Source organism: Impatiens glandulifera, chromosome 4 (genome assembly GCF_907164915.1).
Source record: "Impatiens glandulifera chromosome 4, dImpGla2.1, whole genome shotgun sequence".
Taxonomy (NCBI): Eukaryota; Viridiplantae; Streptophyta; class Magnoliopsida; order Ericales; family Balsaminaceae; genus Impatiens; species Impatiens glandulifera.
Genome location: NC_061865.1, coordinates 12,050,071 through 12,122,159, shown reverse-complemented (window position 1 = coordinate 12,122,159; position 72,089 = coordinate 12,050,071). Strand labels below are relative to the sequence as shown.

At 31.6% G+C, this 72,089-nt stretch overlaps 2 protein-coding genes, 1 long non-coding RNA gene, 3 other non-coding genes and 1 pseudogene across 7 annotated transcripts; 1 reads left to right on the top strand and 6 right to left on the bottom strand.

Moving 5' to 3' along the window:
• Positions 1-6,974: 6,974 nt before the first annotated feature.
• On the bottom strand, positions 6,975-9,282 carry LOC124934738 (transcription factor HBI1-like). The gene is made up of 5 exons (XM_047475250.1): positions 8,899-9,282; positions 8,709-8,822; positions 8,478-8,615; positions 7,198-7,321; positions 6,975-7,021 (listed from the first exon to the last, which is right to left on the bottom strand). Exons 1-5 carry the CDS (start codon positions 9,280-9,282, stop codon positions 6,975-6,977), a joined length of 807 nt encoding a protein of 268 aa, XP_047331206.1.
• Positions 9,283-20,549: 11,267 nt separating this feature from the next.
• LOC124937116 lies at positions 20,550-20,709 on the bottom strand (annotated as a pseudogene).
• A 6,601-nt stretch (positions 20,710-27,310) lies between these two features.
• LOC124934737 lies at positions 27,311-28,965 on the top strand. The gene is made up of 3 exons (XM_047475249.1): positions 27,311-27,391; positions 27,530-28,078; positions 28,294-28,965. The coding sequence occupies exons 1-3, from the start codon at positions 27,311-27,313 to the stop codon at positions 28,963-28,965; spliced, it is 1,302 nt and encodes a 433-aa protein (XP_047331205.1).
• A 3,676-nt stretch (positions 28,966-32,641) lies between these two features.
• Positions 32,642-32,838, bottom strand: LOC124937247. The gene has a single exon (XR_007099349.1). It is a non-coding gene; the product is annotated as a U2 spliceosomal RNA (small nuclear RNA).
• A 3,209-nt stretch (positions 32,839-36,047) lies between these two features.
• On the bottom strand, positions 36,048-39,739 carry LOC124936858. 2 transcript variants are annotated; one of them, XR_007099165.1, is made up of 4 exons: positions 39,275-39,739; positions 37,903-38,031; positions 36,812-36,860; positions 36,048-36,345 (listed from the first exon to the last, which is right to left on the bottom strand). It is a non-coding gene; the product is annotated as an uncharacterized LOC124936858 (long non-coding RNA). The 2 variants fall into 2 exon arrangements; XR_007099166.1 differs by lacking the exon at positions 36,812-36,860 and having other exon boundaries at positions 36,052-36,345.
• A 12,449-nt stretch (positions 39,740-52,188) lies between these two features.
• On the bottom strand, positions 52,189-52,385 carry LOC124937242. The gene has a single exon (XR_007099345.1). It is a non-coding gene; the product is annotated as a U2 spliceosomal RNA (small nuclear RNA).
• Positions 52,386-67,700: 15,315 nt separating this feature from the next.
• On the bottom strand, positions 67,701-67,897 carry LOC124937237. Its single transcript, XR_007099341.1, has one exon. It is a non-coding gene; the product is annotated as a U2 spliceosomal RNA (small nuclear RNA).
• Between the last annotated feature and the right edge of the window lie 4,192 nt (positions 67,898-72,089).

Sequence of the window (72,089 nt, the reverse complement as noted above, 5' to 3'; positions counted from 1 at the left end):
TAACCTTTTAATTTGGAATGATGTAATAAAAGAAGTATCAATTATTATTATATATAATTCAAAAATTTATAACTCAAAAAATATTATGTGAGAAGCCAAATATAACACGTTTTTGTTAGGTAATAGTGGGATACTAATAAATTTGTTTCCAAATATAAATTTTTATAAAAGAAAATCATAAAATTACAAAAGAAATAGCCTATTGATACTTTAAAAAAATGATAAATTATTCGAATAAAATATATCAAACATTATTAAGTATTTAATATTTAATATATATTATAAAAAATATCATTAAAAGAATTAAATAAAAGAATATTGTTGAGATATAAAATTTTGTTATCATATTTTAATTTTATGAAATTTAATAATTAAATTATTGGCATAAATATTTTATTTATTTATTTATAAATTCAATGTAAATATTAAGTTAACAATGTTAAAATCGTTAATGCAAAACCTTGTCATATAATTTTAATAATAAAATTCAAACCGGTAAAGTTTAAAAAGAATATCTGAAATATCATTTGATATTTAATAAATAACCTCAATTTGATAATTAATTATAAATAAATAATAATAAAAATATTATATATCACAATCATCAAAATTAACACTTTTTCACCCTTTTTTTTTACTAAATAAAGTATAATTACATTTTTTATAATAAATTAAATAATCAAATAAGGTCTAAATAATTAAGTGGATGCATGATGAATGATTGTGTGTGGTTGGTGAGTAGGATTAAGAGACTTGTGTTCTAAGAATAGATAGATAGATAATTAAAATATATGGGAAATGTATTATAATCAATTATTTATTAAATAAGTTTAAAACAAAAAATATATATTTGACATATGATTATGATTGCTGTATTGGTGTTGTATAAACAAAACATTAATAATAATAATATTATTATTATTATTGTCACGCATGCATGCATCCCAATGGTCTGTCGTCTGGCTGTGTTGTGCCCCCACCATCACTCACTACTCACCATCCATGTTTATCAAAACTATATAATTACATTTTTAGGGTTTACAAAATATATGTTGTTCTTTTATGAGAAAGGATACAAAAATGGACATATTTTTAGAGTTTACAAAACATATAAAAATAAACAACATCCACTCAACTTAATCCTAAAATTGAGATATGAAATGGTTAAATTTAGGGATGAATATTTAAATTGATTTGAAGAAAAAATTATTAATCGAATACAGAGTTGAAAATATGATTTTATATAATAAAAATATTTATTATATAAAGTCTATCCAAATAACTGAATTAATACAATCCACACTTGTGTTAATTAATTTTATGGTGAATGAATTTTTTTTTAGATACTATTTTAAAATATGAAGTTTTTAAGTTTAATAATTATGATAAAATAAATTATATATATATATATATATATATGTAAATAAAAGGATTTATATTTGTTTATTGTTAGTTGAGTTGTTGAATGTTATATTTGTTAAGCAAATAAATTGATTTTATTCAACTATAAAATTTTAATTTTTGTAATTATTAATTATCTATTTTCACATTTGCTTAGCTAGAAAATATTGATTCAAATAATTATTATTTATTACTACTACTTATTAATTTGATATGTTTGTTATTATTTTGTAATTATGTTGGGTTAGTTTCGTTCAACTTATTCGCTCGAGTTTATTTTCTAAACACTAAGATATGCGTATGATAGTATTAATTTAGTTTACTTTAACATCGACATTGTTTGATGTACTTAATCACTCTAGTTTATTTTTTTTAGATTATCCAAATTATTCATTAAAAGTAATAATGCCTTATTGAACTTATAAAATAAATCAAACAAGCCTATTATTATTACTTAGACTGAAACGAGATAGAATAGTAAAATAGTCTTCTAAAAGAAGTTTGAAAATAAGATCAATAATTTATTACCATAGGATTTTAAATGTTTGAAATGTCAAATCTAGTGTGACAAATATTCCACTTAAAAGATTTGAAAAAAGAACAAATTTCAAGCACTTAGTGGCATTGAGGGCCCAATTACTATTTTACAAAAACCAAGACCAGACAGATCACATTATTATTCTATACTATATGGTTCTGACATTACACTATAATTAATGGGTTCTTAACCATATAAGATAATAGTAAAGCATATAAAAATTATTTAATCTTGTAACTCCATATTAATAAATAATAGGCACGTGTGTGAGTACTAAACTAATAGTTTTATTTGAAAAAAATAAAAATAAAAAACCCTAAAATTGTAGATCACCCAATTCAAAAGGAGGGAAACCCTTCATGAACACAAAGGGGGTGAGTATGAGAGGAAGGCAACAAACCAACAAGAAGTCATGAGACCATGAATATATATGAATCTCTAGTTTCAAATTCAAAAAAATAATAATTTATATATAACTATGACTCCAAAAATGAATGGATTATATTTCCTATATAAAGGTAATCAGATAAACACAAATTTTGTTTTTATATGTTAACTTCCAAATTTCAGTACATAGAGCCTCACAATTATTAGTTGAATTTTCTATTCAGCAATTAATTGTTTCATCTATAAGATGTATGGTTTGAGTAAGGTTGGTGACTTAATTACATCTTAGATTGCCAACATACCAAATAAATAAATGAAATCACCTCAATCTTTTAGAATATACTCCACTTTGGTAAAGCCAAACATAAAGTGGAGGACAATAAAATTTGTTAAAAATATTATCTTGAAATTACATAAAATTTATATAAATACAATGTTACAAATAAATTAAATAAAATATAATATAAAATAAAGAAACAAATTAAAAAAATGTATTTGACACATTTCTTTTTAAATGAGAATAAATGTATCTTGTGTTTTAATTTATCGTATGTGACGTATATAATGTAAAACATCTTGTAATATTTTTAAAATACAAATTTATCACGTACCCAAAAAAATTATCACCGGGAACAAATAAAATTGTGTAAAGCAACATTTAAAATTAATAGTGAAAACTTAAAAAAAAATAGGTAACTTTTTATAATGTTGAAGATAAAAAAATAATTTTATGGATTTTCAAGAATTGTTGAAGGAATTTATATGGATGATTTTGTTGAGAATCATTAAATATACAAAAAATTATTAGTCATGAAGAGTTTATCCGATTATTCTGGGTTGATTATTAGTAAATAAGTAATTTTTGATAAAAATAATAATAATAAATGTTTATGTATATTAAAAATGATAAAAAAATCGTTTAAACACAATTAACGATAAAATATGACGTGAAAAAAAAATGTTACTCTATAAGTTATCGAGCTCGTAAGATCTTGAGAACAACGATTAACTCCCGACGGACTCTACTGACTTTCCGGTCGAAACGAATCTAAAAAACACAGTAATAATAGCATTCATGACTATTCCCGAGGAATCATTTAATTTTACCAAAAGGATTTGGACTATGTCAATTAAAAAGATGAGATAAAAGGGTATTACAAAATTTTATCAAGATCTTGAATTAGAATCATAGGGAGTGATGTTTAAAAATTTCTACTAACTTAAAGCCCCAATTAAAAAAAAATTATGATGAATATGATTATTGAAAGTTCGATGATTTATCTCCAACTAAATAGTTCATCAAAAAATAATTATGATGGTAACTCAAATATATAGGTATGTAATATCAGCCGCATCAATCTAAATTTCACAACAACTATCAAAGACTTGAGTATCACCCAATAAATCCCAATAATATTCCACAAAAAACTCTAGATGCTAGTTACCCTCAACAATACAAATGTAAATGAGTTGTCGATTTAATCTTATCGTGACATATATGACAACGACTAATTACCATAAAAAAAATCATGCACATACAAGGCCGGCCCTGGGACAAGCCCAAAAAGACCCTAGGCTAGGGCAACCCACTCCCCAGGGCAGCCCATTTATTAAAATAAAAAAGAATTTTTTAGTATTTTTTAAACATAAATAGATTTAGTTTATTGGTGTAGGATGTAAACAAAAGATTTATATCTGGTCATCAGTTCTAACCTCACCAAAAAAAAATTTTTTATCATTTTTTTATCATTTTTTTAATTGTCAAAATTGACGTTTTTTTAGGATGGGGCATCCCAAAACTCGGGGCTGGCATTGTGCACATATCATCTTTAAGAATTTTACTGTGAATAACGATTCATCTAAAAAACGAGATCTTGAATGGAATATTTGACTTTCAAAATTTCTTCCAACAAAAATTATATGAAATAATCTTATCGAATAATTTGTAGTAATGTCTCACATAGAAACTATTTATATCTTGTCAAGGCATAACGTTTTGTTCAGATGAGAACACTTGATTGTATCCTACCAAAAGTAAAATTTTATTATGAGACAAACTCTTTCTAATGTTTAATCTTCTTCTATATTTAATTCAGATAATGAAACCACCATATTGATTATCAAAATGTCATTAATGGTTGCATTTCTACATATAGCAATGGAAGTAAACTTATGATATGTCGTAACTAAACTTTTAACACTACACCAAATGTTGTCCAAAAAATTGATCAAATAAATCATTTTTTACAATGAATCTAAACTGCTCACGATTTTTTTTGCACATAGAATAAATTTTCTCTCAATGTTACACCCCGTTGAATAATTAGATATTTTGGTGAACCGACTAAACTAATCATGACCATACTCTTTTATAAAATTAAATAATATTAATATATAATAATAAAATAATTTTTTAATAATAATATAGAAAGTATTTTATAATATAAATTGATCAGTGAATAAGATAATAATGAAATATGTTAGATTTTGGTAATAAATACAATCCACATACTCGGAGCCTTATTCACACATAAAATAAAAACATTCAATGCAATTAAATTGAATTGTGTCACCATAAATTCACTAACAAAATAAAATAAAAACTCTGTATTATTACATAGAATAAAACCCCTTTTCATTGCTGTAAACTAATTATATACGTTTATATTGAATTTATATCAACACTCTTCTTTTGCACTAAATGCAAATTAATTGCATTTTATTTAGAAAAGTTTTGTTTAGCAAATAAAAAAAAAAAAAAAACTTTTTAACAAAATTATACTATATTTTGTAAAATAGAACAAATTTATTTCTTTAATTTTATTTTTAAAACATACTATTTTTTTATTTTTTTATATTTTATTCGTTACAAAGAAAGTTATTAAAGTGGTCTCTAGATTCCAACCATTTTTTTTTTAAGAATACTTAAAATTGAACATTTTCAATAAGAAATGTATTTTTGACTAATTTAAGTGTAAAGCACTTATAACATCAACAATTAAGTAACAATTAAATTTATCACAACTGTTTAAAAAGCATTTAAAATTTATAAAACTTAGTAAGTCAAATCAGAACTTCATAGGATCTCTTGTATTAATGGAAGCAATGGGATCCTATTTATTAATAATAAGTCTTAATTATCTATTTTTGATATTCACATTTAAATAATAAAACAAAAAAACTTAATCAATTAAGATAGTTTAAGTGTCAATAATAGTTTTTACCGTTTAAATCTTACTTAAAATGCATTAAGTTAAAGTGGTTGAGAGTTAGTGAACGATCTAAGAATTAGAGATCAAAACTTACTGTCTAATTCTCACTTAGAATACATTAAGTACGGATCCAAGAATTAGAGACCAAAAGTTATGATTTCATTCTCACTTAAAATACATTAAGGGGAGACAGAGACGTATCAAGAATTAAAATTGAATGGGTTTAAATAAAGTTGGGATGTGTCTAAATACAAAAAAAAAAAATATAGATGAAACAAATTGATTAAACTTGATATTTAAATATTTTACAAATTAGATAAACAAATGTTAAATTTATTTATTTTTCTAGTCGTAAATTTAAAACATAATCTTAGGCACATTCAAATGTAATATGAAAAAAAGTCAGAAAACTTGTAATATTTTCACATTGGTCTCCTTGCTAATAAATATACCACATTTAAACCTCCAACAGTCCAACTGCTCTCTTGTACCAAAAATGAAAATCTCTACCTAAAATATGCATAAAAGTTATTATAAAAAATACGCCTTATCTCTATTTTTTTTTTATGAATTTTAATAATATCTTTTTTTTTCTTTTAAAAACCTTAAATAATTAATTTCTCCACCAAACTTATATGTATATAAAAAAATGATAATTTTGGACTTCAGCTTAATGTAAAGAAGAAGAAAAAATCTTAAAATTAACTAATATAGATTGTTTTTAAAAGACTAAAAAAAATTAAAAATACACAAGTAATAATTTTATTTTATTTTTTAAATTAATCCCACTAATTTGTCTCACCAATTTAATACATGAAGTTTAGATTTCAAATACTTTATAGTTTTTTTTTTTGTAAGTCTTAATTTAAAAGATTAATTATAAAAATCACCTCTTTAAATTTATATATCTTAAACCAATTTACATTTTTTTTATAATTAATTAAATATAATATTAACTACATTAGTTAAATATTAATAAAACTTAGAAAACCTAAAAATAAAATAAATTTACATATATTAATTTTAAATTTATATTTTAACTTATTAATTAATTTTTCAAGTTTGGTCCAAATGTGTTATAGGTTGAAAAACTTGTTAAATTTATTAAAAATTGTTAAATGTATAGACACTTATGTTTGAATTTATTAAGTTTATCAAGACTATGTACACGAAAAAATAGTTTTTGAAAAAATTAATTTGTCTATAAATATAAAATTTAGTGAGCTAATATCTGAATTAATCAAAACCAATTCATATTAGTGAATAATAGGAGTAGGTAAAATTTAATTTGAGTTTTAGCCCTATTGTTCACAATTAATTTGCTTGATAGCCCCATTGTTCACAATTAATTTTAATTGATAAATATTATAATGTTATAATAATAAACTAAATTATAATTGCAAACAAATTAAAGTCTCCAAAAACTGTCTAGGCCTTTAATAAGCCCATAAAAGGCCCAGGACAGCCCAAAGAGTTTCTAGACCTAAAAGGACACAAATTATGTAAAATCAGCCTCAAATCCTCAATACAGATATTTAAGAACAATAACATATGACTATTATTAATATCAATTAAATGAAGAGTAGTGATCTCTAAGGGATTGAATTTGGTGTAGATTGAAGATAATTTCAGAAGATAAATTATTAATATTATTAGTACTTATTGCAGGAACAATATTTCCCATGTGATGATCACTTCCTGCAGCTATCTCACATATTTTCATCTCTTTTCTCATAAACTTGTCAAGATTTGGATTCAAGCATGCAAGCTTCATGGATAAGAACTGAAAAAAGAAAGAAAATTATTATAATTAATTTGTTGTTATATCATAATTATTGTTATTGCAAAATAGGAACAATTTAACATAATAGAGGGACAGAATTAGCCTAGGGTTGAGTTGGGCTTAGCCAACCCAATAAAAGTATTTTTTTTTTTTAAATAGTCTAAGAATGTGACATATGACCCTAATAATAAGTTGTATTTCTAATTCCAAGACCCATTTATGTATATTATCTTTATGATTGATTATATATATATAAGAAATTATGTTAGAATAATTAACTTTTTTTTTTTTAATCTATATACTTTAACTATATAAGAAATTATGTTAGAATAATTAACTTTTTTTTTAATCTATATACTTTAACTATTCAATAAAATATTCACTTATTTTTTTCATTCATTTTCTTCAATTCCACTTCGAATTCTTTTAAACTCACCCTAATTTTAATTTCTAGAACTCTATATTGTTATTTGCAATCATGATATCAAACTCAAGAACACATATCTAAAAATTAGAGTTTAGGGTTTGATCTTTATAATGTAATGTGTAAGGAAAACAATTGGAGATCTTATTTGTATTAAAAAAAATACTTGTCAAAATTTAAAACCAATCATATTTGTTAAGGAAATTTGGTAAAAAGATTAACTTAATTAAAAAAAACATGTTTTCATCTAATTTAATTAAATATTTTATACCAAATAAAAATAAAATAACTCACTTTTTATTTTGACCATTTTCAAAACTAATTACAATGGTGACAAAATTTACAACTTTGATAAGAAAACATTTCTAAAAAAATATAAATTATAAGAATATCAAACTCTAGGACAAGATATAGTTTAAAAACTAATGACATGTATGGTACATAGTTCTTTTACTCAAAAATAAATTGAGGTGTTTGATTATTGATTTTGATTATAAGGATACCCATGGATCATCTATTCATTGTGAATTGTTGAGAATCATCTATTCCTCTCTAAATTAGAATAAAAGAATATTCCAGTGATCCACTTAGACATTATGTAATGAATGTATTTTGGGGCTGGGTTATAAGCCCACTAGAACTCTTTTATAGATCTCTAAAGAAGATTTCATTTCAATTTAGAGTGTTATGAATGAAAATCTAGTTCAATTTGTTCTTATTAGAATACCTTACCTCAACTTGTTTCTGAAGAGAATGCACATAGTTGATTATCTCATCAAGCATTCCAGCCTTCCCTGTTGCTTTGCTGCAACAACCAGGTACCATTTCCTGTAAGCACTTCATCTTCATGTTTATCTTTTCTCTCCTTGCCTGATCATCATCATTCATCATTCATCATCATCAACAACTCAAAAACCAGACTCAGAAATGGTAAAAATTCACACATTATTATGAGCTAATTACCCTTTCAGCTAGACTGTGACTATCAGTAGCCTGTCCTCTGCGTGCTCTCACTTGGATGTAATCACTTGAACAATTTCTCTTCAATTTCTTCTCCCAATCTTCATCACCAACAATCTGCAAACACTAATCCTGTTTATTTATGATCTCCAATTATGATTGAAGATAGATTAATCCATGACAAACAGTATACCTCTGATTTCCTCTTCTTCATTCGAGAACCGATCTCGGACAGAGCAGTTACTCCATTTCTCTTCTCCGTCTCAAGTGTGGTACATTCAGTTTCAGTATGAGTAACATACGGAAGACGGTTATAACTCAACGGCATCGGCGGAATACAATTGGAGTCAAGATAATCAGATCGCACCGACTTCAAGCTATGGCCATGGAAGAACCGATCATCAGCAGCACCGATGATCATCGGCGGAAACGAACTATGACTATGACTATGAGAGATCATATTCATCGGATTAGACTCGAAGAACGTTGAATTTCTATTGTTATCGTAGTTTTGATGAGAAGAAGAAGAAAGATGATCATGAAAATGCCTTACATTCATCATCTCCTTAGAGATCATTCCGTCGAATAATCTTCAATTGATTAGCTAGAGAAGATTGAAGATCGATGTAGTGGTTCATATAAGGCGAGGAAAGAGAGAGAGAGGAAGCAGTATGGCATGGGCAAAATGAGCAGGTAGATAAGGTGAGTTTGATTATGTACAACTTATTTTCAAATAAGTTGGATAGAATTCAACTTATACTATGATATTCGTCGTAAAATCGGGTTGAATGGTTAAGTGTGTTTGCGGCCCGACGTCTTGGGGTCATATTTTTCGTTAAAAAAAATGAATGTAGAGAGAAAATTGTGTTTTTGTTTTTGTTTTTATAGAACGTTGGTTCCGCTTCTCATTTTGAGTACGACTAATTCTCACGGGTTAAACACACATAACTCGTAAACACATTTAATCATTTAACTAGACGCATAATTTGTCGTGTAATGGACTCAAACCCAGAACTTCAGGAAGGCCGACGATATTCACATTTTGTTGACGCTAAACAAGAAGAGGAGATTAGAAAATTATGTTTAAACGCTTGCGAATTATAATTTTTTACGTTATTTTATTACACAAAATTATTATAGTAGATTATTACGCAAACACTGAACACTCATATTAAAAGTCAATTAAAACGAGTCCTTAATGTGGTCCCGGGTCAAATTGAGGTTCATGTGGATGTGTCCTCTGCCCGGCCACTGAGCGGTTAGGTTTCAATCATACGGGACTTCGTCGCCGGCGGCCCCACATTTTACTAGTTTTAGTATGAATTCATTTAATGTATTATAAGATAAGTTTGTTTTTAAGCCCATTTTTTATGAGTTGACATTGAGCCTTGTTTGATTTGTGACATTTGAGTAATTCTTTTTAAATTAGCTTAATTGATATATATGTTTGAAAAAATAATTTATTTGAGTATTGATATATTTATTAATTAATATTTTGTGTAATTGATAAATTGATTGTTAATTAAAAATGTATTTTAGTTGAAATATTAACTTATCCCTCTTTGTTTGAAACACTATTTCATATTAAAAATAAATAGGTAATAAGTATAATACTCCATTTACATTTCACTCAATTTTCAATATATTATACATATAATTTTGTTTGAAATTGCTTATTGTACATTTTTTAAAAATAGTTAGACTCTTTCAAACATTACAAAATAAAAAACATAACTCCAAATATGAATAATTCTCTTGATAACTAATTTAAAATTATCGATTGACTAATGTTTCAACTAGGTTGAATTTTCATAGAATAGATCTTATTTTGACTAATAAACTTATTCATTTTAAAATCAAAATATATTTATTCACACTCCAATTCATTTTCATTAAGGGAATAGTCACAATTTTAATGTAAGTCATGTCTAGTTGGTCGATTCAAACACATTACGGATTTTGTATTACGATATCATATTTTATATTTCGTAATCTTTATTATATTATTTACATTTTAACTATATAACGACATATTTATCTCTTTTAACATTAATATATTTTATTGTTTATAGATGATATTGATTATTGTTTATAGATGATATTGATGTTGTTTTTTGGCATAATTAGAATCTCACATAAAAAGATGATGGGAGTGTGAGAAGTTTCTTAGTATATAAAAGAAATTATCCCTTTTGGTTTATTCCACTCAATATTTGTATATTTTCTTCATTATTAATTGATAGTCTTAGTGCTCGGAGACATATGCAATATTTGGCTGAACTCTGTTATTAAATTTTCAGTGTTTTTTTGTTTGTTCTTTTATTTTGTTAGTTTTTCCCAACAAGTGGTATCAGAGCCGAAGGTTCGTCCTTTGTATTGTAATTGAGTCTTCAAAGGGGGCATCAACTCCTTTCTCATTCTGGACGAGGACCCTCGTGTCGAATTTGAAGTTTGTAGTGGAAATATGTGATGGGATTAGGCATTTCGGCATGTGGCAATGTGAGGTTCTAGATTGTCTTTTCCAATAGAGTCTAGATGTTGCTAATTAGGTTAGAAAGTCAGATGGTATAAAAGAAAGAGAATGGAGTATCATGAATCGAATGACGTGTGGAACAATTCGATCATGCTTGTCTCGAGAGCAGAAGTATGTCATGAAGAATTAAAGTTATGCACATAAACTATGACAAACATTGAAGGACACATTTCTAAAAAAGAGTGGTTATAATATAAAATCCTTATGAAGAAACGTTTGTTCCGGTTTGATTATCAATCAGGTACTACCATGAATGAATACATCACTAAGTTTAATTAATTAGTAGCAGGTCTTTTAAACTTTGATGTGAAATTTGAGGATGAAGATCTGGTCTTAATGTTGTTATCGTCCCTTCTTCAGACGAATTGAACATATAGAAATAATGTTACTTCATGGGAAGAGAAATGTATTTCTTGATGTTGTAAGTTATACTTTATATAATCACGAATTGAGAAAACATGACAAAAAGAAAAAAAAATAACTACAGTTGATGAATCATTGGTGGTCAGGGCCATCATTAAAACAAATCAAAAGGGGAGGAAGAAGATCCAAAAGCAGAGTTATCAAAGTTGAATGTGTTTTATATCGTGAGAAAGGACATTGGAAGATTAATTGTCCAAAGTTGAAGAAGAAAGAGAAATATTTTGAAGATGCAAATATTGTAGAAAACAAAGGTGATGCAGATTCAAAATACTTTTTGTCGATGTCACACACAACATCACATCCTGATGCGTGGATATTGGACTTAACCTGTATTTATCATATGACATCAGTTCAAGAGTGATTCTTGTTAGGATTTGTATCTCCTAAATCCAACCAGCTTGAAACAATCTATAAAAATGCAAGAAAGAAGACCACAAACAGACACAAATTTATAGCGGTTCACTCAAATTGAGCTATGTCCACTTCAGCCACCACCAAATTTCACTATGAAGAAGAAGAAGGAATACAAAGTTTTTGCCTCACACTCTATCTCTCTAGAATTATGTCTTAACAATATAAACTCTTAATAATCACATATTTATAGGGTAATCATTCAGGTAATAAACCTAAATAACTTTGGTCAGGCCTAAGCCCAAAACCAAAAAGAAAACTCAATAAACTCTAATTAATAATGTACAGTTTATTATAAGTGTAGGCTCCATAACTCAACAATCACCCACTTGGAGACTAACTTCACCATCTCTCGATCGGTAGTGGTTTTCCATCCGGTGTCTTAACGAAGAAGACCAACTGAAGTTGTACACAACTTCAGTTTCTCATTTGTCACAGCTTTCGTCAACATATCAGCTGGATTCTCACTCCCAGGAATCTTCTCAAGATCTAATACTCCATCTTCTAAATCTGACCGGATGAAATGATAACGAACATGTATATGCTTCGTCCTGCCATGATAAACAGGATTCTTTGCCAAATGAATGGAACTCTGATTGTCGCATCGCAACACACTTCCCTCGTAGTCTTAACCCAATTCTCGCAAAAAGGGTTGTAACCACATCATCTCCTTAGCAGCCTCTGTCACAGCAACATACTCTGTCTCACAACTAGAAAGAGCAACAATCTTCTACAATTTTGAAACCCAAGTGATTGCAGTACCTCCCAGAGTATAAATGCACCCTATTGTGCTCTTCCTACTATCAACATCACCACCATTGTCAGCATCAACATATCCTTCCAAACCTATATTAGACTTTCAAAAACACAAAGCGAGACTCGTACTTCCTCTTAAGTATCGTAGTATTCACTTTACTGCTTCCCAATGTTATCTACTCGGGTTGCTAATGAATTTGCTAACAACTCCCACTACATGTGCAATATCTGGTCTTGTGCAAATCATTGCATACATAATACAACCAATGGCAGAGGCATACGGAACAGTGGCCATGTAATTTTTCTCCTCCTCTGTTGAAGGCGACTGGTCTTTAGATAGTCTGAAGTGACTAGCTAAGGGGGTAGTAACTGGTTTTGCATCATACAAGTTGAACCTGCTAAGAACTTTCATCACATATTCTTCTTGATAAAGCTTGAGAAATTCTTCATTCCTGAAAATTCTCATCCCAATTTGTTTAGCAGCACCTAAATCTTTCATTGCAAACTTTTCAGACAACTCTTTCTTGAGCTTTTTAATCTCATACAAACTTGCTCCAGCAATCAACATGTCATCAACGTAGAGGAGCAGAATAATGTACGATTTATCAAACCTCTTGATATAGGAGCAATGATCAGTTTCACACCTTAGAAATTTTTTACTTTTTATGAAGCTATCGAACTTCTTGTACCACTGCCTTGGAGCATGTTTCAAACCATACAGACTCTTCTAAAGCTTACACACAAGCTCATCTTTTCCTTTGATTTCAAATTCTTCTGGTTGTCTCATATAAATCTCTTAATCTAAATCACCATGAAGAAAAGCAGTTTTGACATCCATTTGTTGAAGATGAAGGTCTTCTTTCACAACCAAACTCAAAATAGTTCTGATTGTCATTAATTTAACTATTGGAGAGAAGATCTCATTGTAGTTAATACCTTCTTTCTGTTGAAATCCTTACACAACCAATCTTGCCTTGTACTTGATGGTTTTATCATGTTCTTCTTTAATCCTGAAGATCCATTTATTGTGAAGTGCTTTCTTTTCCTTTGGTAGCTTAGTGAGCTCCTAAGTCTGATTCAACGTCAAAGAGTCCATCTCATCTTTCATTGTACACTCCCACTTAACTGATTCATCAGATTGTATTGCTTCCTCGTAGCATTCAGGTTCACCTTTTATCTATCAACAAGATATAGTTCAGAGATAGAGACCATTTCTCAATTGGTTTTCGATTCCTTGATGATCTTCTCAATTGTATAACCGGTGTTTACTGATTTACCTCTAGGGCCACGTTCTCAATGATTTCATCTTCAACAACACATTACTTCTTCGATAGTCGGTATATATTCAGCTGAAAATTCTCTCAAATCGACTGTACCAGTCTCTTTCAACTTGGAATCACCATATGATGTCTTCCCAACACAATCTTTATAGAGAACCTGTTCATTAAAAAGAATTAGTCGGAGGTGAGTAGTAGACCCATGATTGGTGGGTGCATTATACATCTCCATCATCATTCTCCCCCGGGGCTTTCAAATTAGGTTAAGGAAAATATGAGGCGACCCCATTAAAGAAAAGATGAAAGGATACATCGAGTCTCTTAGATTTCACGATTTGTTTGGGCTGGCATAAAAGATTTGATTGAATGAACGCCGCCATTGGTAGTTTTCAAACAAATCTAATGTTGAGCCAAGTGTTGCCAGCCGGTAATAGCCGAAGGCAAAAAACACTTTTATGGAATTCCATCCATAAAGGCTAGAAAGAAGAGAAGAAGGATTAGTCGTTGCCTAAACGAGGGCTTTCATTTCCCCCGTATGGAACACTGAGTTACTTACGTTACGGTCTGAAGCATGTATGATGCACTGACGGCTACTAGCCTAGATAACATTTCTGCTATGAATGATCTTCCGATTTTGATTATCCCAGAAACGATAACCAAACTCGATATCACCATAACCAATGAAAAAACATTTATTAGACTTTGGATCAAGCTTGCTCCTATCACATTCATTAATATGAATATATGATAAACAACCAAACACTTTCAAATCAGAAAGATTTACATTTTTATTGCTCTAGACTTTTTCAGGAATTCTGAATTCAAGAGGAATAGAAGGTCCCCTGCTTATCAAGTAGGCATCAGTATTTATAGCTTCTTCCTAGAAGGTTTTAGGCAGACCTGTATGCAATCTCATGCTTCTAGCACGCTCGTTCAATGTTCGATTCATTCGTTCAGCTACTCCATTCTCTTGAGGCGTTCGGGGAACAGTCTTCACCATACTGATCCCATTCACAACACAATACTCTTTGAAATCTGAATTGATATATTCACCTTCGTTGTCAGATCTCAATCACTTAACTTTCTGATTTGTTTCATTTTCAACCAAAGTCTTCCATTTCTTGAAAATAGCAAATACTTCATACTTGTGCTTCATAAAATATACTCATACATTTCTTGTCGAATCATCTATAAACGTCACGTAGTATTGTGATCCTCCAATAGAAGAAACAGGTGCAAGTCTCCATACATTAGTGTGTACCAACTCTGGCCTTTCTTTCTTGAGCTCCTTCCCAATCTTTAAGAAACTCATCCGTTTCTGTTTTCCAAGAATGCAGTTTTTACATAACTGATGTTCAACAGACTTTAGTTCTAGAATCTGTCCATTCTTCAAAAGAATTTTCATCCTTTTTCGCTCAAATGGCCCAACCTGCAATGTCATAGCTCACTATTCTTCGAGTCATCAACTATAGCAACAACTGTTTCTATGCAAGTTGAAGTCGTGTATAATATTCCAGTTTTGTGACCTCGAGCAACAACAATTGCTCCATTAGTCACCTTCCACGCACCATATCCACAACTGAAATTGTGACCTTCTTCATCAAGTTCTGTAACAGAAATCAGATTGCGCATTAAACCTGGATGTGTCTCACCTTATTAATCTTCCAAATAGAACCATTTGCCATCTTCAATTTGATGTCCCCCATGCCAACAATATCCAGTGGCTCACCATCTGCGAGATAAACTTTCCCACAGTTTCCAGCCACATAATTCTCCATTAATTCTTTATGGGCAGTGGTGTGGAAAGACGCTCCCGAGTCCAAAACTCATGAATCTATCGGGCTATCAACAAAAAGAAGTAATACATTAGTGACAGTTTTTATAACAACGTTGTTGCATTATTTATATCATCATTGTTTCTCTTCGGTGCTTTGCAGTTCCTCTTTAAATGACCCCGTTTACCACAATTCTAGCACTCAAATGTCTGCCCAGACTTGGACTGACTCCTCTTGCTCTTCGATATAAATCTGCTCTTATCTCGGTTGGAATTTATATCATTACCTCTACCCCTATTTTTCACATTCAGAGTACAACCTTTGAACGTTTCACCAGAATCAATTTTACGAACCTCTTCAGCAAGAATACGATCTCTAACTTCAACAAATTTCAGTTTAGCATTTCCAACTGAATTACTAATTGCTGCCCTCATAGGTTCCCAGCTATTTGGTACAGATGCTAGAAAAATTAGGGCACTAACTTAATCCCCAAAATCAATCTCAACAGATAGCAATTGATTCAAAATTGTATTGAATTCATTCAAATGAGTAGTAACAGAAGTACCATTAACCATTCTTAAGTAAAATAGTATTTTCATTAGATGTACCTTATTATTAATAGATGGTTTCTCATACATATCAGAAAGAGATTTCATCAAACCCATTGTGATCTTCTCCTTTGCTACATTGTGAGCAATTGTCTTGGCTAGCGTCAATCGGACAACTCCCAAAACATGTCTATCAAGGAGTTTCCATTCAGCTTCATCCATCTTCTCTGTTTCTCACTCAAAGGAACATGAAGCTTCTTTTCATAGAGATAATCTTCAATCTGCATTCTCTAGAAGGTATAATTTGTCCTATCAAATCTTTCAATCCCATGTCTTATACTGTTGTCACTTGCCATCATTTCCAATGCTTAGATCTAGCATAACTGCTCTGATACCAATTGTTAGGATTTGTATCTCCCAAATCCGATCAACTTGAAACAATCTGTAAAAATGTAAGAAAGAAGAACATAAGAAGACACAGATTTATAGTGGTTCACTCAAATTGAGCTACGTCCACTTCAGCCACCACCAGATTTCACTATGAAGAAGAAGAAGGAATACAAAAATTTTGCCTCACACTTTATCTCTCTAGAATTATGTCTTAACAATATAAACCCTTAATAATCACATATTTATAGGGTAGACATTCAGGTAATAAACCTAAATAACTTTGGTCAGGCCCAAGCCCAAAACCAAAAAGAAAACCCAATAAACTATAATTAACAATGTAGAGTTTATTATAAGTGTAGGCTCCATAACTCAACAATTCTTTTATTTTAAAGAACTAGATGGTGGAGTTGTTTATATGGGAGATGTTAATACATTAAAATAAAAGGAATATGTTCAATCAACTTGATAAATGATGATAGGTCCACGAGAATTATCAGAGATGTTCAGTATATATCGAATATGAAAAAGAATCTCATTTATTTGGGGTCTTGGAGTCAAAAGGCCTACATGTAAGAATGAAAAATAGAATTCTTAAGATAATCTCTAGAGCATATTATTGTTGAAAACTATCAGGAAAAGTAATAATTTGTATCATTATCAAGGTAGTATAGTTAATGGGACATCAGCAGATGTATTAACTTCTGGTAGTAGTAAGGTATTAGAGGTAACAAAGATATGACATATGCGATTGAGACATGCTTGTGAGAAATCTATGCAAACTCTTGTTAAGCAATGATTGTTGAAAGGTACAAAAGTTTGTAAATTAAATTTTTATGAACATTGTGTCCTGGGAAAACAAAAGCGAGTAAAATTTGGCACTACTATTCATAACACTAAGGGTATTTTGGACTATGTGCACTCAGATGTCTAGGGACCTGCCAAAACCCCATCTCTTGAAGGTAGACATTATTATATTACTTTTGTTGATAATCTTTTCAAAAGAGTATGAGTGTTTATTATGAAGAACAAAGTTGAAGTGTTTGAGATTTTTCTTAAATTGACAACTCAAGTTGAAAATGATACAGGAAGAAAGATCAAAATTATCTAGATTGATAAAAGTGGAGAATACAAGAATGATCCATTCCAAAAATTACGCCAAGAGTGTGGCATAGTTTGACACTTCACAGTAAAATAACACCACAATAGAATGGAGTATTGGAACGTATGAACATGACATTGGTGGAGAAAATTTGTTGTATGTTGTTTAATGCTGGATTAGACGAGAAGTTTTGGACAAAAGTTGTGGCATACGCTCAACATATGGTAAATCGCCTACCATCATCTGCACTTGGTGGCAAGACTCCATTAGAGGTATGGTCTGAAAATTTTGTAACTGATTATGATTCTTTACATATTTTTTGTTATACAACATATTATCATATAGTTGAATCAAAGTTAGATCCACGAGTAAAAAATGCTCTCTTTATGGGATTTACTACTGGAGTTAAATGATATCGTCTCTGGTGTTTGGATGCAAAGAAAACCATTATCAACAGAGATGTTACTTTTGACGATTATTCAATGTTGAATAAGGTAACATTAGACAAGTTTGATTGTACTCTGCAACAGGTGAAGTTTAAGCATATAAAGATAAACCCAACTATAAGTGACTCTTAGATGATAGATGAAGAGTCAGATGAGGAAGAGGTTTCAACCCAAGAACTTTCACAACTACGTGAATCAATTTTTGTGAACAAACCAAGACGAGTTATTCAAAAATCAGCTTGATTTGTTGGCATAGCGGCCTATGCACTTATAGTGGTAAATGATGTTCCATCCAACTTTTCAGATTTCAGTCGAAGTACTGAAATGGAAAATAGAAAGGTGCTATGAAAGATGAGATGTAATCTCTTCAATATAATGAGACGTGCAAGTTGATGCATCTACCAAAAGAGAAAAAGGCTATTGGTTGTAAATGGATCTTTGCTAAGAAAAAGGAATTTTCTGAAAGAAAAAAATTGTTGTTCGCTAAAGACTACGCTCATAAGGAAGGAATTGATTATAATGATGTATTTGTTGACCTTGGTAGCTCAAATTTATTTGGAGCTAGCTCAACTAGATGTGAGACCGCATTTTAACACGGTCATTTGAACGGGGAAATTTACATGTCTCAACCAGATTGATTCAAAATTGATGATAAAGAAAATTGAGTTTGCAAATTGAACAAATTAATCGCCGAGACAATAGTACAAGCGACTTGACAAGTTTATGATGGACCACAAGTACACAAGAAATATATCATCTATCTACTCTTATACGTTGATGATATGTTGATAGGTCAATTTGAAATTGACAAATTGAAAGCTCAATTGAGTATGGAGTTCAAGATGAAAGATATTAAAAAAACCAAATTTATACATTGCACATTTGAGTTTGATATTGCACCCAATATTTGTACCTCTTCTTCCTTATTAATTGATAGTCTAGGCGACCTAGGTAACATTTGGTCAAACTCCGTTATCAATTAATAAGAATGAATAGATACAAATATTGGGTGCAAAAAATTAAAGGGGGAGAGTTTATTTTATAGACTAAGAAACTTCCCCAACTCTCATCATTTTCTAATGTGGGATTCTAGTTGTGAGGAGAGTTTTTATTTTTATTTTGTTAGTTTCCCCAACATTTCAACACATAACACAAACACACATTCTCTAAATATGGAGAAGACAAATGAGTAACAATCTCGTTGTCGCCTTAGTCTTTAATATCATTGGAAATTTAACAGAGCAGATGCGTCATCTTTTGATAATAGAGTTGAAGAAGTCATCTTAAGACGAATGTGAAAATTTTATCTGAAATAGTACTTAGAAAAATAAAAATGGATATATCATAAATAAATAAAAATTGTGCATATTTTCATACAAATTCAGGATTTTATAACATTTTAAATTGTTTTAGATATTTAGAGAAATAATTTCAAATAGAAACAAATGTATAAGGAATCATTTCAAATAAAAATAAATGTAAAATGTACAATTTTAAACAAGAATAAATGTATACTCAACAAAATAAAACAAGATAATGTATAGAGATATTTCAAACTTATATGTAGCATTATTTTTTATATTTTTTAAAGTTATATTCATATTATAAATGATTCACCCACCTACCAATATATATGTTTGTTTAATAATGATGGTGATTTTGAAATAGTAATGGATAATGCATGCATATCATAATTTGGTTTATTTGGGACAGGAAAAATATGTATGTTTGAAGATCAAAGAAGTAGGACCTTCCTTATACATGAATACTATATATGACCTTATACATGCATAATGAAATCCAAGATATATAAATAATAATAATATCACAAGACATCTTAATTAGATGGACCATGTTTATCCACTCCTATCAACTTTACTTTTTCTTTTACTTAAAATAGAAATAAAAATATGTATTTTACCTCCAACAGGGAAATATCAACTCTGTGTATTTTTTTCAGTAAAAACTAAAAAAGATTTAATTAAAATGTCTATAAATATATAAAATAAGGATAATTTGATATTTAGTTAATAAATAACTGTTTTGATTATTAAAGAGGTAGATAATGTGATACAACAATTAATTAAACTGAATTCAAAAGAGTTTGAATTTGGATTATTTTGAGTTTCATTAATTTATTCTTTAAAAAAATAGAAACAAATTAAAAAAAGTATTGAACTGGGTTAGAGGGGTGCGCCAGCCTATGCAGTAGTGTAAAGCAAAGGAGACACGCAAAGAGCCACAACAGCAAGGTATATCATGTGGACCGATGGCCCACGTATCAGATATTAAACTGATAAGAACAGATACTACACTTGATCTTAGCTAAAAGGTCGAGAAAGGTATGAATTTTAAATTACATCAGCTTGCGTTTTATAATCTTTTTCCTTAGCTGGCTTGGTAGTCTTCAAACGATGTGGGACAAACAAGGGAGATGGTTGTATATCAGTTTACACTTAGCCAACGCAACCTTCTTCTCCCATATCTATTTTCATCCTTTTTCTGCGTGCGTATCTTGACAAAGAAAATCAGGAAAAGCGATTTCAGGAAGCTGTAAACGAAATACAAAAATGATATGTACGTTATTCTAAGAGAACTTGCTCTATGCATGTTCGTGTTTAAATTTCTACCTTCTCTGAAGGTCTTTTATCGATGTTAAGTCCAAAAGGAACTGATGGCAGATATATATTTGACAGTACAGTTAGCTGCGTTTGTTATAATTCTCAATGTGTAGCATATGTGTTTAAGCAATACCTAGTTTGTACTGTATTGTAGTAGAAAATGGATGAAGGTCAACCCTACAAATCCCATCTTCCTTAATTTCATACTGGATTGATGTTCTTGTTAAAATCCCATGGACATTACTGCATCGCATTGTAGATAGATTCAGGGCCAGTATTCGTTCGGAACCTTTTAGTCGAGTAGAGAAGTTCTTCACCCCCTTCTATCACATAAGGGTCGAGCTCAATAACATCATCCTTTGTGCTTCCTTCTCTCCAGCACCTAAGTATTCTGGGAGCACTTTAGTCCGCAGCTGTTAGAACACCAGATATGGCATAAAATATATCTGAATAAAATAGAAAAGAACTTCCAAATATGCTATTAGATAGGCCCAGAGAGATCTGTGCGCTCATATTTGAGTACTTGGTTCGGCTGAATGTAGAAAAAAATAAAAGTTTGTATTGGGTTATTGGTTCAAATATCACCAAAAATAATAATTTTAACTAAAATTAGAGTAACCAAACAAAAATTCACGGTTTTTTTCCTAGGACTGAAGCAGAACAATACTCGGGGCACGCAACGATAGAGGAAAGATGTATGAAGTTTAAGGGCATAAGTTTCCCTTTATCAAGTTGATAAGTTGGTTTATATTCATAGATAGATAATTGAAAAGTTTTTTTTAACTACAACGGTTGGTGGGTTAAGAATTAACTGTAAGTGCAATTCGATAATTATTACCAATATTTCACAACCTGATGAAGGGGGCTTGGAGTTGGGCAAGGTGCAGGGAATGTGTGTGAAAGGAGGGACAAATACTGAAGACATAGTATTTTGGAGGGTCTAGTATTTAAAGACCGTAATTTTTGTAACAAAGGATCGTATCTTAATGTTTTTGTAGTAAAAGACCGTATCTTGTTTTTTTTAAAAGACCGAATTTTGTAGCACCACTTTATTTATATATATATATATAACTCTTCCGCATATGTTACTGTTTTCTGCTTATTTATGTTCACGTTTCAAACATCCCACACTCGGTCTTGAAAAATAGGAGTTAAGATGTTACAACACTAATACAAAAATGATATTTAACTTTAATCAAGAAACTCAATACCAATTGGAACAAGCAATACACTAGGTATTTGGAAAAACAAGTGGAAAATTGTCAACTTGTGTCAATATCCGATGTAAATTCAATTTTAATAAATATTGTGACAATGACACTACACAATTTTGTGAGAAAACACATCATTAATTTAGTCGAGGATGAAGTCGTTGGTAATGTAGATAATATTAAAACAAGTGGAGACGAATAATTGGACACCGAGAAAAATATTCATGTAAAAGTAAATAATGAAATGACAACATTTAGAGATAAATTGACATCTAAGTTGGGAGACGTTCAATGAAACAATTGAAAACCACTCATGTATTACTTTATATGATTAATCATAACAATATATTAATTAGTTTTGGACAAAATTGATCAGTTGTTTATTATTACATATGATAAAAAAATAAACTTAATTAATTATTGTGTAGATTTGTACCATATAATTATATATGTTTATTTAATTTATTATAAGATGGTTGAATAATAAAAATAAACAAAAAAATACATAGTATAAAATTAATTCTATATTTTACTATTCTTATCACTGGACTGCAAATTAATTCTTATCAAATTGTGAGAAAAGTTACAAAATTGCTATAAAATAGACTTACAAAGATGAGCTCTAACTCAACAATGTGAGGATAAAGTAATTATTTTTACTATATTTTCAGTTATGCTTTAGCTCTTGAAAATTGAGGTTGTTGAACATATATTATGTGAATCATGTAAAGGTTTGAGAGTTAAATGTTTCAATACTTTTAGTATAAAATTATTAAGTTTGTCCAAGAGATTGAATATGAAAATATTCAAAAAGACATAAATAAATTAAAACAGACAATTATAATTGTACAGTTCTATGATAAATCATTAAACAGACAATTATATGGGAAATTTGACGAAATGACCTTGCAAACTTGTTTATTTGACCTGGTGGAATTTTATAATTTTTTTTGCGCTCGTGGTGTTCTATTTTTTTTATACGATTTTGCCCTTGTCGCGAAACGCTAAGTCACTTAGCGTTTCGCGAAGTGGATTAGAGGTTTGTATAAATACCCAAATAATTTCATTTCCCTAAATTTTTTTCTCTCTCTTCCTCCAATTCTCTCCTTCACTCACGGTGGCCGGCGACGACGGCGGCCGGCGGCGACGACGTCTCCGTTTCCTCCAATATCCATACAAATCAAACCCGATCAGAGCTCTTCTAACCTAACTAATTCATTTATGTTTATCTATTGCCGATTTCTAACCCTATATCTATTTTGCATGCAGGTTTCTTATACTAGGGTTTATGTGAGTTCTCCGATTCTAACTATTTGAACGGCGTCGAGGTAGATCTTCATTCTAACAGTTATGTTCTTGTTTACATTTTCTTCATTTCAAAAACTTTTTCATATTTCCTTTATGTCCATCATTTTCTCCGTTTTGGTTGATTCTTATTTCTTATATGGTTCATATTGGTTCATGTTTGAGCATTTCGTTAGGTTATTATTTGTTATCTGTTCATATTTGCAGAAAATCTCTGTCTGATAAGAGCGTATGTGTTTCCGTTTCAGATCTGCTTACCGTTTCGCTACGGACTTACCGTTTCGCTACGGACTTACCGTTTCGCTACGGACTTACCGTTTCGCTAAGTATACCTCGCGATTTGCTAAGTATCAAGATTTTTTGTTATTTATAGTTAATCATGAACTTCATTTGACAAGGTATTTACATCACTTCATGGTTATGAAGAGAACATGTGTTAACAAAACAAACCTTCTAATTTTACATTGGAAACATTTAGATTCTTCAGAAAATGCCTTTGAAGAATCTATCATTGACCTCCAGATAAGCAAAGATTGGCTGACTTTGATTTCGTTAGTCGTTAAGCTAAAGAAATAAATTTCAAACAATTTTCTCTTATCTGGAGTTCAACGATCGCTTCTTCAAAGACTTTTTCTGAAGAATCTAAATGTTTCCATGTAAAATTATAGGGTTTGTTTTGCTAACACATGTTCTTTTCAAAACCATGACTTTGTTGTTGATACCTTGTCAAACGAGATAGATTACCTATGAAACCAATAAAAAATTTTGTACTTGACGATTCGCTAAGTACTACGAGCTCCAGCTAGGAGAATGGTTTGAATTCGATTTCGTTATTAAAATATAGTAGCGAAAACGTATTCAAACCATCTTCTCTTAGCTGGAGCTCGTTGACCTCTCGATTCGCTAAGTCCCTCCCGATTCGCTAAGTCCCTCCCGATTCGCTAAGTCCCTCCCGATTCGCTAAGTCCCTCCCGATTCGCTAAGTGCCTCCCGTTTCGCTAAGTCCCTTCCGTTTCGCTAAGTCCCTCCCGATTCGCTGAGTGCCTCCCGACTCGCTACGGAAGTTGAAGAGACGCGCGTACTCACACGCGCTAGACCTTATATATTCAAAAAATTCAGAACATTTCATTTCAACCGCCCGACTCTCTCTCTCTAACCCATTTTCTCTTCACTGAATCTTGTCAAGCCCGATCATTTCTGCTTTCTTCTCGTTCGTCATTAAGGTTAGTTCATTATCATTTTCTGCTTTTTTGTTCATTGGTGGTTTTTGCATGTTAGTGTAATGTTAAGTGTTTCTGTTCAGTATATATTTTTTTGCCAGTAGGGTTTCTGTTCAGTATATTTTTGTTGCCATTAGGGTTTCATCAGGGTTTCGCTAGGTACCTTCCGATTCGGTAAGTACCTTCCGATTCGGTAAGGACCTAGCGATTCGCTAAATACCTAGTTGTGGTCGATCATTTTCTGGTTTTTTGCTTATGGATTTTGGTCTTTGCATGTTAAGTTTAAGTGTTTGTTTCAGATTTTTTGTTTAGGGTTTTTGCATGTTAAGTTTATTGTTTGTTTCTGATTAGTTTCGTATTGTTTCCGATTCGGTAATGCTGTCTTATGTTCAGTTAACGGTTTCGCTCGGTACCTCTCGATTCGCTAAGTGCCTCCCGATTCGCTAAGTGCCTAGCGATTCGCTAAGTGCCTCCCGATTCGCTAAGTACTTAGCGAATCGGGAGGTACTTAGCGAATCGCTAGGTTCCTCCCAATTCGCTAAGTTCTTACGTTTGTATGTGTTTGTTCTAACATTTTTGATGATGTTGTTTCCTTTTGTAGATGGCAGAAACAACTGTTACTGAGTTTCCCGGTCGGATTTCGTGGAAAAGTGCCCTCACCCTGAAGAAGATTGTGAATAAGTTCGAGGAAATGGATCTTCTGGAGAGTGTGTACAATACCCAGTTCAGATCATTATTCACAGCCCCCCTCTTGCAGTTCTCAGGAAGTATTGTACATCAAATGTTGATGAGGAGGTTAAGCTCAAACTCCAAGGAGATAACTTTCATGGTGAATGGGCAAAAGCTTGTATTTGGTATGAAGGAGTATGCGTTAGTTACCGGCCTATGTTTCGGCGTTTATCCTGAGTTGGACCAAGAAAAATTGCGCTGTTGTCCACCTCTCTCGGTTAAATACTTTAAAGAGAGCATGAGTGTGAAAATGTGCGACTTCGAGAAGGCTTTTTCAAATGCAAAGACAAGGAAGATGCATTCAAGATGGGGTTGGTATGCCTGATTTGTCAGTACCTATTCACATTTGACCCAAAAAGAGTTATATTTCCAAAAATACTCAACATGGTGGAAGACAAGGACACTTTCCTCCAATATCCATGGGGGAAGGTCACCTTTAGAGCCACCCTCAAGGGTTTAAACAAGAACATGAAACATCTCTGTACCTCATTTTTTGACAAGAAGGAGAAGGCTGAACAACCTTATGCTCCTTTTGCATATAACATCTATGGGTTCGCATTGGCACTTCAAGTGTGGACGTATGAGGTCATCGAAAACTTTATCCCTAAATTCGCCAGAAGGAATCAGATTAATGACCCTCTACGCCCAAGGTTGTTACTCTATCATTCCAACAGGAAAAACACATCGATGGAGGTAAAGACTGCCCTAGAGACCACGGATGTGACTGAGATGGAAGAGTCCTCCATGGAGAAGAGGTTATACAGTGGTGATGTATTTGAGCAAATCGACGAGACAGCTGATGATTTTTTTGAGGGATTTACTGATGGGAAGGTAATAAAAGATGATTTTGATGAAGATGATAAAAGTGAAGATGAAGAAGTTACTCCGATTCCCCCCAAACCTGCCACGAGGAAGAGAAAGGCTGATGCTACTCTTAAAGAAGCAGCCAACTTGAAGAAGAAGCTTGCTTATGAATCGATTCCGGCCCGCATTCTTACTCCCCCATCCGCGACCTCAAGTCCTCGGGCTGACACACCTTCTCCTCGGGCTCCAACACCTACTGTTGGATGTGATTTTAATGAGATGAAGGAGGAGCTGAAAATAGAGATGAAAGAGGAGATGAAAAAGATGAAAACAGAGCTCATCAAAGAGCTAAAAATCACAATCCAAGAAACTCAACAAACTCACGTTGAGTCGTTCAAGAAGATGGTTTTTAATATGTCCACACAGTTGTTAGAAAAATCCAACAAAAGGATGTCCATATTATTAACCAGATTAGATGATATGGAGGAGAATATAAAGAGGAAGAAGAGTAAGAAGAAGGATTCTAAGAAGGCTGTGAAGGTCGAAGAGGAAAAGAATACTGAGGTATGGAGATATTTTACATTTCATTTCGTTAAGTACATATCTGATCTGACCAGTACCTATTTTGCAGGTTAAGGATTGTAAGAAGGATGTCGAAGTTGAGAAGAGCAAGGTTGAACAGGAGGAGGAGAAGAAAGAGGTATTCTGCGACCTTTTCGTTTCGCAAAGTAGTTTCCGTTTTGCTAAGTTAGTATTTTTCGTTTCGCAAAGTAGTTTCCGTTTCGCTAAGTTAGTATTTTTCGTTTCGCAAAGTAGTTTCCGTTTCGCTAAGTTAGTATTTTTCGTTTCGCAAAGTAGTTTCCGTTTCGCTAAGTTAGTATTTTTCGTTTCGCAAAGTAGTTTCCGTTTCGCTAAGTTAGTATTTTTCGTTTCGCAAAGTAGTTTTCGTTTCACTAAGTTAGTATTTTTCGTTTCGCAAAGTAGTTTCCGTTTCGCAAATTACTTGTTGTCGATTCGCTAAGTGTGAATTTTGTCTATTTTGTAGGAGATGATAGCGATGCAGGAGACTGTGGGGGATGATGAGAAGGTGAATGATGGGACTGATGGGAAAGACGATGTAATGGAGGACAATGAGAAGGTGGAGGATGAACAAAAAGAGGACGTTGAGAAGGTGGAGGACGCACAGAAGGTGGAGACCGATGAGAAGGTGGATGATGATGAAAAGATGGATGAGGATAAGGTGGAGAACGATGAGAAGGTCGATGATGATGAGAAGGTGGAGGATGAAAGAAAAGACAACGATGAGAAGGTAGATGATGATGAGAAGGTGGAGGATGAACGAAAAGACAACGATGCGAAGGTGGAGGACGTAAAGATGGAGGTTGAGGCTAAATTGGAGGACGGTGAGAAGCTGGATGGTGTGGCTAGGGTGGATGATGTGGAGGTTGATCTGAAACTGAAGGATTTGAAAGTGAAGGTGAAGGATGAGAAGACTGTGGGGGATGTGAAGGCAAATGATGACAATGATGACAATGACGATTTCCAGTTATACAATACTCCTCCTAAAGGAAATTATGGGAGGAGAGTGAGGAAGCCGAAAAAAGATGACTCGTACACCAACCCTTCCTTGTCAAAAATGCCCAAGACAAAGGATCCTATGAAAGTGAATCACCTTCAAAAATTTGATGATGAGCTACTGGATAAAGTAAAGGCGTGGTTGGATGATCCAAAAACCGATAATTCGACAACGGATTTACATACGGTTCAAGCAAAGAAGGAAGTGTTGGTTAGAGTTGTAACAAGGCTTACATGGATTGAAGACACGGTAAGTCGTTCAAATCAATTCATTAATCTTCGTTTCGCAAAGTGCTTTTCGTTTCGCAAAGTACTCTTCGTTTCGCAAAGTACTTTTCGTTTCGCAAAGTACTTTTCGTTTCGCAAAGTACTTTTCGTTTCGCAAAGTACTCTTCGTTTCGCTAAGTACTTAGTCAATGTTGTTTGATATGTACTCAATGTATGTTGTATGCTCCCATTGTGCAGGAAATCGATGCATTCTGCCATCTACTGCGGAAAAGGATTTCCTGCTATCCCAAGACGTATAAAAATACACATGCGGCAATTGGGGATTGCGTATTGTCGGATAGAATCAGGCGACAGCACCGGGCTTTTATTAAGGATCCTGCCAAATATCCAGTCGACGAATTCAAAGACTATTATATGGGCGCACCACATAGATATATGCCAGAGTGGTCAACAATTGACGACGTCTACATGCCAGTGAACATTAACCAGAAACACTGGATTTTGTGTGTAGCACGTCTTCAAAAGTACCGCATTGACGTGTACGACTGTGATGCCTATCTTTATAAGAATCTGGATCCTTATTTGAAACCCTTCTGCGACATGATTCCATTTATATTCGCCAAAACAATCACTCCCGGTGAGAGGGTAAGGTATCCTAATTTCAACTTCGAAGGCCCCCTCCAACCAATGACTTACAAACGGTTTCCACACCCCAAAGTGAAAACCGTTGCTGCTAAGGTTGGTGAAGTCCCACGGGCAACAGAGAGCGGGGACTGTGGGGTCTTCACGCTAATGTACATGGAACACTTGACCGCTAATCAACCCGTGCATAATGTGACCTCAGAAAATATGGGATTTTTTAGGCAGAAGATGGCGGTCCGGTTATTCCATCAGATTATGGAACCTTAAACATTATTTTGTGTAAATTGGATAACTTATTTTGATGTATTGTAAACCTTGATGAATATTTTGGAAGTTGGATGATGTATTGTAAATTATTTTGTGTAAATTGATGTATTGTAAATTGACCCTTCAACCTACAAAAAAGATAAGTTAGTAGCCTTCGTTTCGCCAAGTACTCTTCGTTTCGCCAGTACTCTTCGTTTCGCCAAGTACTTTTCGTTTCGCTAAGTCCCTCCCGATTCGCTAAGTCCCTCCCGATTCGCTAAGTGTCTCCCGTTTCGCTAAGTGCCTCCCGTTTCGCTAAGTTAATACTCATCGTTTCGCTACTCATATACTACTACTACTAGAACATACAACATAAACATTAAACCTGAATTAACAACATACCAGTACCATAGTTCAATTAACAACATATATTACAACATAGTATCTATCAAGTTAAAGGTTCATATTGTTGAGATGATGAGTCATGCTGCTTAGATGATGAGTCATGCTGCTTAGATGATGAAGCTCGTGCAGTAGATGGTGCAGGCATAACTGCTTTGCATGTTGCCCTATTATGTCCAAGCCCAGCACATGAGCTGCATCGTCTCGGGATCTTACGGACCTCACCCTGGGATGACCTACGCTTTGTTTGTGGCCTGCCTTTCTTAACCTTCACATTTGGTTTAAGACACGAACGTTGCTTGATATGTTCGGGAACATCCCAATTTTCTTCATCACCGGGAGGATAACATGTCTCGGCATATGAATTTATCCAACACTCAGTTGTGTAATACCTGTGTGTAGGGAAAATATAACGAATTATTAATTGGTTAAACAGAATGAACACGTGAGCTAGATATTAATACCTTGAACAGAAGTCATAAGAAACCAAATTCCGACTACGGGCAGCAGCCATTGCATGCGTACAAGGAAGTCCCGAAACTTCGAATACTCTACAAGTGCAGTTCATGTCTTTCAAATTGACTTTGAAATGGGACTAATTGTCATGCACATAAAACTCGAATCGGTTAAGGGATTGGACTGTATAGAATCTGGCCTTCTCGAATCCCTCACGTAACACCTTCTCATAATTTGGAGATAAAACTTCTTCGTGATTAGACGCTCTTTCTCTTCTATCGTTAAACCATTGTTGTATTGTGAATCTTAAATACTCAGCCATTTCTGAAATGGGATACTTTCTGGCTTCCCTGCTCTGACTATTGAAACTCTCAGCATAATTGCTTGTCAGTTGATTGTATCGCTTACCGGGAAAAAATGCTCTACTCCATCTTGGGAACCCAATTTCTTCCAAATAGGCAGCAATCCGGTGATCTTTAACCTTGATTTTCTCAAACCAACGATTAAATTCGTGGACAGTGTATGCCCTTGAAGCCGAATCAAACTCCGCATGACACTTATCACTTTTGAATTTGGCCACAATATTCATCTTTATGTGATATGTGCACGCACCGTGGTCTGCTTCTGGGAAAACAGCACACAAGGCATTAGCGATGCTTGGGTGTCTGTCGGATACGAAGACGAGATCATCAACTAATCCAATTGCGTCTCTCAGTTTTTGCATGAAATAAGTCCAGGAGTTATTATTCTCTGAATCAACAACGCCGAATGCGACAGGATATAGTTGCTCATTCGCATCCAATGCAATAGCCACCAATAATTGACCACCCACCTTGTGCTTAAGAAAACTAGCATCAACACATAATATAGGACGGCAAAAGGATTTGAAACCCCTAATTGAGAGGCCTAGGGACATGAACATATACTTGAAGTGACCGAGCTCGTCTGTCTGTATGTCGGTTATGGTACCAGGATTACACTTCTCCAACATGTAAAGGTATGATGGCAGTATTCCATAAGAATCTTCTACCATCCCTCGCACCGCTATTAAAGCATTTTCCCTTGCCCTCCATGCCTTATTATAAGTCAAAAATATCCCATAAGTTGTATGCATGTCTTCAATTATTTTCTTAGGCAAGTGGTTATGATGATGGTCCATGTACTTGCTCTTCACGCACTGCCCAATAACCCATGCTGGTGTTTGCATTTTTTTCTTGGGCCTCGACAAAGTTGAGCATGAGTGTTGATGCTCAAATGTCCGGATCTCAAACATCTCAGAAAACTTACCTTTCACAGCCCGCAAACTCCACTTGCATGTCTCATCCAAACATTTGAGTTCCCAAAGATTTTTTCTTGACTTCTCCACTTTGAATTCAAAATGATTGGCCATCGCATATTTATATAGAGCAAGTTGAAGTTCTTTTTTATTTTCAAAGAACGAACCAACTTCCAATACGGTTTCACTAGTTAATGCCATCGCAAATGTGGGGTCTGGCGGTGATGTGTCTGTCGGGTCTGTCGATGGTGTACCCATTGAAGATCGTCTTGCACTAGATGGTGTACCCATTGATGATCTTCTTGCACTTGTTGGTGTACCATTTGATGCCTTTCTTGCACTAGTTGGTGTACCCAATGATGATCTTCTTGCACTTGGTTGTATAGGTATTGATGCTTTTTCACCACTATTAACATGCAAGTCCTGAGTAAGTGGGATGTGAGGCAAAGAGGTTTCTCCGGCTTCATTTTGACTTTCAACAAAGAATTCCAAGGGTACAACAGGTGGAACAAATTTCTGAGTAAGTTGTGGTGGTAGTATACTTTCTTGAGTTGGGTATGTAAGTAGTGGTATATTTTCTTTAGTAAACGCTGACTTCTCCACTACAGATACACACAATGGTGACACTGTTCGACCTAAAATCAAGCGTGATAGATATGTGTTCAAATCCCCATCATTATCAATAAAAACAGGTTTTGGATTTCTGATATTCGGAATATCATACTTCACTTGGAGCACTAAATCGTATGCTGATATCTGGAGATTAAGTCTATCGTAGAGTATATCAAGTAATTCAGCATAACGAGTATTTTGGGGTAGATCAAATGTTTTGATTGAAAATGCATCAAAATACAGTATTCCATCAGCATCAAGTTTCCACTCTCCATTATAGAAAACGAAAACTTCAGCTGCAATATAAAAACATGATTTGATTTAGAGACGGATAATTAATACTTCGCGAATCGCTATGAACTTAGCGAAACGGGAAGGCCTTCGCGAATCGTAAGGCACTTAGCGAAACGAGAAGTCCTTCGCGAATCGCTGGGCACTTAGCGAAACGGAAAGTAAACCCTAATCAATCTCATAAAACGAACATCAATAAAACATGCTTCAAATAGACGTACCTATTGGAACAGTGCTCGTGCACGTCGTCGAGCTCATAGTGGATTTCGAACGAACTTCTCCGCCGAGATCGCCGCCGCCGCCGCCGGAGTTTAGAGAGAAGGAGGAGAAGAGCGGGAAGAGAGAGAAGGAGAAGAAAAAAATGAAAAAAAAGTACGGAGGTTATATTAAATAGTAAGGGCAATTTGGACATTTCACATGTCGTCACTTCGCGAAACGCTAAGTGACTTAGCGTTTCGCGACAAGGGCAAAATCGTCCAAAAAAAATTAAAATCACCACGAGCGCAATAAATTTATCAATTTACCATCAGATCAAATAACCTCATCTTTGAGGTTATTTGATCAAATTTCCCCAATTATATTGGGCAAAAGTTTATTTAATTATTTGAAAACGAATTTAAAAAAAGTAACAAGGAATGAGAAAACTATTGAACTGTGTTGGAGGGGTGCGCCAGCCTATGCAGTAGTGTAACGCAAAGGAGACACGCGAAGAGCCACAGCAGCAAGCTACTGGTATTGGGCCTTCACCCATAAAAAATTAATTTAATATCATGTGGACCGATGTCCCACGTATCAGATATTAAACTGATAAGAACAGATACTACACTTGATCTTAGCCAAAAGGCCGAGAAAGGTATGAGTTTTCAATTACATCAGCTTGCGTTTTATAATCTTTCTCCTTAGTTGTCTTAGTAGTCTTCAAACGATGTGGGACAAACAAGGGAGATGGCTGTAAATCAGTTTTACCTTTCCTCGATACAACTTTCTTTTCCCATATCTATTTTCTTCCTTTCTCTGCCTGCGTATCCTGGATATGTAGATGGAGATCGACAAAGCAAATCAGGAAAAGTGATGACAGGAAGTTGTTATAAACGAAATACAAAAACGCAATCTGGGTTATCCTTCTACATCGGTTCTCTGAATGTCTTTTTTGATGTTAAGTTCAGTAAAAGGAACTGATGGCAGATATATATATATATTTCTCTGAATTACCAAATGTGTAGGAACTGTGTTTAATTAAGCAATTCCTAGTATGTATTGTATTTTATAGGATTGTTAAAATCCCATGAACATTCTTGCATCGCATTGTGGATAGATTGAAAGATTTATGAAGTTTAAGGAGGGTATAAGTATCCCACTATCAGTTTGATAAGTTGGTTTATTTTTCATAGGTAGGTAATTGAAAAGCTTTAACTTCAATGGTGGGTTAAGATTCAACTGTCAGTACTTTGAATTGATTGTGTTAAGTATGTTGCTGTAATTTGTATGCCTGATGGTTCTGCAGGTTGGCCAAGAATAATTCTAGCCTATTAAGTTCACCTGGATATGGCCATCTTTCATGAGAGTTCATATCATTTTGTACCTGATAATACAGGCTGGTTCATGGCAATGGCATAATGAAATGATATCTTTGAACAGAATAAGAACTCTTGGTGGATGGGTAGAGTTCTAATTTGTTGTTTATTCTGTAAATTTTATAAGGTATAAGATATCTGTCTATAAGTGTAGTAGAAAGTAACTGTTTACAAGTTTGATTCTGTCAAATAAAAGTAATAATCTTTCTAGTTTTGTTGAGCCATAGTGAACACAACTCAAACACCAAGTTTCTTTTATCTTGAAGACAATAAGAGAACGAATCATAGTTTATAAATGTAAGTTGTCATTGAAAATAGCATTCATACTTCTCTATCATTGAATTCTCTCTATGTTTCTAGGTATTTACACAATTTTTTATGTCTGAAATTATATTTATGTGTAGTAATTTGCTGCTTTTAGTTTACATATAAGAGTATTTGGTAATTATATAAATGTTTGTTATCTGCTGAAATATATATTTACAAACAAATTTATATGAAGTTAAAAATTTGAAGATAATTATCAGTAGTTCATATCTCTTCATTTTTAGTATATGAACCTTATTAGTACAAAACTAAAAAATTTGGTAAGTATTTGTATCTTGAAACAACTATTTTCAATAAAATCCACTTCCATTTTTTTTTATACTTTTTGTCACGGAATTTCAATTTTTTAAATTTCTTGTTGTATTTATTTTGTAGTTAAATGATAACAATTATAAGTTGATAAAATTGTAGACTGGATTTTACGTATATACCCTTCTAATTCTTCCATCTATATTTGTTTTTATTGTTATATATTTGTTAATAATTTAAAAAATCAAAGAGCTGTGTAAATCCATGGGAAATTTCAATCTAGGTATCTCATATATAGAGATAAATTGGAAATACTATCCCAAATGCACATATAAAACAATTAGGAGAGGGTTATGGGACCAAGTCAAGTCCATCATTACTTAAAAACCTTAAAAAATAAATGTAATGAAAAAAATAGGTATGGAAAGCTTGGTTATTTCTTAGATATATTCTAGTAGAAATGTCAGGTCTAGGATAGGACGTTAAGACACTTAATTACTAATGGAAATCTGATATAATATTTTATTAGAGTTTATATATTGTAATAAGTTTTAAGTTTTTCATAAGTTTAAGACTAATAATTTAATATTTATGTCTTTTGATTTACTTTTATAAATAGATACATGATAAGTTTTAACATAGAATTATTTGGACCATATTTCATGGAAATCTATAGAATGTACGAGTCCTTAAAGTTGTAGGCATTTATTGGTCAAACCTTTGTTATATCTTGTGTTTATTATTTTTACATCTTTATCTCTATGTTTTTTTTTATCATTTGTTTAGATTATATATTTTCTTAACAAGTGCTAGCAGAACTTTTGATGGAAATAATGAAACGAAATTATTAGCATAAATTGATCAATCAAAAGGAATATATGGCAAGGAATTACTACCTCAAATTGAACACCTCTATATCTTAACTTATAACAAGGTAAATATGACAGATTCAAACAAATCCAAGTTCACGAAATGAATATGTTAAAAAAGAAGCAAAATTTGAGGTGATCAATTTCCAAACTTGTTAAAATATTTTTAAGATATTGTTAAATTTTATTTATGATTCTAATTGACATTTTGGTTTCAATTATCATTTTGAAACAGAGTCAACTAAAAGATTATAACAAGGAATATGTGGCAGATTCAAATAAATCCAAGTTTACAAATGTGTATTCTACCAATATTTTAATAAAAAAACATTTATCATGTACTCGGAGAAGAAATAGTAAAAATTGTCGTAGAGGGAAGAAGATGTGAATGTTGATATTAGAGATCGTTTGACAACTTGAAGTTTACTTTGGATACAAGACTAGTAAAAAAAAGGTTAATGCCGACTGTAGGAGTCGTCGGTATTGAGTTATAAACTGTCGGTAAACAGTAACAGCGACAGTGAAAAGAGCTGTCGTCAGTCGTCGCCATTGCCCTTGTCGTTATTGCTCGGGAACGCAAATACCGACTGTTTTTGTACCGTCGCCATATAATGTTCTATGCTGACGGCTCAAACCGTCGCCATAGAGAAGTAAATGGCGACCACCATTATCGTCGCCATAGAAAAGTAAATGGCGACCACCTTTACCATCACCATAGAAAAGTAAATGACGACCACTCTCACAGTCGCCATAGAGAAGTAAATGACGACCACCTTTACCGTCGCTATAAAAAAGTAAATGGCGACCACCCTTACCGTCGCTATAAAAATGTAAATGGCGACCACCCTTACCGTCGTCATAGAGAACTAAGTGCTGACAAATTTCACTGTGGCTATAAATTAAAGAATCAAATTGTTAAAATTATTAAATGATATTCATAAAATATCCACTATTATAAATTATTTCAAGATTTGAATGTTTAAAATCTAAAAAGTCATTAAAATTTACACAATGAAACCATCTTCTAAAAATTATAAACTTGGATTCAAGAAACGAATCAATAGTTAGTTGATTCAATGCCAATGAGGAAATTGAAGAACTTTATATCAACATAATGTACAGTTGAGAACTCTAGCACCACAAAGTTCATACCCTCAATCTAATATACTAATACATGAAAACATCTGTTACTATAAAACATTTCATTGGAGTGTTTCTAAGATTCAAATAATCAAAATCTAAAAAGTCATCCAATACACAAATTTACACCCCACGTCCTAAACAAAATAAAAAGTCTTAGAAAATTTCTTCAAAAATCTACACCTTCATTTTGAATCTGCCATCCCTATAATAAAAAAATAAAAATAAAAGTTGTAACCTTAACCAACATAATGGTGAAAAAAATTCAAAATAATAAGTTCAAATTTAGATCACAAGTTAGATTTGTCATGTTTAACACAAGGATATGCAATGCAATGTTTCTAGTTCTACTAATCATGTTTAACACAAGGATATGCAATGTTTCTAGTTCTACCAAATCTCACATAAAAGTCCAACATAAAAGTCCAAAAAAGAAGTAAACATATATATATTTGAATAGCCCAATGTTTATGCAACAAGATTCATCAATGTTTAATGTTTTATCAAGTGTATGTCTCTTTACAAAAATTTGGACCATTTAAAATAAATCAATAGTTAAAGACAACTAACACCAAATTCTGCCTGCTTTGCCATAAGGACCAACAATTATCTATCTATCATATGCATTCTTAAATCTATCAAATGAAGGGCAAAACGACAAAAGATGAAACCTGAAATTTGATAGTCAAGAACTCCGAAAATTTTCTAATTGATTAATACCTGAAATGATGAAACAATATTTGCATTAATATATTAATAGTTTTAATACCACAATTTATTTTATTATATATATTATTTCTCCCTCTCATCAATAAACTAGAAAACTACAAGTAGGTTGAATTATGAAATGTAAAAACTTTACATATATGATGTGGAGTCAACAAAATACAAAGCATATCCCTAGATCTAAATTGGAGTAGCCAATTTTATTGTATGTCATCTTTTCTACAACTGTCATTGGTAGAGAGTAATTTATGATCCCAACAGCCCTAGAATTTACAGAAGCAAAAGTTAAAACTCACCCACAAGAGTCAAGAACCTACCTAAATCGAGTCATGATCTATTCGATCTCTCAACCCATCATGCTTTTACAATTAATCCCCATCTCTATCACTTTATCAAACAAGAGGTCCCCAAACCCTAATCCTAGATGCTCTTAAATTCCATATCCAAGTCGGACTCTTTTGACCGTTATTCGATGATTGATAAATGCAATTAAACAAACAAAAGAAGGAAAATGATAACTCGAGCATATTTAATTAAAACCAGATCCATATGTCATATGTAAATGTACTTCAGCTTACAACTAAAAAGTTTACCCTAATCATATAAGTGTCATAATTACACTTACAAAACCCAAAAGAAAAAGATGCAAAAGCTTTACAAGATCATAGAACAGGTCACACTTAAATATCATCTTGAATAATCTGTTAGTAATTAGGTGAAAGACAATAAAGTATTAAAATTCCCGCTCTAAAGGTGAGAGATACATAAATGTCTTAAATTTTTGAGGACCATTTTTTTATATACCTTCTTATCAAGTGCAAGCCATTCGCTGGTTGAAGCATCTACTATTGTACCACCAATAATCATATTGGTTCTTTTCCCAACGTGTCCTAATTTAAACACTTCGAGATTCACATAAAACATGCATACATTCATACCAGATATATATGAGAAAGCCAAACTGTATCTAACTAGCTATCTATCAATTAGGGTTATAGTTCATAAATAAAATATGCAATTACAAAAGTTTTGACACCTGAAATGGCTTGAGAACAACTTCTCAAGGAGGCATTGCTCGGAGTCAATCTCAACTGCTGCTTTTGGAGCTTCACTATAATAACAATTGGGATGTGGTACCCGTCCAACAAAGCGAAAACCTAGAGCCCTGCGATTTCGGATAACAAATTCAAATATTCTAGCAATGTAGGATTTGCATGTATAGAATAGAGTCCATGAGAAGGAAGAAGCATGTCAACCGTGATTGCAAACAAGAATAGATCGACATGGTCACTATCAAGCAAAAAACCCCAAAATTATAATCTTATCTTTTGAGCAATTGTGAATTTGGTTTAAATATGCAGGAGAGATTTGCTGAGGATTATTGAACAGCGTCGAGGCACCAAATCCAATAGTTGTGGTAGTAGTAACGGAAAGTAAAGAGAAGACGGTACACATATGCAATAAATTAAATCCAAACCGACTTGGATGCATAATCAGAGAAAATGGTCAATGGAAAAGAGTTATAATAATAATGTAACCAAAGAAGTTAACTCTTCTGCCCATGTGCATGGATCAAGGATCATGGATGGATGGATACTAGATAGAGAAGAATGAAAAGAAAGGTATCATTAATTAGTGGTTTAATACTCTGTTTTCGTTCATAAAAGAAACATATCATTAATTTTCCAGAATAACTATTGGTTCCTAAATATGAAAAGAAATACGAAGGGATTAAATAGTGATGAAGGGATTAAACAGTCTATCATCAAAATAGCCAGGTTCAAAGATCAGCAAAAGCATAATGAATTTAGAGAAAATGAAGAGCATACATGTTCAAGTACATATTCAAGTAGTAAGATTTCTCCCATTTATCATTGACAAAATGAGACGGACTTGAAAAAGAAGAAAACTATTTAGAAGATAATAAACACAAAGGTTGGACATGAGTTTTCAAACTGAGCTAGCAACAAAATTCTTAATGTGGGCTAAAAAGAGTCTGTGTTGAGAATTAAATGAATAATCTTACAGATAAGATCAGTCTTTCTTAGCATAAGAATCTTCTAGCCTTAAAATAAATATCAGCTTTGTGAGCTCCCTGCATCTACATGTAGTCAGCTATAAATATCAATTATCATATCCTTAATCAACAATCATGTCAAAAGCATTTCCAAAATTAATAGACAATTAATCAGTGAAATATTAAAAATAAAGACATCTTTCTCCCTAAAACCAAGAAAATATCATTTTAATGAACATAATCCAACGTAGCTAATCAATTTCAATATAATTAAAAGATAATACACATACATTCCAAACTACAGTCAAGATTAATTACAGGATTATCAAATCAGCAAGCACTAACCTATTACAGAATAAATAGGAAATGAGAAGTATTCAGTCCAACTAACCTCAATGTTATCAAGATAGTCGTAGATATCAGTTATATAACCATCGCACATTTGAGAATTATCAAACTTTGCTTCAATTCTATGTACACCCTTCACTTTCTGCTCGGTAAACACCAACTTCATGAATTCGTCATTCGTTCTGGATTTTAGCTTTCAAATCTCCGTATTCAGATCCTTAGTCATACCTTGCATCTCTTACTCTTCGATTATATGACCTAGAAATAGATAAACAAGGGAGAAAGAAAGGGGAAGCTAAAATGATGGAGATGACGTACCGGTGAATTAGGCGAGTGAACAAAAAGGCCGAAGTCAGAAAAGATGCAGGTCTCTACGAACAAATAATACCTGAGAATTTGAAATACAAGAGATGAAATCAAAGATTAGATGAAATTAAAGATCAGAGTCTCAGAGATGAGGCGGGAGAGAGAACTTAGGTAAAGCCGATATTTAAGAAGATTTTTTTTTACGAATTATAATTCTGGAGTTTCCTTTAGTCTGAGTTGGAATTCTTTTAAAAATAATTTTAGTATTAAATTTTTTTTTAGGGAAATTCCAAATTTATATAATATATATTCAGTTAATTTTTTTAAATAAAAATATTTAAATCATATAAATAAAAAATTAAATATATTTTATATTCTTTTATATAATTAATAATGAAACTAATTTATTGAGTAAAAAAATAAATAATTTATATTATAAAATTATTTGTTTAAAAGTTACTTTTTCATTTTAAAATGAAAATATTTGAGGTGTATTTGTTTGTAAATAAAGATTATTGTCCAAAACCCGACCATCCTAATATAATTCTTTATAATAAGATTTAAGTTTATAACTTATAATAAATCACATTCTTAATATTCTATGTTATAAATAAAAATTGAGGATGTATACTAAGAGAGACAAAAACCGTCGCTATTAATGGTCCAATGCCGACTACTATTCAAGTGGTTGTTATTGATATCTCATATACCAATGGGAATGCGTCTGGTCGCCATTGCTATACTATATAGCGACAACTTTTGCTCATGTCGTTATAATTTGTCGGTATTAAGTCTTTTTTTACTAGTGAAGATATCTTACAACACAATGAAATTTGTTTCTTTGGCTTTTGTATGAACCTTTTTTTTTTTCATTTTATGAGTTACTAAATGATTTACCTCAAAATATAGACTAAGAATGCAAAATAAAGGATTAATTCTAGAAGAATCGCCGGTCGTCTTTTTACGTTGCGTAGGTCAAGGTGAACTAATCATGGCTCAACGGTCAATTTTCTATTAAAATTGCGAGAACATTATTGGGCAGAAAGGTCAACTACATAAATATCAAGATGCTTGTGATTTTGACATCTATTTGACTTTTGTATCGGTTGGATGCGAAGGATCGATCGTTACACGATGCCCCAATTCTAAACAATGTTAAATCTAATAGACAACACAATATTTCATATTTAATTGGAGGTAATATTTTATTCTTAATTTATTATTTTCCATTTCATTAGAAATATTTATTAACTAAACCAATTTAAATGTTCACGGATAAATAATCTACTCGACTCTAGATACACTATTACAAAAGGATATTTTTATTTCCTTATCGTGAAACCCGATACCAATTGGAACAATCAATTCAAGCAACATTTAACAATGTACATTCTTTGTTAAGAAGTTGTATCGAGCGAACATTCAATATTTAGAAATTTGTCAATGACATGTGTCATTATCGAATGCATGTTCAAATTCAAATAACTATTGAGTAATGTCATTACACAATTTTGTAAGAAAATGCATCATTAATTAGTTTCAAGAAGAATATTCATGTAGAAGTAATCAATGAAATGACAATATTAAGAGATAAATTGACATCTAAACGTCATAAAAAAAAACAATTAAAAACAACTCATATATTATTCAATTAAAAAATCAGTTATTTATTGTATCATTATGTTAAAATAGAGTGAGATATTAAAAATGACATTGCATTTATCAATTTGTTGATGCAAATTTTAACAGTGAAAAAACATTTAAAATAGATATAAAAATTATGCTGTTTTTAGACACAATAATTTCTAAGTATTTAAATTACTATTAGTTGAAAACATATTTGGAAAAAGTTAATTTAATAATTTGAAAATGAAATCAAATAATTTCATTGAGTTGGAGGGGGTGCGCCAGCCTATTGTCACTGTGCTTTTTATCTTCTTAACCAAGGGGAGACTACCATTAATAAAATAGTTGATTAGTAAGTTATTAATGAGGTAGTTGACTAATATATCAATAATGTGATAGTTAACTAGTAGTCATTAATGTAGTAGTTGAGTAAATCATATAAATACATCAAAGGTATTACTTTATAAATCATACAATATTCAAATAATATAATTCTATTCGTTGTAAGAGTTCGTTTTTTCTCTCTAAAGTCTTTATATTTATTGAAGTAAACATCGAGTGTTACTTCAAATAAGGCTGACTAGTTACTCATTTCGCGAAGATCGTAACTAGTACTGCACTACACAGATCGTTGGTGGGAAGACCGAGCCCGTGACAGTCGGTATCAGAATAGAATGACAAGGAGATTGAATGAAAGTGCAACTACTAATAACGTGGATGAAGTGGAGAAACTTCCCAAGAGATCGAAAATTATATTAGGAACCCTCGTCAAGTTCAAGCGGGAGGATCCAAAACTATCAAAGAAAGGGAGAAATCAAGAGATGATATTGTCGACATTATCGCCAGGTTGGAGAAGATAGAACTCATTGTGTCATATGGACAAGATAACTTCGGGGACCTATAAGAACGCATCGTCGAGCACAATAAAGAGAGACAAGCTCCGAGAAGGGATGCAAGGTACCTTGAATAAGTTTTTCATAAGTTTAAGACTAATAATTTAATATTTATGTCTTTTGATTTACTTTTATAAATAGATACATTGTAAGTTGTAACGTAGAGTTATTTGGACCATATTTCATGGAAATCTATAGAATGTACGAGTCCTTAAAGTTGTAGGCATTTATTGGCCGAACCTTCGTTATGTCTTGTGTTTATTATTTTTTACATCTTTATCTCTATATCTTTTTTATCATTTGTTTAGATTATATATTTTCTTAACAAGTGCTAGCAGAACTTTTGATGGAAATAATGAAACGAAATTACTAGCATAAATTGATCCATCAAAAGGAATATATGGCAAGGAATTACTACCTCAAATTGAACACCTCTATATCTTAACTTATAACAAGGAATATATGGCAGATTCAAATAAATCCAAGTTCACAAAATGAATATGTTAAAAAAGAAGCAAAATTTGAGGTGATCAATTTCCAAACTTGTTAAGATATTTTTAAGATATTGTTAAATTTTATTTATGATTCTAATTGACATTTTGGTTTCAATTATCATTTTGAAATAGAGTCAACTAAAAGATTATAACAAGGAATACGTGGCAGATTCAAATAAATCCAAGTTTACAAATGTGTATTCCACCAATATTCTGATAAAAAAAACATTTATCATGTACTCGGAGAAGAAATAGTAAAGATTGTCGTAGAGGGAAGAAGATGTGAATGTTGATATTAGAGATCGTTTGACAACTTGCAGTTTACTTTGGATACAAGATATCTTACAACACAATGAAATTTGTTTCTTTGGCTTTTGTATGAATCGAACCTTTTTTTTCATTTTATGAATTACTAAATGATTTACCTCAAAATATAGACTAAGAATGCAAAATAAAGGATTAATTCTAGAAGAATAGCTCGTCGTCTTTTTACGTTGCGTAGGTCAAGGTGAACCAATCATGGCTCAACGGTCAATTTTCTATTAAAATTGCGAGATCATTATTGGGCAGAAAGGTCAACTACAAAAATATCAAGATGCTTGTGATTTTGACATCTACGGTTGGATGTGAAGGATCGTTACACGATGCCCCAATTCTAAACAATGTTAAATCTAATAGACAACACAATATTTCATATTCAATTGGAGGTAATATTTTATTCTTAATTTCTTATTTTCCATTTCATTATAAATATTTATTAACTAAACCAATTTAAATGTTTGCGGATAAATGTTATCTACTCGACTCTAGATACACTTTTACAAAAGGATATTTAATTCCTTATCGGGAAACCCAATACCAATTGGAACAATCAATATGAGCAACATTTAACAATGCACATTCTCCGTTAAGAAGTTGTATCGAGCGAACATGTAGTATTTGGAAAATTGTCAACAACATGTGTCGTTAATGGATGCATGTTCAATTTCAAATAACTATTGCGATAATGACATTTCACAATTTTTTAAGAAAATGAACAATTAATTAGTTGAGGATGAAGCCATTGATAATGTAGATAATATTAAAACAAGTGGAGACGAATCATTAAACAAATATTCACGTAGAAGTAATCAATGAAATGACAATATTAAGAGATAAATTGTCATCTAAACGTCGTAAAAAAATCAATTAAAAACAACTTATATATTATTCAATTAAAAAAATTAGTTATTTATTGTATCATTATGTTAAAATAGAGTGAGATATTAAAAATGACATCACATCTATCAATTTATTGATGCAAATTTTAATAGTGAAAAAATATTAAAAATAGATATAAAAATTACGTTGTTTTTAGACCCGATAATTACTAAGTATTTAAATTACTATTAGTTGAAAACATATTTGGAAAAAGTTAATTTAATAATTTGAAAATGAATCAAATAATTTCATTGAGTTGGAGGGGTGCGCCAGCCTATTGTTACTGTTTTTATCTTCTTAAACGAGGGGAAACTCAATCGTATAAGTAGGCCCAATCAAAGAATATTCTATAAGCATTGGGAGAAGATATGCCCTATATTAATGTACCATTAATAAAGTAGTTGGCTAGTAAATCATTAATGAAGTAGTTGGCTAATATATCAATAATGTGATAGTTAACTAGTAGTCATTAATATAGTAGTTGAGTAAATCCTATAAAAAAATCAAAGGTATTACTTTGTAAATCATACAATATTCAAATAATATAATACTATTAGTTGTAAGAGTTCGTTTTTTCTCTCTAAAGTCTTTGTATTTATTGAAGCAAACATCGAGTGTTACTTCAAATAAGGCTAACTAGTTACTCATTTTCTCGAAGATCGTAACTAGTACCGCACGGATCGTTGGTGGAAAGACCGAGCCCGTGACAATCGGTATCAAAACAGAATGACAAAGAGATTGAATGAAAGTGCAACTACTAATAACGTGGATGAAGTGGAGAAACTTCCCAAGAGATCGAAAATGATATTAGGAACCCTCGTCAGGTTCAAGCGGGAGAATCCAAAACTATCAAAGAAAGAGAGAAATCAAGAGATGATATTGTCGACATTATCGCCAAGTTGGAGAAGGTAGAACTCATCGTGTCATATGGACAAGATTACTTCGGGGACCTAGACACTAGTAAAAAAATCATTAATAGTAACCAAAAATAATAACCGTTTGTTCAGCCATTGATATTAAAGGGGTAATATCAACCGTTTTAAAAATCGTTGATATAAAGGGGGTCAATATCAACCGCTCTTAAAAATCGTTGATATAAAAGGGGTCAATATCAACCGCTCTTAAAAACCGTTGATATAAAGGGGGTCAATATCAACCACTCTTAAAACGGTTTATATTAACTCATCTATATTAACGGAATTTTAAAACGGTTGATATTGACCCCACTCTATATCAACAGTTGGTCAATATCAACCGCTCTTAAAACGGTTGATATTAACTAATCTATATTAACGGAATTTTAAAACGATTGATATTGACAAAATTTATATCAATAATTTTAAAAACAGTTAATATAAAGGTGCAATATCAACCGGTATTATAAGACTGATTCTTATATGTATTATTTTAAATTTTAATTTTTAAATTTTTTTAATTTTGCATATTTTATTACTAAAACTTTTGTATAAATTTTGTTATATTATATTTTATTATTACATTCATTAATATGAACATATGATAAACAACCAAACACTTTCAAATATGAAAGATTTACCTTTTTATTGCTCTAGACTTCTTCAGGAATTCTGAATTCAAGAGAAACAGAGGGTCCCCTGCTTATCAAGTATGCAACAGTATTTATAACTTCTGCCTAGAAGGTTTTAGGCAGCCCTACATGCAATCTCATGCTTCTAGAACGCTCGTTCAATGTTCGATTCATTCGTTCAGATACTCCATTCTCTTGAGGCGTTCGGGAAACAGTCTTCACCATACTGATTCCATTCACAACACAATACTCTTTGAAATCTGAATTGATATATTCACCTCCGTTGTCGGATCTCAATCACTTAACTTTCTGATTTGTTTCATTTTCAACCAAAACCTTCCATTTCTTGAAAATAGAAAATACTTCAGACTTGTGATTCATAAAAATACTTATACCTTTCTTGTCGAATCATCTATAAACGTCACGTAGTATTGTGATCCGCCAATAGAAGAAACAGGTACAGGTCTCCATACATTAGTGTGTATAGCCTTTATTTCTTGAGCTCCTTCTCAATCTTTAAAAACTCACCCGTTTCTGTTTTCCAAGAATGCAGTTTTCACATAACTGATGTTCAACAGACTTTAGTTCTAGAATCTGTCCATTCTTCAAAAGAATTTTCATCCCTTTTTCGCTCAAATGGCCCAACCTGCAATGTCATAGCTCACTATTCTTCGAGTCATCAACTACAGCAGCAATTGTTTCTCTACAAGTTGAAGTCGTGTATAATATTCCAGTTTTGTGACCTCGAGCAACAACAATTGCTCCTTTAGTCACCTTCCACGCACCATTTCCACAACTGAAATTGTGACCTTCTTCATCAAGTTGTGTAATAGAAATCAGATTGCGCATTAAACCTGGATGTGTCTCACCTTATTAATCTTCCAAACAGAACCATTTTTCATCTTCAATTTGATGTCCCCCATGCCAACAATATCCAGTGGCTCACCATCCGCGAGATAAACTTTCCCACAATTTCCAGCCACATAATTCTCCATTAATTCTTTGTGGGCAGTGGTGTGGAAAGATGCTCCCGAGTCCAAAACTCATTAATCTATCGGGCTATCAACAAAAAAAAGTAATACATTAGTGATAGTTTCTGTAATAATGTTGGCTGCATCATTTTTATCATCACTGTTTCTCTTCGGTGTTTTGCAGTTCTTCTTCAAATGACCCCGTTTACCACAATTCTAGCACTCAAATGTCTGCCCGGACTTGGACTGACTCCTCTTGCTCTTCGACATAAATCTGCTCTTATCTCGGTTGAATTTTCTATCATTACCTATGCCCCTGTTTTCCATATTCAGAGTAGAACCTTTGAACGTTTCACCAGAATCAATTTTACGAACCTCTTCAGCAAGAATACGATCTCTAACTTCAACAAATTTCAGTTTAGCATTTCCAACTTAATTACTAATTTCTGCCCTTATAGGTTCCCCAGCTATTTGGTATAGATGCTAGCAAAATCAGGACACAAACTTCATCCCCAAAATCAATCTCAACAGATAGCAATTGATTCACAATTGTATTGAATTCATTCAAATGAGTAGTAACAGAAGTACCATTAACCATTCTTAAGTAAAATAGTCTTTTCAATAGATGTACCTTATTATTAATAGATGGTTTCTCATACATATCAGAAAGAGATTTCATCAAACGCATGGTGGTCTTCTCCTTTGCTACATTGTGAGCAACTGTCTTGGCTAGCGTCAATCGGACAACTCCTAAAACCTGTCTATCAAGGAGTTTCCATTCAGCTTCATCCATCTTCTCTGGTTTCTCACTCAAAGGAACATGAAGCTTCTTTCCATAGAGATAATCTTCAATCTGCATTCTCTAGAAGGTATAATTTGTCCTATTAAATCTTCCATTCCCATGTCCTATACTGTTCTCACTTTCTATCATTTCCTATGCTCAAATCTTACATAGCTGCTCTGATACTAGTTGTTAGGATTTGTATCTCCCAAATCCGATCAACTTGAAACAATCTTTAAAAATGCAAGAAAGAAGAACATAAGAAGACACAGATTTATAGTGGTTCACTCAAATTGAGTTACGTCCACTTCAACCACCACTAGATTTCTCTATGAAGAAGAAGAAATACAAAATTGTTGTCTCACACTTTATCTCTCTAAAATTATGTTTTAACAATGTAAACCCTTAATAATCACATATTTATAGGGTAAACATTCAGGTAATAAACCTAAATAACTTTGGTCAGGCTCAAGCCCAAAACCAAAAAGAAAACCCAATAAACTCTAGTTAACAATGTAGAGTTTATTATAAGTGTAGGTTCCATAACTCAACAATTCTTTGAGTTTAAAGAACTAGATGGTGAAGTTGTTTATATGGGAGATGTTAATATATTAAAATAAAAGGATATGTTCAATCAACTTGATAAATGATGATAGATCCACGAGAATTATCAGAGATGTTCGGTATATACCGAATATGAAAAAGAATCTCATTTATTTGGGGTCTTGGAGTCAAAAGGCCTACATATAAGAATGAAAAATGAAATTCTTAAGATAATCTCTATAGCATATTATTGCTGAAAACTATCAGGAAAAGTAATAATTTGTATCATTGTCAAGGTAGTATAGTTAATGGGACATCAACAGATGTATTAACTTCTGGTAGTAGTAAGGTATTAGAGGTAACAAAGATATGACATATGCGATTAAGACATGCTTGTGAGAAATCTATGCAAACTCTTGTTAAACAAGGATTGTTGAAAAGTACAAAAGTTTGTAAATTAGATTTTTATGAACATTGTGTCCTGGGAAAACAAAAGCGAGTAAAATTTGGCACTACTATTCATAACACTAAGGATATTTTGGACTATGTGCACTCAGATGTCTAGGGACCTGCCAAAACCCCATCTCTTGAAGGTAGACATTATTATGTTACTTTTGTTGATGATCTTTTCAAAAGAGTATGAGTGTTTATTATGAAGAACAAAGTTGAAATGTTTGAGATTTTTCTTAAATTGACAACTCAAGTTGAAAATGAGACAGGAAGAAAGATCAAAATTCTCTAGATTGATAACAGTGGAGAATACAAGAATGATTCATTCCAAAAATTATGCCAACAATGTGATATAGTTTGACACTTCACAGTAAAAAAACACCACAATAGAATGGAGTATCGGAACGTATGAACATGACATTGGTGGAGAAAATTTGTTGTATGTTGTTTAATGCTGGATTAGACGGAAAATTTTGGACAAAAGTTGTGGCATACGCTCAACATATGGTAAATCGCCTACCATCATCTGCACTTGGTGGCAAGACTCCATTAGAGGTATAGTTTGAAAATTTTGTAACTGATTATGATTCTTTGTATATTTTTTGTTATACAACATATTATCATATAGTTGAATCAAAGTTAGATCCACGAGTAAAAAATGTTCTCTTTATGGGATTTACTACTGGAGTTAAATGATATTGTCTCTAGTGTTTGGATGCAAAGAAAACCATTATCAACAGAGATGTTACTTTTGACGATTATTCAATGTTGAATAAGGTAACATCAGACAAGTTTGATTGTACTCTGCAACAGGTGAAGTTTAAGCATATAAAGATAACCCCAACTATAAGTGACTCTTAGACGATAGATGAAAAGTCAGATGAGGAAGAGGTTTCAATCCAAGAACTTTCATAACTACGTGAATCAATTGTTGTGAACAAACCAAGACAAGTTATTCAAAAATCAGCTTGATTTGTTGGCGAAAATAGAAAGGTGCTATGAAAGATGAGATGTAATCTCTTCAATATAATGAGACGTGCAAGTTGATGCATCTACCAAAAGAGAAAAAGGCTATTGGTTGTAAATGGATCTTTGCTAAGAAAAAGAAATTTTCTCGAAGAAAAAAATTGTTGTTCGCTACAAGGCAAGATTGGTAGCTAAAGACTACGCTCATAAGGAAGGAATTGATTATAATGATGTATTTGTTGACCTTGGTAGCTCAAATTAATTTGGAGCTAGCTCAACTAGATGTGAGACCACATTTTAACACTGTCATTTGAACGAGGAAATCTACATGTCTCAACCAGATTGATTCAAAATTGCTGATAAAAAAAAATTGAGTTTGCAAATTGAACAAATTAATCGTCGAGACAATAGTACAAACGACTTGACAAGTTTATGATGGACCACAAGTACACAAAAAATATACTTGATTCTTGTGTGTATTTGTGCAAATTATAATATGAATCTTATATCTATCTACTATTATACGTTGATGATATGTTGATAGCATCAAAGAGTCAATATGAAATTGACAAATTGGAAGCTCAATTGAGTATGGAGTTCGAGATGAAAGATATTGAAAAAACCAAATTTAAACATTGCACATTTGAGTTTGATATTGCACCCAATATTTGTACCTCTTCTTCCTTATTAATTGATAGTCTTTGAGCTCGGTGACCTAGGCAACATTTGGACAAACTCCGTTATCAATTAATAAGCAAAAATAGATACAAATATCGGGTGCAATAAACTAAAGGGGGAGAGTTTATTTTATAGACTAAGAACTTCCCCAACTCTCATCATTTTCCGATGTGGGATTCTAGTTGTGAGGAGAGTTTTTATTTTTATTTTGTTAGTTTCTCCAACAATTCAAAACACAACACAAACACACATTCTCATATTAATGAGTAACAATCTCGATGTCGCCTTAGTCTTTAATATCATTGGAAATTTAACAGAGCAGATGCGTTATCTTTTGAGAATAGAGTTGAAGAGGTCATCTCAAGACGAATATGAAAATTTTATCTGAAATAGTACTTAGAAAAATAAAAATGGATATATCATAAATAAATAAAAATTGTGCATATTTTTATACAAATTCAGGATTTTATAACATTTTAAATTGTTTTAGATATTTAGAGAAATAATTTCAAATAGAAACAAATGTATAAGGATTCATTTCAAATAAAAATAAATGTACAATTTTAAACAAAAATAAATGTATAATCAACAAAATAAAACAAGATAATGTATAGAGATATTTCAAACTTATATGTAGTATTATTTTTTATATTTTTAAAATTATATTCATATTATAAATGATTCACCCACCTACCAATATATATGAATAATGATAGTGATTTTGAAATAGTAATGGATAATGCATGCATATAATAATTTGGTTTATTTGGGACATGAAAAATATGTATGTTTGAAGATCAAAGAAGTAGGACCTTCCTTGTACATGAATACTATATATGACCTTATACATGCATAATGAAATCCAAGATATATAAATAATAATAATATCACAAGACATCTTAATTAGATGGACCATGTTTATCCACTCCTATCAAATTTACTTTTACTTTTTCTTTTACTTAAAATAGAAATAAAATATGTATTTTACCTCCAACAGGGAAATATCAACTTTGTGTATTTTTTTTCAGTAAAAACTAAAAAAGATATAATTAAAATGTCTATAAATATATAAAATAAGGATAATTTGATATTTAGTTAATAAATAACTATTTTTATTATTAAAGGGGTAGATAATGTGATACAACAATTATTTAAACTGAATTCAAAACTTGTTACTGTTTTCTGCTTATTTATGTTCACGTTTCAAACATTCCACGCTCGGTCTTGAAAAATAGGAGTTAAGATGTTACAACACTAATACAAAAATGATATTTAATTTTAATCAAGAAACTCAATACCAATTGGAACAAGCAATACATTTGGTATTTGGAAAAACAAGTGGAAAAATTGTCAACTTGTGTCAATATCCGATGTAAGTTCAATTTTAATAAATATTGTGACAATAACACTACACGATTTTGTAAGAAAACGCATCATTAATTTAGTCGAGGATGAAGTCGGTAATGTAGATAATATTAAAACAAGTGGAGACGAATAATTGGACACCGAGAAAAATATTCATGTAGAAGTAAATAATGAAATGACAGCATTTAGAGATAAATTGATATCTAAGTTGGGAGACGTTCAAAGAAACAATTGAAAACCACTAATGTATTAGTTTATATGATTAATCATAACAATATATTAATTAATATTAATTAGTTTTGGACAAAATTGATCAGTTGTACAAAATTGATTAATTTTTATTATTACACATGGTAAAAAAACAAATTTAATTAATTATTGTGTAGATTTGTACCATATAATTATATATGTTTATTTAATTTATTATAAGATGGTTGAAAAATAAAAATAAAGATAAATATACATAGAATAACGAAATTAATATAAAATAGACTTACAAATATGAGCTCTTGTAAGTCAACAATGTGGGGAAAAAGTAATAATTTTTACTATATTTTCAGTTATGTTTTAGCTCTTGAAAATTTAGGTTATTGAACATATATTGTAAAGGTTTGAGAGTTAAATGTTTCTATACTTTTGGTATAAAATTATTAAGTTTGTCCAAGAGATTGAATATGAAAAAATTCAAAAGAAGATCAATAAATTAAATCTGATAGATCTTAAAATTAGGAAAAACAACCCTAATCATAATAATAAAGTAGGTGATTTCACTATATAATATGAATGTATAGTTTGAACTTATTTAATGGGTAGCAAAATAATGCAATTTATTTTCTTTATTGGGGGAGAGAAATAGATATTTTTTCCAATTTTACTCAATTAAAAAATTTCAGTTATTGTAGTATGAGTAATAATTTCATCTATCAAAAATTATGTCAAAACGGAGCTATTAAAAATGAAAAGACACATATTCATTTGTTGATGCAAATTACTAATGATAAACATTCCAAATAGATATGAAAATTAAGTTGTTTTATTACTAGTAGTTGGAAAACATATTGGGCAAAAGTTTATTTAATTATTTGAAAACGAATTTTAAAAAAGTAACAAGGAATGAGAAAACTATTGAACTGTGTTGGAGGGGTGCGCCAGCCTATGCAGTAGTGTAACGCAAAGGAGACACGCAAAGAGCCCCAGCAGCAAGCTACTGGTATTGGGCCTTCACCCATAAAAAATTAATTTAATATCATGTGGACCGATGGCCCACGTATCAGATATTAAACTGATAAGAACAGATACTACACTTGATCTTAGCCAAAAGGCCGAGAAAGGTATGAGTTTTCAATTACATCAGCTCTCATTTTATAATATTTCTCCTTAGCTGGCTTAGTAGTCTTCAAACGATGTGGGACAAACAAGGGAGATGGCTGTAAATCAGTTTTACCTTTCCTCGATACAACTTTCTTTTCCCATATCTATTTTCTTCCTTTCTCTGCCTGCTTATCCTGGATATGTAGATGGAGATCGACAAAGCAAATCAGGAAAAGTGATGACAGGAAGTTGTTATAAACGAAATACAAAAACGCAATCTGGGTTATTCTAATAAGAGCACTTGCTCTCTGTTCGTGTTTTGATTTATTGCATTCCTCTGAATTACCAAATGTGTAGGAACTGTGTTTAATTAAGCAATTCCTAGTATGTATTGTATTTTATAGGATTGTTAAAATCCCATGAACATTCTTGCATCGCATTGTGGATAGATTGAAAGATTTATGAAGTTTAAGGAGGGTATAAGTATCCCACTATCAGTTTGATAAGTTGGTTTATTTTTCATAGGTAGGTAATTGAAGAGTTTTCTTTAACTTCAATGGTGGGTTAAGATTCAACTGTCAGTACTTTGAATTGATCGTGTTAAGTATGTTGCTGTAATTTGTATGCCTGATGGTTCTGCAGGCTGGCCAAGAATAATTCTAGCCTATTAAGTTCACCTGGATATGGCCATCTTTCATGAGAGTTCATATCATTTTGGACCTGATAATACAGGCTGGTTCATGGCAATGGCATAATGAAATGATATCTTTGAACAGAATAAGAACTCTTGGTGGATGGGTAGAGTTCTAATTTGTTGTTTATTCTGTAAATTTTATAAGGTTTAAGATATCTGTCTATAAGTGTCTCGTAGAGAGTAACTGTTTACAAGTGTGATTATGTCAAATAAAAGTAATAATCTTTCTAGTTTTGTTGAGCCATAGTGAACACAACTCAAACACCAAGTTTCTTTTATCTTGAAGACAATAAGAGAACGAATCTTAGTTTATAAATGTAAGTTGTCATTGAAAATAGCATTCATACTTCTCTATCACTGAATTCTCTCTATGTTTCTAGGTATTTACACAATTTTTTATGTCTGAAATTATATTTATGTTTAGTAATTTGCTGCTTTTAGTTTACATATAAGAGTATTTGTTCTTTGTTTGGTTATTAAATAAATGTTTGTTATCTGCTGAAATATATATTTACAAACTAGTTTATACGAAGTTAAAATGTTTGAAGATAATTATCAGTAGTTCATATCTCTTCATTTTTAGTATATGAACCTTATTAGTACAAAACTAAAAATTTTGGTAAGTATTTGTATCTTGAACGACTATTTTCAATAAAATCCACTTCCATTTTTTTTATACTTTTTGTCACGGAATTTCAATTTTTTAAATTTCTTGTTGTATTTATTTTGTAGTTAAATGATAACAATTATAAGTTGATATAATTGTAGACTGGATTTTACGTATATACCCTTCTAATTCTTCCATCTATATTTGTTTTTATTGTTATATATTTGTTAATAATTTAAAAAATCAAAGAGCTGTGTAAATCCATGGGAAATTTCAATCTAGGTATCTCATATATAAGAGATAAATTGGAAATACTATCCCAAATGCACATAGGTCTTTATAGAACTTTATTGTCAAGATTTGGAAAATGGTACTTTGATGAAAGTTGCCCTTCCAATTTCCAAAGATACATATAAAACAATTAGGAGAGAGTTATGGGACCAACTCCAAGTCCATCATTACTAAAAAACCTTAAAAAAATAAATGTAATGAAAAAAACAGGTATGGAAAGCTTGATTATTTCTTAGATATATTCTAGTAGAAATGGCAGGTCTAGGTCAGAAACACAATTAAGGCACTTAGTTCTTAATGGAATCTATGGGATGTTGATCTAATATTTTATTAGAATTTATATATTATAATAGGTTTTAAGTTTTTCATAAGTTTAAGACTAATAATTTAATCTTTATGTCTTTTGATTTACTTTTACAAATAGATACATTGTAAGTTGTAACATAGAGTTATTTGGACCATATTTCTTGGAAATCTATAGAATGGACGAGTCCTTAAAGTTGTAGGCATTTATTGGCCGAACCTTCGTTATATCTTGTGTTTATTATTTTTTACATCTTTATCTCTATTTTTTTTTATCATTTGTTTAAATTATATATTTTCTTAACAAGTGCTAGCAGAACCTTTGGTAGAAATAAAGAAACAAAATTACTAGCATAAATTGATCCATCAAAGGAATATATGGCAAGGAATTACTACCTCAAATTGATCACCTCTATATCTTAACTTATAACAAGGAATATATGGCAGATTCAAATAAATCCAAGTTCACGAAATGATTAAGTTAAAAAAGCAGCAAAATTTGAGGTGATCAATTTCTAAACTTGTTAAGATATTTTTAAGATATTGTTAAATTTTATTTATGATTCTAATTGACATTTTGGTTTCAATTATCATTTTGAAACAGAGTCAACTAAAAGATTATAACAAGGAATATGTGGCAGATTCAAATAAATCCAAGTTTACAAATGTGTATTCCACCAATATTTTGATAAAAAAAAAACATTTATCATGTACTCGGAGAAGAAATAGTAAAAATTGTCGTAGAGGGAAGAAGATGTGAATGTTGATATTAGAGATCGTTTGACAACTTGAAGTTTACTTTGGATACAAGATATCTTACAACACAATGAAATTTGTTTCTTTGGGTTTTGTATGAACCTTTTTTTTTCATTTTATGAGTTACTAAATGATTTACCTCAAAATATAGACTAAGAATGCAAAATAAAGGATTAATTCTAGAAGAATCGCTCGTCGTCTTTTTACGTTGCGTAGGTCAAGGTGAACCAAACATGGCTCAACGGTCAATTTTCTATTAAAATTGCAAGATCATTATTGGGCAGAAAGGTCAACTACAAAATATCAAGATGTTTGTGATTTTGACATCTAATAGATAACACAATATTTCATATTCAATTGGAGGTAATATTTAATTCTTAATTTATTATTTTCCATTTCATTAGAAATATTTATTAACTAAATCAATTTAAATGTTCACGGATAAATATTATCTACTCGACTCTGGATACACTATTACAAAAGGATATTTTTATTTCCTTATCGTGAAACCCGATACCAATTGGAACAATCAATACGAGCAACACTTAACAATGCACATTCTTCTTTAAGAAGTTGTATCGAGCGAACATTTAATATTTGGAAAATTGTCAACATGTGTCATTATCGGATGCATGTTCAAATTCAAATAACTATTGAGTAATGTCATTACACAATTTTGTAAGAAAATGCACCATTAATTAGTTTCGAGAAGAATATTCATGTAGTAGTAATCAATGAAAGGACAATATTAAGAGATAAATTGACATTTAAACGTCATAAAAAAAAAATTAAAAACAACTCATATATTATTCAATTAATAAATTAGTTATTTATTGTATCATTATGTTAAAATAGAGTGAGATATTAAAAATGACATCAAATTTATCAATTTGTTGATGCAAATTTTAATAGTGAAAAAATATTTAAAATAGATATAAAAATTACGTTGTTTTTAGACCCAATAATTACTAAGTATTTAAATTACTATTAGTTGAAAACATATTTGGAAAAAGTTAATTTAATAATTTGAAAATGAAATCAAATAATTTCATTGAGTTGGAGGGGTGCGCCAGCCTATTGTCACTGTGCTTTTATCTTCTTAACCGAGGGGAGAGGGGTGCGCCAGCCTATTGTCACTGTGCTTTTATCTTCTTAACCGAGGGGAGACTCAATTGTCTAAGTAGTCCCAATCAAAGAATACTCGAGAAACATTGGCAAAAGATATGCCCTAATCAATGTACCATTAATAAACATTGGGAGAAGATATGCCCTAGATTAATGTACCATTAATAAAGTAGTTGGCTAGTAAGTCATTAATGAGATAGTTGTGTAATATGTCAATAATGTGATAGTTAACTAGTAGTCATTAATGTAGTAGTTGAGTAAATCCTATTAATACATCAAATGTATTACTTTGTAAATCATACAATATTTAAATAATATAATACTATTCTTTGTAAGGGTTCATCTTTTATCTCTAAAGTCTTTGTATTTATTGAAGCAAACATCGAATGTTATTTCAAATAAGGCTGATTAATTATAAATTTTCGCGAAGATCGTAACTAGTACTGCACGGATCGTTGGTGGAAAGACCGAGCACGTGATAATCTGTATCAAAATAGAATGACAAAGAGATTGAATGAAAGTGCAACTACTAATAACGTGGATGAAGTGGGGAAACTTCCCAAGAGATCGAAAATGATATTAGGAACCCTTGTTAGGTTCAAGCGGGAGGATCCAAAACTATCAAAGAAAGAGAGAAATCAAGAGATGATATTGTCGACATTATCGCAAGGTTGGAGAAGATAGAACCCATCGTGTCATATGGACAAGATAACTTTAGGGACCTAGAAGAACGCATCGTCGAGCTTGAGAAGGAGAGAGACGAGCTCCGAGAAGGGATGCAAGGTACCTTGAATGAGGAGTTATCCAAATGTCGAGAACAAGCTCGAACCATGGATCAAACCTTCCTTTTTGAGATTAGTACCTTGAACGAGAAGCTCGAGGGAATGACCTCCAAGTTATAAACCACTCAATAGGAAGTGTTGATACTCAAAAAGTCTGTCGCGCAAGAGTACAAACGTGCGCCTATATGAGTCCTTAATCCGATAAGGATAGATGTTTCAAGGCCTACAACGTATTTAGGCGAGAGGAACGCAAAAGCGATCAACAATTTCTTATGAGGTCTGGATCACTTTTCAAAGTACTCAGCTTAGTGGAAAAGGCGAGAAAGATATATACTACAACGACATACCTAGAAAACACTGCAATGCTGTGGTGGAGGCGAATGAGTAGTGACATAGAAAAATGTATATGTTCTATCAATATGTTACGCCTTATTTGTAACTTAGAATTTATGGGTTCTTGATTTCAAGAATCGAGTTCTTGATCTCTAGGACCGGGTGAGAAATATATAAACAAAGGGCATCGGAAGTGTTTTGTAGTGGAGAATTTGGGATGAGGGGAAAATAAGAATCAAGGGTGAGAAAAAAATATTGTTGGTCTATCTCAAACAGTCCAAAACAAAGGTTCAAAACCTAAAATAAAATAGGGGTGAAGAACTTTCACAAGAAAATTTAAATATTCATTATTCCATGGGTCCTTAGGGAAGAGGGATCAACTTTTTATAGGTGATGTCTTGCCCTAGAATATTCAGTTACAACAACTACTAGAAATAACATAATTCAGTTTGTAAAACAGAAAGGGAAAGCAAAACAATTTATTAAAACAAAAAACAGAAATTTAGCCCAAGTGCACATTAGGACCGTGGAGGGTGCTGGGATTATTTCGGGACCGCAACCTTTATTTCTAGATCGTAGTATTATCCCCTCCTTCAAAATTCGTCGCACTCGACGAAAAGACCATGGCCTGGTCAACCTCTAATGCGCATGCCCCTATCTTCAAAGAGAACTATTTTCTCTTGCTTCGGTTGGACTTCAGCAGGTTCAACAAGGGTCGGAGTATAAGACCACAATCCTTTATAAGCCTTTGATAACATCTTTTATGTAGTGGAGTTGGCCGGGTCCTTGTAGTGTTTAGCATTGTCGGGTCAGTCGCCACTCCGCCCATGTGGGAAATTTCTGTGCACTCAAAGTCGATTTTTCTATTGTTAAGAGTTGACCTATGTTGCTGCAGTCTCGCCAGGACCTGGAGTAAATATATACAAAACTTCTTCTAGTTCCGATTATACTCTAGAGTATCTTCAACAATCCAGGCTAAGTCTTTCTTCTAGACCATCACCACCGACGCATCAAAGAAGCCATGACTTCTAATTATTCTTCTGAGTGGTGGTCGGTCTTCGGGTAACTGGAATAGAGCATTGAAGACTTCAAATAGTTTCTGGAGATCTTCAGGAATTTCTTCCAACGTCATTGTCGCAAGTGAAACAGTTTGGCCTTCTCGCTGGTTCGTTATTTGGATCATGGTAGCAACACTATATTTTTCCAAGGTCTTGTCCAGATGGTTGTCATGCATTATATTGACCTGTGTTTGAGGAATACCCTTTAGGACTGTGGTTCTGCATTGCTTCTCATAAGAAAGGGTCAACTTTTTGAAATTCCAGGATGAAGGACCTAAAGTAATCATCCATTCAATGTCCAACACAATATCATATTCATCTATGGAAATTACCTTCATTTATGTTTGGTAGTCATTGTCTTCCATTGACCATTTAAAGTCATTGCAAATGCTAGAGCATAAAATATTTGATCCATCAGCCACTCTAACCAATTGCGCCTGGGTTGCCATGCTTTTGTGACCTATTTTCTCCAAAATCCTATTATTGATAAAATTATGGGTGCTGCATGTATCAATCAGGATTACCACTGGTAGGTTCCTGATTTTACCAAGAATCTGGAGCGTTTGAAAAATTTAGAATCAGTCAATGCATGCAAGGATATGGCTGGTTCATCCCCTGCCCCAAGAAACAAAGGTAGATCATCAAAAACAGGTTCTTGAATGGGTTCTTGGACTTCTTGATGATTGGTCCCATGAACAATTTGGATTTGCACCTATTGTTGGGCTCCCACCTTTCATTGCAAGTATAACATAGGTTTTTCTTCCTTTTCTCGTCCATTACATTCGGGTCTAATTGCTTAATTTGGCCCTGGTTTGTGCTTGAAGAAGACGCATGTGAGGAATTCTTGATGTCAGTATTCTAGTTGGTGCTCGGCCAGGCTGTGTTAATATTGGATGGCTTGGGCAGCAGCGGTGCTTCAACGTCGTACAAGTATTCGCTGCTCATTAGGAACTTGTACGTTGCTTCTTAGACCTTTTCCATGGCCATGGCTTCGTTTAGGGACCCAAGAAATTACAATCTGATGTAATTCACAATTTCCTCCCTCAAGCCGAACAATTAGCAATCTATTATGTATTCCCTTGGCATGCTATATAAATTTTGAGAAATTGACATGTATTGCAGATTGTATTCTTGAACAACACCAACCTGTTTCTATTTCATTAGTTGTCTCATTGGAGTGTCATGTATAGAGGGCTCAAATTGCGTCATTAGGTCTCTCCTGAACAAAACCCATATCAATGCTTCCGTATGGTCGCGGTTCTAAAAATATGACTCATACCACATTCTTGCTTCTCCAGAAAAGTGAATGGGGGCGATTTCTAGTTTAGTGGCATCCTTAATCTTGTCCACCTTGAAGAATTGCTCGACAAATATTAGTCAGCCCTCCACATCGGGATCATCAATCCGAGGAAAGTCGACCTTGGTTAGCCGGGTTGAAGGAACATAGTGTGCGTCGCGATTCTGGCTAGGGTGTTGGGGCCTAAACGGGGAAGAACCGTGGCAAGAATGATCATCATAGGGTCTAGTGCGGGGATCTTGACCATTTCCAGACGCACTACTTTCAATCGCTGCAAGTCTTTCTTCGACAACATCAAATATTTGGTCCATTGAAGCTTGCATAGCAGCCGTTTGTTGGGATAAGCCTTCGATTAGGGTCTTTAGAGCATCCATCACTACTTGCTGGTGGGTTTCTATCATTTGAGGATCGTCTTGCTCTGATACCAAGATGTTACGCCTTATTTGTAACTTAGAATTTATGGGTTCTTGATTTCAAGAATCGAGTTCTTGATCTCTAGGACAGAGTGAGAAATATATAAACAAAGGGAAACGAGAGTGTTTTGTAGTGGAGAATTTGGGATGAGGGGAAAAGAAGAATCAAGGGTGAGAAAATAATATTATTGATCTATACCAAACAGTCAAAAACAAAGGTTCACAACCTAAAATAAATTATGGGTGAAGAACTTTTACAAAATAATTCAAATATTCATTATTCTATGGGTCCATGGGGAAGAGGGATCAACTTTTTATAGGTGATGTCTTTCCCCAGAATATTCAGTTACAACAACTATTAGAAATAACAGAATTCGGTTTGAAAAACAGAAAGTGAAAGAAAAACAGAATTATTAAAACAAAAAATAGAAATTTAACCCAAGTGCACATTAGGACCGTGGAGGGTGCTGGAATTATTTTGGGACCACAACCTTTATTTCTAGACTGTAGCACAATACATGGGGTGAATTCAATGAGGAACTCAAGAGACAATTCTATCATTAAACTCCATTCAAGAAACAATGGCCAACTTGGGGCGGCTCTCACAAAGAGGGGATATCAAGGAGTATGTCAAGGAGTTCATCGATACTCTCCTTGAGATCACTAATTACTCAGACGACGAAGCCTTGTTCTCCTTCACTGACGGTCCACAAATGTGGGTGAAACTAGAGTTGGAACGACGTGATGTCCAAGATTTAAACACCGTTATTTATGTGACTAAATCTCTTATTGAAATTAGAAGGCAAGACAAACCAAAGTCGACCTATTATTAGAGGAATGACAAGGGGGGAAATGGTGGAGACCATTTCTACAACAAAGAAGACTCAATTAAGTTTATCAAGCTCAATGGTAGAGGAGATCGAGACGAGAAAATTGGAGAGAGGCCCTAGATAATGTATTTTTTATGAAGGGTCGCACAAAGCAAGAGAGTGTCCTATGAAGGACAAACTATCTGCATTGATGGAGGAGCAAAAAGCCAAGAACGCCTTCATTATGAAACTCGATTGAGATCGTTATACCTCCTTAGTGTCGCTAAATCGAAGTTTGAAGAGCCAAAGTCTGTGAAGAAAGGAGGACTGTTCGTGAAAACAAATGTAAGAACCACATGGTTAAAACTTTGTTGGACACGGGAGCTAACACCAACTTTCTAGAGGTAAAAGAGGTGGGAAGACTGTAGATTAGGTACACTAAGTAGCAGGGGTGACTTAAAGCAGTCAAATCGGTACCAAGTACAACTTATGAAGTTGCTCATAATGTAAACGTCAACTTGTGAGAGTGGACTATCCTCCTAGATTTTTTCATAGTTCACATTGATGACTACAAAATGGTCATCGACATAAAGTTCCTAGACAAGGTAAATGTCTTCCTATTCCTTTTTATCAATACTATGGAAATTCTAGAGCAAGACAATATTTGCATGATAACTTTAACAAATGATGGCAAGATAGGAGTTAGGAAGTTCTCTTCCATGCAACTCTAAAAAGGTGTGAAGAAGGCCCACCCAACACCCTTTGTTACCTTGAAAAAATATGAGAAAACTGCGTCTCAAAAGAAGACACCCCCATAAGTTATAACTGTCCTAGAGAAATTTCAAGATGTAATTTCAACCGAATTACCAAAAAAGCTCCACCTTAAGAGAGATGTGAATCACAGAATAAAGTTATTCAAATGTGTTAGACCATTGGCGGCGGTCCTTTATTGCATAAAACTTTCCAAATTGGATGAGCCGAAGAGGCAATCGAAGGAGTTGCTCTTCAAGAAAGAGATGTGTGTAATTGTCAAAACCGCTTAAAGAATGAAAAATGGGAGGAAAAGAAAAAAAAGACACTTGAAGTTCGAAGGAGACTGAGTGCTAGTAAAACTCCTCCTTCATCAAGGGAGACAATTTTCAAAGGTTCACAGGTAGCTTGTGGGCGATACGAATGCCCTTTCTTGGGAAAAAAATGGGTTGGAAAGCAATATTTATTGCTTAAAACTTTCGTCGCATTTGAAGATGCACCCATATTCCACGTGAGTTTATTAAAGACACCATCCAGACCGATAAAGAAGATGCGACGTGACGAGGACACTGTCAGAACCACGTGAGTTTATTAAAGACACCATCCAGACCGATAAAGAAGATGCAACGAGAATTAAGGGAGAATGTTACGGTAACATTATCTTCCTAGCTAAGGTAGCATTAGGCGAAAACATGTTCTAAATTAATGTACCATTAATAAAGTAGTTGGCTAGTAAGTCATTAATAAGTATCTACTAACCAACCACCATATTAATGGTACATGAATGTAGAACATTAATGTAAAAATAATTTAATATAACTTAATCTTAACAAAAATACCAAGAAAGGCATGCTTAGTTTATTTAATCAACTTGTATTTTATAATCTTTCTCCTAAGCAGGCTTACTAGTCTTCTAACGATGTGGGACAAACAACAGATATGGCTTTAAAAAAGTGTTACCCTTCCTCGATACAACTTTCTTTTCCCATGTCTATTTTCTTCCTTTCTCTGCCTGCGTATCCTGGATATGTAGATGGATATCGACAAAGCTAATCAAGAGAAGCCATGAAAAGAAGCTATAAACGAAATACAAATCGCCATCTAGTGAAAGAAGCTGACATATTATTTTTTCTTGTTAGGTTAAGTTGCACAATTTTATCTTTTTTGTAGAGAACATATTTCTCTATCAATATATTAATCTTTTGTTTATTATAATATATACAATAATACTTTGTGTTATTATCAATAAAAATATTTGTCCCACATAGTAACTTTTAAAACACACATTTATATAAATTAAATCCAAAAAAAAATTAATCCAAAGATTGCCACACAAAATATGGCCTATAAGAAGAAAAAAAAGAAAAAAAAGATGTATAAATATATGTAACTTAAAGTTTTATATGCGACTATTATTCAAACAAAATTTGAAGAAATTTATGTTTGTGTGATACTTATAATCTTCATTTTTTTAACATTAAATTATTTTATTTATTTATTGGAATACAATCAATTTGACACAAATTTAACAATATAATTTATAGGCAATTTATTTTGTATATATTAATAGTAATTATTATTTTAACAAAATTCTACATCAACTATAAAGATTATATTTATATATATATATATATATATTTTTAATATACGATTAAGTTTAATATTGATTAATTAATTTTTTTTGGTTATTATAAGATTGTGTTTAATATTGACTAATTAAAAAACTCAGAGATACAATTGTAAAATTTTAAAACTGTAGGATAAAATTATATATTTTATACTTATGATTTATATATAAAACGGACACGGGCCCAAAGGTTAACTTCACATTCATTCTACCCTAATTATCTTTCTTTTTCGTCTAGCCGCCTTCGCCTTCTTATAATAGTTTCCCATCTCAAATCAATGAACCAGCTTCGATCTCAAGCCGTCTTCTTCTTCTAGTCCTGTCGTAGTCTATGTCCTTCTTCTCCTAATCCTATTGTAGTTTTAGATCTCTCAAAACTTTGAATGAACCAGTTCCTTTCTCTAGTTGCCTTTTTCTCCTAATCCTTCTGTAGTCTCCGATCTCTCATGATTTTCAATGACCCAGTTCCAATCTCTAGCCGTATTCTTCTCTATAAACATAGTTGTCGTAGTTTTCAATGACCCAGTTCCAATCTCTAGCCGTATTCTGCTAAAGAAGTTTATGTCTACGATGGCGTATATAGAACTTGAAAAACCTAGTCCTAATTAAGGAGGAGAAGAAACCGTCCTGGAATGCATGGTGAGAATTCCTAATTAAGTGCTGGTTACAATTCAAATGTTTTATAATTTGTTTCTTGATTTGTGTTTTTTTTAGATCCAGATGCTGAGGTGATTGCTTTGTTACCTGAAATTCGGGTAGAAATTCAGAATTACCTCCAGGAGACAAACGGATACAAAATCTGAACTTTCACCGTCGGAGCTCCAAGAGACGTAGGGGAAGAGATAACAGAAGTGAGAAGGCCAAAGATCTCTTTATATATAGAGAAAAGAACACCTCTTTGTGGGTGAGAGAGAAATAAAAAGTGTATAAATTAGGGTTTCATTGTTGTTATTTTTTATTTCCAACTAATTATGTGTTTTGGTTGTGATTTTGAACTTTAATGAAATGTTCCTCCAATAATTTGGTTTGGTACCTTGATCTGTAGTTTGTTTCCCTTTACTGAATGATACTGTACTTTTATTCATAAGTTAAATTTATTTACAGTAATAATAACATCTTAATAAGATTAAGTCAAATTCAAATTTAATATTAAGTAAACAACATTTAAGAAAAATAAAAAAATGTAAATCAAAATTATTTATAACAATAATTAGATCAAAATATGAATTCACTAAGATCATACACAAATGGACCAACAATTTTGGACACGATACGGGCCGAATACGAAAAAATCAGGTTAGAGTCAGGTATCTTTTTGTTCGAGTCAAAATCAGGTTGACCTGTTTAATCTAATTAATAAACATGTCAAAATCGGGTGGACCTGACATGACCAAAAATAGACCCGATAACCCGTTTACAAGTTTCTTTTGTTGAGTTTTGTGTTATTTTTTTTACCCACTCACTCATTTTTTTTGTAAAATTTTTGTATAAGTGAATTTGTGATTTAACTTTATTTTTATTTTGTATTAATGTCATTTTAATTTGAAATAGTGAGATATGAATTAGATACATCGAGTTTAGTTCGAGTTGGATTAGGTAAATCAGGTCAAACAGGTCAAACGGTTCAGAATTAGGTCAAACATAAATAAACAGGTTAGGTTTAGGTAAGAGATTTTTTACCCGAAATATTAAATATGTCAAATTTAGGTTAGAATCGTTGAACCCATTAACCTGTCAATCCAAACTCGCCACAAGGTAACTCTACATAAGTGGTCTAAAAATAACAAAAAATTTATTTAATATTTAAAACAAATTTAGTATAAAGATGACTCATTTAACCAAATTAATTTTTTATAAATTTATATATTATTAATTTAATATTATTATCTTTCTCTCTCCTTATTTTTATTAAATAATTAATCAATTTCTCATTTTACTTTTTTCTTTATTACTTAATTAATTTTATTATTTATCTACAAATTTATATATTTATTAATTAAATATTTTTTATTCTCTTTCCTTTTTTTATTAAATAATTAATTAATTTTTCATTCTACTTTTTTCTTTATAAATTAATTAATTTATTTATATATTTTTCTACATTTCTAGGTTCATATTTTAGTATTTAATATTTGATTACTTTAATTTTATATTTTTCTTATTATTTTTCTAAACTGCCATATCAACATTGAATATTTTAAAATTATTTATCTTTTGAAGGAGATAATACTTGAAAATTATTCAAATTATAATGACTCATCCCCTTTATTAACAAAATATCACTTAATTTGAATAATAATGTATATTAATTTATCAAACATAATAGTAATAATCAAGATTATAAAAAAATAATAACTCAATATTTTTGTTTATTATTATTATAAACACGAATAAAAATTTAAATAAAAAAGACTATTAATTTTATTTTTTTATATTAAAGAAAAAAGAAAAAGGAAAAATCTCACAAATATATTATGAATAAAAAGAGAAAATTTTCACAAAATATTATAAATAAAAAGAGAAAATTATAAATAAAAAGAAAATATTATAAATAAGTTAAAAAATAATACAAATCGCCATCCAGTGAAAGAAGCTGACATATTATTTTTTTTTGTTACGCTAAGTTGCACAATTTTATCTTTTGTAGAGAATATATTTCTCTATCAATATATTAATCTTTTGTTTATTATAATATATACAATAATACTTTGTGTTATTATCAATAAAAATATTTGTCCCACATTGGTGTTAGTACCTTTTAAAACACACATTTATATAAATTAAATCCAAAAAAAAATTTAATCCAAAAATTGCCACACAAAATATGGCCTATAAGATGAAAAAAAAGATGTATAAATATATGTAACTTAAAGTTTTATATGCGACTATTATTCAAACAAAATTTGAAGAAATTTATGTTTGTGTGATACTTATAATCTTCATTTTTTTGAACATTAAATTATTTATCAATAAAAAGAGAATATTATAAATAAGTTAAAAAATAATATATATAACTCTTCCGCATATGTAACTGTTTTACGATTATTTATGTTCACGTTTCAAACATCCCGCACTCAGTCTTGAAAAATAGGAATTAGGGATGTTACAACACTAATAAAAAAATAAAAAATGATATTTAACTTTAATCAAGAAACTCAATACCAATTGGAACAAGCAATACACTTGGTATTTGAAAAAACAAGTGGAAAAATTGTCAACTTGTGTCAATATCTGATGTAAGTTCAATTTTAATAAATATTGTGACAATGAAACTACACCATTTGTAAGAAAACGCATCATTAATTTAGTCGAGGATGATATTAAAACAAGTGGAGACGAATAATTGGACACCCAAAAAAATATTCATGTAGAAGTAAATAATGAAATGACAGCATTTAGAGATAAATTGACATCTAAGTTGAGAGACGTTCAAAGAAACAATTGAAAACCACTAATGTATTACTTTATATGATTAATCATAACAATATATTAATTAATATTAATTAGTTTTGGACAAAATTGATCAATGGTACAAAATTGATTAATTTTTATTATTACATATGGTAAAAAAACAAATTTAATTAATTATTGTGTAGATTTGTACCATATAATTATATATGTTTATTTAATTTATTATAAGACGGTTGAATAATAAAAATAAACATAAAAATACATAGAATGAAAAATTGAAAAAGAAGAAAACAATTATTAATTTTTGTTTTTCACTGGACTTGCAAATTAATTCTTATCAAATTGTGAGAAAAGTTACAAAATTGCTATAAAATAGACTTACAAAGATGAGCTCTAACCCAACAATGTGAGGAAAAGTAATTATTTTTACTATATTTTCAGTTATGTTTTAGCTCTTGAAAATTGAGGTTGTTGAACATATATTATGTCAATCTGGTAAAGGTTCGAGAGTTAAATGTTTCAATACTTTTGTAGTATAAAATTACTAAGTTTGTCCAAGGGATTGAATATGAAAAAAATTCAAAAAGACGGTAAATAAATTAAAACAGAGAGTTATAACTATACCGTGTTGATATATCTTAAAATTAGGAAAAACAACCCTAATCATATTAATAAAGTAGGTGATTTCACCATATAATATTAATGTATAGTTTGAGGATGTTTGAACTTATTTAATGGGTAGCAAAATAGTGCAATTTATTTTCTTTACTGGGGAGAGATTTTTTTTTCAATTTTACTCAATTAAAATATTTCAGTTATTTTAATATGAGTAATAATTTCATCTATAAAAAATTATGTCAAAATAGAGGGAGATATTAGAACAAGAACCTACACATTCATTTGTTGATGCAAATTACTAATGAAAAACATTTCAAATAGATATGAAAATTAAGCTGTTTTAAATTTATATTTTTAGAACTGGTAATTACTAAGTGTTTAAATTGCTATTAGTTTGAAAACATATTGGAATTAATAATTTGAAAAAGTAGAAAAAGGAAATGAAATAAGTATTGAACTGGGTTGGAGGGGTGCGCCAGCCTATGCAGTAGTGTAACGCAAAGGAGACACGCGAAGAGCCACAGCAGCAAGCTACTGGTATTGGGCCTTCACCCATAAAAAATTAATTTAATATCATGTGGACCGATGGCCCACGTATCAGATATTAAACTGATAAGAACAGATACTACACTTGATCTTAGCCAAAAGGCCGAGAAAGGTATAAATTTTCAATTACATCAACTTGCCTTTTATAATCTTTCTCCTTAGCTAGCTTAGTAGTCTTCAACCGATGTGGGACAAGTAACAATGAAGGAGTTCTATCCTTCGCTGATGCAGCTTTCTTCTCCCAGATCTATTTCCTTTCTATATCTGGAGATCGACAAAGCAATCAGGTGGCCGTAATCAAAGCACTTTCTCTTTCTCCTCTTGAGTTTAGTTTATCCGATGCTAGTCTTTTAATTTATTGCATTTCTTCGTTCTCCTACATTAATTGGTTCTTCTCTTAAGGTCTGTGTTTGTTATAATTTTCTGAATTACCAAATGAGCAGCATCTGTGTTTAAGCAATTCCTAGTTTGTATGATATTGTAGGAGAAAATGGTGAAGGTGAACACTATAAATCTGTTCTTCCTTAATTCCAATATGTTTTGATGTTCTTATTGTTAGTATTTAAAGGATTGTTACAATTTATGAACATTCTTTCATCCTCTTTGAAGGGAATGAAGAATAAGTTAATTTTGATAAGTTGGTTTCTTCCTTTGCTGGGAGTTGAAGAGTTGTCTTTAGGGTTTAGGGAAGGTACCATGTTTAAGAATGATAAGAACAAACTTCATAATATTTACAAAGGAAGATTTTAACTTAATACATAAAAATGCTATCTTCATTCTACTTAATTAATACACCACCACTTATCAATAAATATATGTTTTTTTTTGTTGTTAGATAATAGGTTGATAAAACAGACCCAATATATCCACCGAATAAATAATTAACCATTTGGTTAACCTGGGTCAACTGTTTGACTATACATTTTTGTAAAAAAAAAAAACAATCAAACCGAACTGATTATGGCTTATTGAGGTAAGTATTTCTTACTTTTTATATAGTTTTATACTAACTAATATGGATAGATTATAAAGTTTAAAGATTATTAATGAGTATAATAAGTTTAATATAATACTTAAATATAAAGTAATAGTTTGAAGATTATTTTATAGTTTAAGGTGTATATAAAAATACAGTAGCACAAAATATAAAAATATCAATTTTTTTGGTATATAAAAAAATGGTACGGTAACAATATAAAATTATCGATACGGTAAAAAATATGCAATTTTCAAAATTTCGATACATGGGTATATTTTGAAATAATATTTATAAATTAAAAATATATATAATAGTTATAAATAATTAAGTTTCAATTTTAATTACAAAATTAAATTTCACGGATCCATCGTAAACGAATAAATCAATCTTACTAAGTTTATTCTATTTTTTAAACAGATTTGAAGGTCTCTCTAAAAGTATTTTTTTTTATAATTTTAATATATTTATATCATTCTCTAAATAGATTTATGTTAATTTAATTATAGAAAACTAATTTTTGAAAATAAAAATAAAATATTATTAAACTTTAATATTATTCGATAAAAACATTATAATACGGTCAATATTCGATATAATCGGTATGTTATTTGTATCCTACCAAGATTTGGTATATTAAAATAACGGCACGGTAACGGTATAATTTTTAATATACTGAAATTTTTGATACGATTGGACAAAAAATTACGGTATATCATACTGATTCACCCATAACCCATAAATTTGTCCATACACTAGTGTTGATTAGCACTTCACTTTTTCAATAATATTTTAGACCGTTTTTCTCCAACTACTCTCAACGATTATTAATCTTTATTTATTAAATCAATGTTGATTCTTCAAGTTTTATTTGGTATTAGAGCATAAGGGAATAATATGAAAAAGACTTACTGAACTACAATTCGTTCAACTATAATAACAATGATTTTCTAGACGAATGATAAGAAGATTTTGAGCCCTAATGCTAAGATACATCATTCAACTACTAATTCAAGACTTCATCAAGACTCAAGTGTTGACCAACCACTAGTGGAGGATCAAAACCCTAACACAATTGTAGAAAATTGTTCAAAATCCATCTTCTCTTTGTTTTCAAGTTACAGGAAAAAAAGTGTGATCGTACTAATCCTCTATATCTTCATGGAGGAGAATCTTCTTTAACCGTTCTTACATTGATAATCCTTAGAAGACTCCAACTTTGAGTTGAGTACGAGCGTTTACTAAGAAGAAGACATGGTTCATAGATGATTCTTGTAAGATACCGAGTGATAACATATAAAATATACTTTGGAGGATTGTCGATGCAACGGTAAGAACTTAAATCATGAATATTATTGATAAATTGAATAAGGTCAATTTTTAGAGCACTTTTACAAGTCACAACAAGTAAGGGACAAAATTAAAGTACGTTATGTAGCTGAGATGAACTTTTACATTTACAACCATACATAAACTATACTGGTGATTTGAGTAATATATAAACGTGTTGGATGTAAATTAGAAAAATAAGTGATAATGGATTATGAAAATAACAATTTATATTTGTTCTTATTAGGCATTGATGAATCTTTTAAAAACATCAAGGTTCCACACTCATGATGGACCCACTATCAACTCTTTACAAAGCCTTCACCATGCTATTCAATATTGAGAAGAAATGACACATTAATATTCAAAATCATGAGCATCATTAAGCCATGTTCGTAAAGTCAAATGGAGGACCTATGAATAATACAATGAGACCCAATGATGTAAAGTCAAATGGAGGACCTATGAATAATACAATGAGACCCAATGATGATAGACATAATATTAAGAACATAGTGTGTAATCACTATAGGATGAAAGGGCATACCAAAGAGTAATGTTTCCGATTTTTAGGGCTACCTGAGTGGTGGAAAAAAAGAAAATAAACGAATACAATATATGCAACAAGCACACCATCATTTAATGATGAAGATGCACCAATTGAAATATCTCAAAAAAAATTAAAGTAATTTAGAAGTTGTTTAAAGAATTGAGGATGAATAGAGTAGCAACATCAAATAGAGTATGAAATTCAAAATGACAAAATATAAACTTTGAAGTACATAAGTATACTAACTCTTATATTTTACCGCTATTAAATTAACCATTAGCCTAGAGAAATGGAAGAATATATCGCTCATAGACTAAGTGCTAGCAATCACATACGCAATAATATAATTTTTTTTATACAAATACATAACTTAGAACAAAATAAATATTTATACTTTATAGATGGATCTTCCAAATCCAATATTGAAGTTGGAGATTTAAAGTTAAATGAGAATTTTAACTTAAAAGAAGTCCACGATGAGGAGTATTATGAAGGTATCAAAGTATTCTTTTTAATATAGACCAATGAGTGATGATAGGAGACTACATGAATTGACAGACACAGTTGACAACAAATGCTAGTTCAGGTCAAGTATGCAGAAAATATTGGAGAACACCAACAATGTTGTGATTCATAGCGGATTTCAATGTAGTATATCATTCACGAGGAGCTTGCTTGAGTCCATATAGTACTTTTTAACATTTGTACACATGATTAGGATAATCATGATGAGTGAACCCAAGGGGTTAAGACATAAAAACTTTCTCGTGTAGAGTTCCATGTAGAAAGACATTGCTATTATCGAGTTGATGAATAGACCATTGACGAGTGACAACAAGTGAGAGGATAGTTCGGATGGTAGAATGTTTCACAACTAGGCTGAATGTTTCAAGATAATCAATATATTCTTGTTGATGAAAACCCATTACAACTAAACGAGCCTTATGATGTTTAATGGAACCATCAAATTTTTATTTGATTTTGAAAACTCATTTGTAACCCACGATATTCTACGAGGATCGAGGAATAAAAGACCACGTCTTGTTTTGAATTAGTGCATTAAACTCATTTTCCATGGTAGAACTCCATTGAGTATCTTTATTGGTAGTGGAGAAACACGTGGGTGGATAGGTGGAGATGGTGTCAATGTTGGCGTTGTGAAGAGCATGAGTTTTTGCATTTGTGATCATATGATGAGAGAAATATTTAGGAGCATGTATAACAATGGAACGTCCACATATGGGAGTAGGAGGATTGATTAAAGATGAGTTGGTTGTTGAGGATGAATGATATGAGTTTGATGTTGACGAGTTAGTTGGTTGGTGAAGATGGATGGTTGAATTTTGATGATGAGTGTTTGGATATTGGTAAATATCGTAGATTTGAGATTTATGATGTTAAAATTAGAGAGATTTGAGGTGATGAACGTGGCATAAAAAGAAAATGTGGTGGT

What these genes read in the sequence shown, in the direction of transcription:
- LOC124934738 (XM_047475250.1), bottom strand. Translation starts at nt 9,282, where the DNA reads ATGATCTCTAAGGAGATGATGAATGTAAGGCATTTTCATGATCATCTT. An exon ending in TGAAGAAGAGGAAATCAGAG is followed by an intron (nt 8,823 to 8,898) that starts GTATACTGTTTG and finishes TAGTGTTTGCAG; the next exon opens with ATTGTTGGTGATGAAGATTG. An exon ending in AAATATTGTTCCTGCAATAA is followed by an intron (nt 7,022 to 7,197) that starts GTACTAATAATA and finishes GTGTCCTTTTAG; the next exon opens with GTCTAGAAACTCTTTGGGCT.
- LOC124934737 (XM_047475249.1), top strand. Translation starts at nt 27,311, where the DNA reads ATGCAGGAGACTGTGGGGGATGATGAGAAGGTGAATGATGGGACTGAT. An exon ending in TAATGGAGGACAATGAGAAG is followed by an intron (nt 27,392 to 27,529) that starts GTGGAGGATGAA and finishes GATGATGAGAAG; the next exon opens with GTGGAGGATGAAAGAAAAGA. An exon ending in TTACATGGATTGAAGACACG is followed by an intron (nt 28,079 to 28,293) that starts GTAAGTCGTTCA and finishes CCCATTGTGCAG; the next exon opens with GAAATCGATGCATTCTGCCA.